Source organism: Anas platyrhynchos, chromosome 17, assembly GCF_047663525.1.
Source record: "Anas platyrhynchos isolate ZD024472 breed Pekin duck chromosome 17, IASCAAS_PekinDuck_T2T, whole genome shotgun sequence".
Lineage (NCBI taxonomy): Eukaryota > Metazoa > Chordata > Aves > Anseriformes > Anatidae > Anas > Anas platyrhynchos.
In genome coordinates this window covers 617,364-678,311 of record NC_092603.1, presented here as the reverse complement: position 1 = coordinate 678,311, position 60,948 = coordinate 617,364, and the positions used below count along the sequence as shown (strand labels likewise).

The 60,948-nt window shown below is 60.0% G+C and overlaps 1 protein-coding gene and 2 long non-coding RNA genes across 3 annotated transcripts; 1 reads left to right on the top strand and 2 right to left on the bottom strand.

Annotated features, from left to right (window-relative positions):
• Positions 1 to 632: 632 nt before the first annotated feature.
• On the bottom strand, positions 633 to 2,023 carry LOC139998943 (uncharacterized). The gene is made up of 3 exons (XR_011803895.1): positions 1,893 to 2,023; positions 1,670 to 1,764; positions 633 to 809 (listed from the first exon to the last, which is right to left on the bottom strand). It is a non-coding gene; the product is annotated as an uncharacterized lncRNA (long non-coding RNA).
• Positions 2,024 to 6,312: 4,289 nt separating this feature from the next.
• VARS2 (valyl-tRNA synthetase 2, mitochondrial) lies at positions 6,313 to 29,310 on the bottom strand. The gene is made up of 24 exons (XM_072025043.1): positions 29,180 to 29,310; positions 27,913 to 28,010; positions 27,173 to 27,254; positions 26,953 to 27,072; positions 26,758 to 26,869; positions 24,497 to 24,585; positions 23,946 to 24,036; positions 22,292 to 22,422; positions 17,584 to 17,687; positions 17,384 to 17,482; positions 17,239 to 17,316; positions 15,478 to 15,722; positions 14,359 to 14,429; positions 14,140 to 14,265; positions 13,930 to 14,034; positions 11,767 to 11,835; positions 11,605 to 11,680; positions 11,385 to 11,512; positions 11,155 to 11,307; positions 9,130 to 9,330; positions 8,931 to 9,042; positions 7,852 to 8,030; positions 6,599 to 6,730; positions 6,313 to 6,422 (listed from the first exon to the last, which is right to left on the bottom strand). The coding sequence occupies exons 1-24, from the start codon at positions 29,237 to 29,239 to the stop codon at positions 6,336 to 6,338; spliced, it is 2,748 nt and encodes a 915-aa protein (XP_071881144.1). The 5' UTR covers positions 29,240 to 29,310; the 3' UTR covers positions 6,313 to 6,335.
• Positions 29,311 to 55,562: 26,252 nt separating this feature from the next.
• On the top strand, positions 55,563 to 58,008 carry LOC139998934 (uncharacterized). The gene is made up of 2 exons (XR_011803882.1): positions 55,563 to 56,174; positions 57,757 to 58,008. It is a non-coding gene; the product is annotated as an uncharacterized lncRNA (long non-coding RNA).
• Positions 58,009 to 60,948: the final 2,940 nt, after the last annotated feature.

The following is a 60,948-nucleotide window of genomic DNA, read 5'->3' as shown; positions in this document are numbered from 1 at the left end:
AATGTCCCCAACACCCCCAATGTCCCCAACCCCCCCCAAGTGTCCCCAACCCCCCCATAATGTCCCCAACCCCCCCCACCCCCTTCCCAGTACCCCCCAGTACCTCCCAGTACCTCCCAGTACCTCCCAGTACCCCCCAGTGTCCCCAGTGTCCCCACCCCCCCCATAATGTCCCCAACACCCCCAATGTCCCCAACCCCCACATAATGTCCCCAACCCCCCCCACCCCCTTCCCAGTACCCCCCAGTACCCCCCAGTACCTCCCAGTACCCCCCAGTACCCCCCAGTGTCCCCAGTGTCCCCCCCCCCATAATGTCCCCAACCCCCCCCAAATGTCCCCAACCCCCCCAGTGTCCCCAACCCCCCCATAATGTCCCCAACCCCCCCCACCCCCTTCCCAGTACCCCCCAGTACCCCCCAGTACCCCCCAGTACCCCCCAGTTTCCCCTCCCCCCCCCCACACACCCCCCCTCCGTCCCCATGGCCACCCCGGGGACAACAATGGGGCTTTGTCCCCATGTCCCCAACCCCGGGGGGGGGGGGACACAAGCCCGGGCAGGTCGGGGGCCACCAACCGTGACCCCCCCCCAACAAAGGGACACAAAAAGGGGGGGGGGGGGGGGCACGTTTCCAAGCTCCTTTATTTAATTTTTTTGGGGTGGGGGGGGACAAGGGGGGGGTGTCCCTTGTCCCCTCGGTGTCCCCTCTGTCCCCTGTGTCCCCCCCCCTCGGTGTCACTTTGGGGGGGGGGCTCAGGGGACGGGGAAGGCGGCGGAGCTGATGACGAAGACCTTGACGTAGTGCACGGCCTGGGGGGGGGGGGCACATGGGGGGGTGGTGACCCCCCCCCCTCGGGGACCCCCCCTCTTGGGGACCCCCCCCACAAAGCGCCCAGGGCCCCCCCGTGGCCCCCACCCCAAAAAAATGTTTGGGAGCCCCGCTTGAGCCCCCCCCAAAAAGGATCAGGACCCCCCCCAAAATGGGTCAGGACCCCCCCAAAAGGGTCCAGGACCCCCCCCCCCAAAAAAAAACAACCCCAAAAAAGCCCCCCCCCCAACCCCCCCCCCAATAAAAGATTCCCCCCCAGGGACCCATCCCTAAAGCCCCCCTCCAAAAGACCCCCCCCAAAAAGCCCCCCCGCAAAGACCCCCCCCAAAAAAAGACCTCCCCAAGGACCTCCCCAAAAGGCCCCCCCCAAAGACCCCCCCCAAAAAAAGACCTCCCCCAAGACCCCCCCAAAAAGACCCCCCAAAAAGAGCCCCCCCAAAAAGCCCCCCCCAAAGACCCCTCCCCAAAAGACCCCCCCAAAAAAAGACCCCCCTAAAAAAGGACCCCCCAAAAGACCCCCCCAAAAAGCCCCCCCCAAAAAAAGACCCCCCCAAAAGATCCCCCCCAAAGGACCCCCCCCGAGGACCCTCCTCCAATAAAAGACCCCCCCAAGACCCCCCCCAAAAGACACGCCCCCCAAAGACCCCCCCCCAAAAATCCCCCCCCAGGACCCCCCCCAAAAAAAATCCCCCCATAGACCCCCCCCAAAAAAGGACCCCCCCAACCCCCCCCCAATAAAAGACCCCCCAAAGACCCCCCCAAAAAAGGACCCCCCCAAAGAACCCCCCCAAAAAAAGACCTCCCCCCCCAAAAATCCCCCCCCCGTGCCCCCCCCCCTTACCGCGAAGACCCCGGCGAGGAGGAGGAGGGCGAGGAGGAGGCAGAGGAGGGCGAGGAAGGCCAGGGGGCAGCCGGGGGGGGGCGTCTGGGGGGCACCTTTGGGGGGGGGGGGGGCGAGAGGGGCGTGGTCAACGCCAGGCCACGCCCACACCCCCCTAGGCCACGCCCCCTAAAGGCCACGCCCCCCCCAAAAGGCCCCGCCCGCCCCCCCCTTGGGGCCTTACCTGGAGCCTCGCCTGGGCGGCCCCGCCCCTCCCTGGTGACGTCATCAATGACGTCATCGCTGAGGTCATCGGTGACGTCATCGCCACGGCGGCCGGGGGCTTTGGGGGGGGCTGGGGGCGGCTCCTCCCCCGCCGTGACGTCATCGGTGACGTCATCGGTGACGTCACCCCCCGCTGTGACGTCATTTGTGACGTCATCGTCGGGCGTGACGTCATCGGTGACGTCATCGCCCGCTGTGACGTCATCGGTGACGTCATCCCGAGCGGCGGGGGCCTCGGGGAAACAGGAAGTGACGTCATTGGCCCCGGTGACGTCATCAGCGAGGTCAGCAGCCGGCGGGCAGGAAGTGACGTCATCCGTGACGTCATCCTTGGTGATGACGTCATCGGTGAGGTCATTTCCGGGTGTGACGTCAGCAGCCGGCTCCTCCCCGGGAAGGCAGGAAGTGACGTCATCGCCCCCCAAAACGTCCCCGCCGATGACGTCGTCGGTGAGGTCACTTCCGGGGATGATGTCACCCCCGAAGAGGTCCCGGGAAGTGACGTCATCGCTTCTGGGGATGACGTCATCACTTCCGGAAATGACGTCATCACTTCCGGAAATGATGTCACCACTTCCGGAAATGACGTCGTCGCTTCCTGGTATGACGTCATCACTTCCGGGGATGACGTCACCCCCACAGACGTCCCCACCGATGACGTCACTTCCCGTGATGACATCACCGGTGACGTCACCCCCGGCCACCACGGAAGTGACGTCACCTCCGGCCGCGGGGACAGCTGAGGGGCCACCCCCGCCCGTGATGACGTCATCGGTGACGTCAGCGGTGACGTCAGCGGTGACGTCATCGCCGGGGACGTCCTTGTCCTCCGCCGGGGGCGCCGTCACCGTGATGGTGATGCCACCGGCGGCACGCGGCCCCGTGGCCCCGATGTCCCCAACGTCCCCAATGTCCCCAACCCCAATGTCCCCAATCTCCCCAACCCCGGTGTCCCTGACCCCAATGTCCCCAATGTCCTTGACCCCAACGTCCCTGTCCCCAATGTCCCCAACGTCCTTGACCCCAATGTCCCCATTGTCCCCAACCCTATTGTCCCCCTCCCCATTGTCCCCAACATCCCTTGGGGTGGTGACAGCCCTGTCCCCAACGTCCCCAACGCCCTTGACCCCAATGTCCTTGTCCCCAACGTCCCTGTCCCCAACATCCCCAATGCCCCCAATGTCCCCAATGTCCCCAACACCCTTGACCCCAACGCCCTTGACCCCAACGTCCTTGACCCCAATGCCCTTGTCCCCAATGTCCCTGTCCCCAACGTCCCTTAGGGCCACCGCCTCCATGTCCCCAACATCCTTGTCCCCAGTGTCCCCTGGGATGGGGACATTCCTGTCCCTGGTGTCCCCTGGAGCGGGGACGTCCTTGTCCCCAACGTCCTTGACCTCAATGTCCTTGACCCCAATGCCCTTGTCCCCAAGGTCCCTTAGGGTAATGACGTCCCCGTCCCCAAAACCCTTGTCCCCGATGTCCCCAACGTCCCCAGTGTCCCCAGGAACGTCCCCAGTGTCCTCGCCCACTTTGGGGACACCGCTGTCCCCATCCCCAATGTCCCCAACGCCCCCGATGCCCCTTGGGGCTGGGATGTCCCCAATGTCCCCCAAATCCCTAATGTCCCCAATACCCCCGATGTCCCCAACGTCCCCAACGCCCCCAATGGCCCCAATGTCCTTGATGTCCTTGATGTCCTCAATGTCCCCAATGTCCCCAACACCCCCAATGTCCCCAACGTTCTCAACGGCCCCAATGTCCTTGATGTCCCCAACGCCCTCGATGTCCCTGATGTCTTTGATGTCCCCAATGTCCCCAACATCCCCAATGACCCCAATGTCCCCAATGTCCCCAACACCCCCAATGTCCCCAACGTCCCCAACGCCCCCAATGTCCCTGATGTCCCCAACGTTTTTGATGTCCCCAATGTCCCCAACGCCCCCGATGTCCCCAATGTCCCCCATGACCCCAATGTCCCCAATGACCCTAACGTCCCCAACACCCCGGATGTCCCCAATGTCCCCAACGTCCTTGATGTCCCCAAAGTCCCCAACGTCCCCAATGACCCCAATGTCCCCAACGCCCTCAACACCCCCAATGTCCCCAACATCCCCGATGTCTTTGATGTCCCCAATGACCCCAATGTCCCCAACACCCCCAACGTCCCCAATGTCTTTGATGTCCTTGATGTCCCCAACATCCCCAACGCCCTCAACGCCCCCAATGTCCTTGATGTCCCCAATGTCCTCAGCGCCCCCAACGTCCCCAATGTCCCCGATGTCCTCGATGTCCCCGACGTCCCCGATGTCCGGCGCGGCGGTGACAGTGATGGTGATGCCACCGGCCCAGGGGGTGACAGTGACGGTGGGGACGCCGGGGGTGGCCCCGTCCCCCTCGGGGACCCCAACGGGTTGTCCCCAAGGGGGGTGGGGACGCGCTGCGGGGCCGGCGGTGACGTCCCCGGGGTGCGAGCCCCCCTCGGCCATGGGGTGGGGACCTGGGGGGGGACAGAGGGGGAGGGGGGAGTCAGCGGGGCACGGGAGGGACCCCAAAAAGGTCAGGGGGACCCCAAAAAGGTTGGGGGAGACACAGGGATGAGGGGGGGACCCCAAAAGGGTCAGGGGACCCCAATAGGGTCAGGGGGACCCTAAAAGGGTCGGGGGGACCCCAATAGGGTCGGGGGGGACATGGGGATGGGGGGAACCCAAAAGGGTCGGGGGGACCCCAAAAGGGTTGGGGGGGACATGGGGATGAGGGGGGGACCCCAATAGGGATGGGGGGGACATGGGAGGGACAGGGGGACCCCAACAGGGTAGGGGGGACCCCAATAGGGATGGGAGGACCCCAATAGGGTCAGGGGGGACACAGGAGGGACAAGGGGACCCTAATAGGGTCGGGGGGGACACTGGATTTGGGGGGCGGACAAGGACAGGAGGGGGACATGCGGTGGGGTCCCAGGGGTACCTGAAGCCCTGAGGGCTGCTTTTGGGGTCCCAAGGCCGATTTCGGGGTCCCGAGGCTGATTTTGGGGTCCAAGAGGTGGATTTCGGGTCCCGGTGCTGTTTTTTTTTAGGATCCTGATAGGATTTTGGGGTTCTGCTGCTGCTTTTGGGGTCCTGCTGCAGGTCTACAACATCCCGGGGGTGTTTTCGGGGTCCTGCTGCGGGTTTTGGGGTCCTGGAGCTGCTTTTGGGGTCCAGGTCACAACATCAGTGCCAGAGCTGCTGCTTTTGGGGCAAAATATCCAAGTTTGGGGTCCTGGAGCTGGTTTTGGGGTGCCCTAAGCACCTTCAGAGTCCCACTGTCAGTTTTGGGGCCCTGGTCCCACTTTTGGGGTTCTTCAGTCCCTTTTTGTGTTCTTCAGTCCCTTTTGGGGTTCTTCAGATCCTTTTGGGGTCCTGGTTCCACTTTTGGGGTCCCTCAGCAACTTTTGGGGTTCTTCAGCCCCTTTTAGGGTCCCTCAGCTCCTTTTGGGGTCCTTCAGTGCCTTTTGGGGTCCTGGTCCCACTTTTGGGGTTCTTCTGACCCTTTTGGGGTCCTGGTCCCACTTTCAGGGTCCCTCAGCCCCTTTTGGGGTCCCTCAGCTCCTTTTGGGGTTCTTCAGTGTCTTTTGGTTTTTTTCAGCCCCTTTTGGGGTCCCTCAGCCCCTTTTGGGGGGGTCCTGCTCCCACTTTTGGGGTCCCGCAGCCCCTTTTGGGGTCCCCCAGCCCACTGCGGATCCGCTCCCAGTTTCGGGGTCCCTCTTTAGGGTCCCGGATCCGTTTTGGGGTCCCGAGGGGGTTCTGGGGGGGGGGGGGGCGGTGCCAGCAGCTCCCGGCAGCCCCTGCCCGGCCCCGCTGCTATTTTGGGGCCGCCGGCGCCTGGGGGACGCTGAACCAGATCCTACAGCGGGGGGGGGGGCCGGGGGGGGGTGGCACTGGGATGCCAGGCCGTCCCCAAAACCCCTGGGACCCCCCTGAAACCCCTGGGCCCCCCCCCCAAAATCCCTGGGACCCCCCCAAGAATCTGGCCCCCCTCCCAAACCACCTGGGACCCCCCAAAACCCCCTGAGCCCCCCCCAAATCCCTGGGGTCCCCCCAAACTCCATGCCCCCCCCCAAACATTTTAGGGCCCCCCAAAAATCCCCTGCCCCCCTCAAAACCCCTGCCCCCCCAAAAAAAAAACCCTGCCCCCCCAAATGTTTAGAAGCCCCCCCCAGTGTTTAGGACCCCCCCAAAACATCTGAGACCCCCCCCCATAATATCTGAGACCCCCCCAATATATCTGGGACCCCCCCCAGCTCCTCCCCTCCCCCCCAATGATTTGGGGGGGGCTGAGCTGAGCCCCCCCCTCCCAGTGCCCCCCCCCCCCATGGGAATAACGAGGCGGGGGGCTCGTTAAAGGGTTTTTTAATGAGGTTTTATTGGAGGGGGGGCGCGTCCTCGGGGGGGCCCAGGGCTTGCAGGGCCTGGGCCAGGCGGGCGAGCTCGGCCTGGATGCTGGCAACCTGGGGGGGGGCACAAAAGGGGGGGCGTTAATTAGGGCATTGCTAACGAGGGGGGCACAGGGACCCCCCCCCCCAAGGAAGGAAAGGGGCGAAGGAAGCCCCTCCCGTTAGCGAAACGCCCTGGTTTCGGTGTAAGGATGTTAATTAGCGGTAATTAGTGCTAATTGGGGCCGTACCTGGCGCTGCTGCGAGGGGGGGGCGGCGGAGGGGTCCCCCCCCCCCTCCGGGGTCAGGGCCTGGAGGCGGCGCTGGAGGCTGCGGCTGCGGGCGCTGAGCCGGGAGCGCTCGGCACTGGGCTCCACCAGGCCCTGGGGGGGCAGGGGGGGACCCCAAAATCCCATAAGGACCCTGGGGGCCTCCAGCACCCCATAATGACCCCAGGGTCCCCCAATATCCCATAATATCCCTGGGGTCCCCAATATTCCACAGTGCCCCTGGGGTCCTCCCGCATCCCATAATATCCCTGGGGTCACCCCAACATCCCATAATGACCCCAAAGTGACCCCAATATCCCATAATATCCCTGGGGTCACCCCAAAATTCACACTGCCCTTGGGGTCCTCCCGCATCCCATAATGCCCCCAGGGTCACCCCAAAATCCCATAATGCCCCTGGGGTCCTCCACCATCCCACAATTCCTTTGGGGTCCTCCCGCATCCCACAATGCCCTGGGGTCACCCCAAAATCCCACAATGCCCCTGGGGTCCTCCACCATCCCATAATGCCCCTGGGGTCCTCCAGCATCCCACAATTCCTTTGGGGTCCTCCCGCATCCCATAATGCCCCTGGGGTCCCCCAACATCCCACAATGCCTCTGGGGTCCTCCTGCATCCCACAATGCCCCGGGGTCCTCCAGCATCCCACAATTCCTTTGGGGTCCTCCAGTATCCCACAATTCCTTTGGGGTCCTCCACCATCCCATAATGCCTCTGGGGTCCCCCAACATCCCACAATTCCTTTGGGGTCCTCCAGCATCCCATAATCCCCCCAGGGTCACCCCAAAATCCCACAATGCCCCTGGGGTCCCCCAATATCCCATAATGCCCCTGGGGTCCTCCACCATCCCACAATCCCCCGGGGTCCTCCAGCATCCCACAATGCCCCGGGGTCCCACAATATCCCATAATGCCCTTGGAGTCCTCCCGCATCCCATAATGCCCCTGGGGTCCTCCACCATCCCACAATCCCCTGGGGTTCCCCAGTATCCCACAATGCCCCAGGGGTCCTCCAGTATCCCATAATGCTCCTGGGGTCCTCCAGCATCCCACAATTCCTTTGGGGTCCTCCAGTATCCCATAATGCCCTTGGGGTCCTCCAGCATCCCATAATGCCCCTGGGGTCTCCCAATATCCCACAATGCCCCTGGGGTCCTCCACCATCCCACAATCCCCCGGGGTCCTCCAGTATCCCACAATGCCCCGGGGCCCACCTGCAGGCAGAGGTAGACGTGGGTTCCAGGGCCGGCCGGGGCCCCCACCCAGCCGGGCCCCAGCTCTGGCTCCGCCCCCTGGGGGAGGAGCCTCAGAGGCCCCGCCTGCGCCAGGGCCTGGAGGGCGGGGCCAAGCTCCCGAAACGCCGCCCTCATCTCCTCCGGGCACCGCACGGCCACTGCGCAAAGCATGCTGGGATAGCCCCGCCTCCAAGATGGCCGCCCCACCAATCACCTTCCTGCCCTCAGAAATAGCCCCGCCTCCAAGATGGCCACCCAACCAATCACCTTCCTACCCCAGGATAGCCCCGCCTCCAATATGGCCGCCTCCACTGGGCGCCGCCATCTTAGGCCCTCCCCAGTGACCACCCCTTACACCCCGGTGCATGCTGGGACATGTAGTCCCACGGGCCCGGCCGCCATCTTGAGGCCTTGGCGGCCATCTTGGGCCTCCGTAACCTCCCCTCCTGGCGGCCATTTTGGGCCTCGACATCCCCCATTCCCATTGACCTCCAGCCTCCATCTTGAGGCCTCCGTCAGCCATCTTGGGCCTCCATAACCTCTACTCTTGTTGGCCATCTTGGGCCTCGATGTCCTCCCCTCTTGGCGGCCATCTTGGGCCTTGACGCGTCCTCCACTCCCATCAACCCCCAGCCTCCATCTTGAGGCCTGGCAGCCATCTTGGGCCTCAACGTCCTCCCCTCCTGGCGGCCATCTTGGGCCTTGACACCCCTGTCAACCATTTTGGGCCTCGACGTCCTCCACTCCCATCAGCCCCCAGCCTCCATCTTGAGGCCTCCATCAGCCATCTTGGGCCTCGATGTCCTCCCCTCTTGGCGGCCATCTTGGGCCTCGGCGTCCCCCATTCCCATTGACCTCCAGCCTCCATCTTGAGGCTCCCGGCAGCCATCTTGGGCCTTGTTAACCTCTACCCTTGTCAGCCATCTTGGGCCTTGCTAACCTCCACTCCCAGTGGCCATCTTGGGCCTCGAGGCCCTCCACTCCCCCCAAATCCCGTCCCCAACACCCCCCGCCCGTCCCCCTCCCCGGCAGCCATCTTGAGCCCTGGCGGCACTCACCGTGCGGCCGCGCGGCGCCGAGGCGGAAAGTCTCCCGCAGAGCCCTCACCACCCTGACCACCTCCCGCATGGCCTCCACCTCGGCCTCCACCTCGGGGCAGCACCAGTGGGCCTGGGGAGGGGGCAAAAAAAATTAATTAGGGTGGGTGAGGAAAGGAGGAGGGCGGGGAGCACCCAAAGGACCCGGCGCGGCACCCACCAGCATGGCGGCGTCGGGGAAGGGGGCGAAGCAGATGGTGGGGGAGGCCGGGGAGGCCCGGGGCAGGCGCTGCCAAAGTTCCTCGGCCAGGAAGGGGGCGAAGGGGGCGAGGAGGCGCAGCCCCAGCTCGGCGCAGCTCAGGAGGGTCTGGCGGGTCTCGGCGGCCTCCCCCGGCCCGCGCAACGCCGGCTTGGCGGCCTCCTGGGGGACGAAAGGACGGACGGAGGTCAAAGGGAGGCCGGAGGGGGAGGTGGAGGCCAAAATTTGGGAGGTACGGAGGGGTTTTGGGGAGAAATGAGAGGTTTTGGTGGACGGACAGATGGACATGGTCAAAGGGTCAACGATGAGAGGACGGACAGACGGACAGATGGACGGAGGACATCAAAGGGAGGCTGGAGGGAGGGGTGGAGGCTGAAATTGGGGAGGTACGGAGGGGTTTTGGGGAGAAATGAGAGGTTTTGGTGGACGGACAGATGGATGTGGTCAAGGGGGGATGAAGGTCGACGATGAGAGGACGGACAGACGGACAGATGGATGAAGGACATCAAAGGGAGGCCGGAGGGAGGGGTGGAGGCCAAAATTTGGGAGGTATGGAGGGGTTTTGGGGAGAAATGAGAGGTTTTGGTGGACGGACAGATGGACGTGGTCCAAGGTGGATAAAAGTCAACGATGAGTGGGCTGGACGGACAGACGGACGCGGTCATTCGGCCTCGAGGAGACTCAACAGGTTGGGCAGGACGGACGGACAGACGGACGCGCCCATCGAGGCGAGGCCGGGCTGACGTCAGGGCTCCAGGAAGCCCGGCGGACGGACAGATGGACACCGGCACCCCGTGAAAGGTGGGGTCAGGTGGGACAGACGGACGGGGGAGGTCAATGGGGGGAGGATCTGATGGGCAGGGCCGGACGGACAGACGGACAGGGCGAGGCGGGTGGAAATGGGTCGGGTTTGATGGTCAGGGAGGTGTAACGGGATGGGTGGGACGGACAGACGGACAGGGTCAATGAGGTCAAGATGGGTTGGGTCCAACATTGAAAGATCTACAAGAATTTGGGTGGGACGGACAGACGGACATGGTCAACCAGGTCAAGATGGGTTGGGTTCAACGTTCAAAGATCTACAAGAATTTGGGTAGGACGGACAGACGGACACGGTCAACAAAATGGAAACGGGTTGGGTTCAAAGATCTACAAGAATTTGGGTGGGACAGACAGACGGACATGGTCAAGGAGATCAAGATGGGTTGGGTTCAACCTTCAAAGATCTACAAGAATTTGGGTGGGACGGACAGACGGACATGGTCAACAAAATGGAAATGGGTTGGGTCCAATATTGAAAGATCTACAAGGAGTTGGGTGGGACGGACAGACGGACACGGTCAACGAGGTCAAGATGGGTTGGGTTCAACGTTCAAAGATCTACAAGAATTTGGGAAGGATGGACAGACGGACACGGTCAACAAAATGGAAATGGGTTGGGTCCAACGTTCAAAGATCTACAAGAATTTGGGAAGGATGGACAGACGGACACGGTCAACAAAATGGAAATGGGTTGGGTTCAATGTTCAAAGATCTACAAGAATTTGGGTGGGACGGACAGACGGACATGGTCAACGAGGTCAAGATGGATTAGGTTCAAAGATCTACAAGGAGTTGGGTGGGACGGACAGACGGACAGGGTCAACGAGGTCAAGATGGGTTGGGTTCAACGTTCAAAGGTCTACAAGAATTTGGGTGGGACGGACAGACGGACATGGTCAACGAGATCAAGATGGGTTGGGTTCAACCTTCAAAGATCTACAAGAATTTGGGAAGGACGGACAGACGGACACGGTCAACGAGGTCAAGATGGGTTGGGTTCAACCTTCAAAGATCTACAAAAATTTGGGCGGGACGGACAAACGGCCGCGCTCAACGCCGCGCCGGTCAACCCAACGCCTTCAAAGACACAAAAGGACAGACGGACAACCCCGGGATGGCCGGACAGACGGACGGACGGACGGACGGCCGGCCACCCCAACCCACCAGGTAGACGTCGCAGAAGGAGCGCAGCCAAAAATGGTGGGCGGCGGCCAAGGCCCCGTGCGCCTCCAACGCCTCCATGCGCCGCCCGTACTCCCCCGCCGCCCGCGCCAAGCGGCTCAGCACCCAGCGCTCCATCGGCCTCCGCGGCGCCGCCTGACGAGGAAGAGGAGGAGGAGGAAGGCCCCTGGGGGGGTTTTTAGGGCGCCCCCCCCCCAATTTTTTTTAATTACCTCCTCGGGGGTTTGGGGGACGAATTCGGGTCCCAGCGCGGCCAGGACGAATTTGACGGCGTTCCAGACCTTGTTGCAGAAGTGGCGGTAGCTCAGCACCGTGGCCACGTCCAGGCGGATGTCGTCACCTTGGGGGGGGTTATTTTTTAGGGGGGGACACGTTTTTGGGGTGTCCCCCCCCCCCCACCCCGGGGTGCCCCCCCATTCCCCGGTTCCTCACCGTGGGCGTTGTGGGAGCACAGAGCCATGCGGAGCGCGTCCGTGCCGCATTCGGGGATGCCGTGGGGAATTGGCGCCTCTGGGGGGGGGACAAAGTTTTTGGGGGGTCACCAAAAGGTTTTGGGGGGTCACCGAAAGGTTTTGGGGGGGTCACGGGTCCCACCTGGCCCTCGGAGGCCACCGCGAGCTCGTGGGGGTCGAGGTTGCTGCGCCGGAGCTTCTCCTGCAGCTCCTGCAAGAGAGGAGACCCTACAATAACAAACGAAGCTTTGCCTTGTTTGGGAGGCCCTACAATAATAAACAAAGCTTTGCCGTTTTTGGGAGACCCTACAAAAACAAACGATTCTTTTCTGCCTTTGGGAGACCCTACAATAACAAACGAAGACGGTAAAGAGCTGTTTGTTATCATAGGGTCTCCTAAAAATACAAGAAAGAACTCTTTGTTATTGTAGGGTCTCCCAAAAACAAGAAAAAGTTGTTTGTTATTGTAGGACCTCTTAAGAAGGGAAACGAATTGGGAGACCCTACAATAACAAACAACTTTTTCTTGTTTTTGGGAGACCCTATAATAACAAACGAAGACGGTAAAGAGTTTTTTGTTATTGTAGGGTCTCCCAAAAAGCCAGAACTGCTTGTTATTGTAGGACCTCTTAAGAAGGGAAAGAATTGGGAGACCCTACAATAACAAACAACTTTTCCATGTTTTTGGGAGACCCTACAATAACAAACGAAGGCGGTAAAGAGTTGTTTGTTATTGTAGGGTCTCCCAAAAAGCAAAAAACTTCTTGTTATTGTAGGACCTCTTAAGAAGGGAAAAGAACTGGCAGACCCTACAATAACAAACAAATCTTTTCTGCCTTTGGGAGACCCTACAATAACAAACGAAGACGGTAAAGAGTTGTTTGTTATTGTAGGGTCTCCCAAAAAGCCAGAACTGCTTGTTTTTGTAGGACCTCTTAAGAAGGGAAAGAATTGGGAGACCCTACAATAACAAACAACATTTTCTTGGTTTTGGGAGACCCTACAATAACAAACGAAGACGGTAAAGAGTTGTTTGTTATTGTAGGGTCTCCCAAAAAGCAAAAAACTTCTTGTTATTGTAGGGCCTCTTAAGGAGGGAAAAGAACTGGGAGACCCTACAATAACAAACAACTTTTTCTCGATTTTGGGAGACCCTACAATAACAAACAAAGACGGTAAAGAGTTGTTTGTTATTGTAGGGTCTCCCAAAACGAGACAAAAAAGAACTCTTTGTTATTGTACGGTCTCCCAAAAAAGAAACAAAAAAGGACTCTTTGTTATTGTAGGGTCTCCCAAAAAGCCAGAACTTCTTGTTTTTGTAGGATCTCTTAAGAAGGGAAAAGAACTGGGAGACCCTACAATAACAAACAACTTTTTCTCGATTTTGGGAGACCCTACAATAACAAACGAAGGCGGTAAAGAGTTGTTTGTTATTGTAGGGTCTCCCAAAAAGCAAAAAACTTCTTGTTATTGTAGGGCCTCTTAAGGAGGGAAAAGAACTGGGAGACCCTACAATAACAAACAACTTTTTCTCGATTTTGGGAGACCCTACAATAACAAACAAAGACGGTAAAGAGTTGTTTGTTATTGTAGGGTCTCCCAAAACGAGACAAAAAAGAACTCTTTGTTATTGTACGGTCTCCCAAAAAAGAAACAAAAAAGGACTCTTTGTTATTGTAGGGTCTCCCAAAAAGCCAGAACTTCTTGTTTTTGTAGGATCTCTTAAGAAGGGAAAAGAACTGGGAGACCCTACAATAACAAACAACTTTTTCTCGATTTTGGGAGACCCTACAATAACAAACGAAGGCGGTAAAGAGTTGTTTGTTATTGTAGGGTCTCCCAAAAAGCAAAAAACTTCTTGTTATTGTAGGACCTCTTAAGAAGGGAAAAGAATTGGGAGACCCTACAATAACAAACAACTTTTTCTTGTTTTTGGGAGACCCTACAATAACAAACGAAGGCGGTAAAGAGTTGTTTGTTATTGTAGGGTCTCCCAAAAAGGAAGAACTGCTTGTTTTTGTAGGACCTCTTAAGAAGGGAAAAGAACTGGGAGACCCTACAATAACAAACAAATTTTCTTGTTTTTGGGAGACCCTACAATAACAAACAACTTTTGTTTTTGGGAGACCCTACAATAACAAAGAGCGAAATCCTTTGTTATCGTCGTTTTTTCCCAAAAAAAGACCATTTTTTTTTATTGTAGGCTCTCCAAAACGAAAACTTATTGTTTTTGTAGGGTCTCCCGAGGGAGAAGATTGTTATTGTAGGGTCTCCCGGGGCAGCCCTTTGTTATTGTAGGACCTACCTGAAGGGAAGCACCGGCGATGACGTCCCGGGGGTCGATGACGTTCCCCAGCGACTTGCTCATCTTGCGCCCTTGGGCGTCGCGCACCAGCGAGTGCAGCAGCACCTTTTTTTGGGGGAAAATACCCATGGGGGGGACCCCAAAAAATTTGGGGGGACCCCAAAATTTGGGGGGACCCCAAAATTTTTTTGGGGGGCCCAAAAAATGTACCTGGGAGAATGGGAGGCGCCCCGTGAGCTCCTGGCCCAGCATGACCATGCGGGCGACCCAAAAAAAGAGGAGGTCGCTGCCCGTCTCCAGCAGGCTCGTGGGGTAAAACCGCCGAAAATCGGGGGTCTGGGGGGGGGGGGGGTCACAAATTTTGGGGGCGCGGGGGGGGTGGCGACACCCCCCTACGCCCCCCCCCCCCCCCCCAAAATCGGCGCTCACCTCCTCGGGCCAGCCCAAAGCGGCGAAGGGGAAGAGGGCGGAGGAGAACCAAGTGTCCAAAACGTCGGGGTCTGCGGGGGGGGGGGGGGGGGTGTTAAAATATTTTGGGGGGGGGTCCTCGAGGGGTGGGGGGGGTTAGGGGGGGTTGGGGAACAAGGAGGGGGGGGTTTGGGGGGGTTTTGGGGGCTGGGGGGGATTAAGGGGGGGTTTTGGGGGGAAATTGGGGGGATGGGGAGGGGATTTGGGTACTGGGGGGCATTTTTGGGGAGGTGGGGGGGAAATTGGGGGGCTGGGGGGGGAATTTGGGTACTGGGGGACACTTTGGGGGGGCTGGAGGGGGATTGGGGGTGGGTTTTGGGGTGTTGGGGGGGGAATTGGGGGGCTGGGGGGGGATTTGGGTACTGGGGGGCATTTTTGGGGTGCTGGGGGGGAATTGGGGTGCTGGGGGGCATTTTTGGGGTACTGGGGGGCACTTTTGGGGAGGTGGGGGGGAATTGGGGTGCTGGGGGGTATTTTTGGGGTGCTGGGGGTTGATTTTGGGGAGGGGGGGGTAAAATTAGGGTGCTGGGGGGCATTTTTGGGGTGCTGGGGGGGGAATTGGGGTGCTGGGGGGCATTTTTGGGGTACTGGGGGGCACTTTTGGGGAGGTGGGGGGGGAATTGGGGTGCTGGGGGGTATTTTTGGGGTGCTGGGGGTTGATTTTGGGGAGGGGGGGTAAAATTAGGGTGCTGGGGGGCACTTTTGGGGTGCTGGGGGGGGAATTGGGGTACTGGGGGGCACTTTTGGGGTGCTGGGGGGGAAATTGGGGGGCTGGGGGGGTTTTGGGGGTGTTAGGGGTGTTATTGGGGGGGCTGGGGGGGAATTGGGAGGGGGGGTTTGGGGTGTTGGGGGGGAATTTGGGTACTGGGGGGCACTTTTGGGGTACTGGGGGCACTTTTGGGGAGGTGGGGGGAAATTGGGGTGCTGGGGGGCACTTTTGGGGTGCTGGGGGGGTCATTTTGGGGAGGTGGGGAGGGAATTGGGATACTGGGGGGCACTTTTGGGGTGCTGGGGGGGGAATTGGGGTGCTGGGGTGGGTTTTGGGGTGCTGGGGGGGTGATTTTGGGGGGGGGGCTTCACCTCGGTGCAGCTGGATTTCGGCGGGGGGGCAGCGGCAGGCGCGGGCGGCGGCGGCTCGGGCTTCGTCCTCGTCGCGCCCCACGACCCAGAGCCCCTCGGGGGGGTCCCCATTTTCGGGGGGGTCCCCGTTTTCGGGGGGGTCCTCGTTTTCGGGGGGGTCCTCGTCGTTTTCGGGGGGGGGAGCCCCCACCCGGTACGCCGGTACCTGGTGGCCCCACCAGAGCTGCCGCGAGAGGCACCAGTCCCTGCCAAAATTTGGGGGGGGGGGTCAGGGAGGATTTGGGGACCCCCCCTTGGAGGGATTTGGGGGAATTTGGGGGGGGTTGGGGGCAGCCAGGGGGATTTGGGGCCATTTGGGGGGATTTGGGGACCCTCCCGGGGGGGTTTTGGGTCATTTGGGGGGGGGTTTGGGGGCACCCAGGGAGATTTGGGGACCCCTCTGGGGGGATTTTGGGGCACCCGGGGAGATTTTGGGGACCCCCCAGGGGGATTTGGGGGCATTTGGGGTGATTTAGGGACCCACCGGGGGGATTTGGGGGTACCCGGGGGAATTTTGGGGACCCCTCAGGGGGATTTGGGGGCACCCAGAAGGATTTAGGGGCACCCAGGGGGATTTGGGGACCCCCCCAAGTGGATTTGGGGGCATTTGGGGTGATTTGGGGTCACCAATGGGGATTTAGGGACCCCTCCAGGAGGATTTGGGGGCATTTGGGGTGATTTGGGGGAACCCATGGGGATTTTGGAGACCCCCCCAAGTGGATTTGGGGGCATCGAGAGGAATTTGGGGACCCCCTAGGGGCTTTAGGGCCCCCCCGGGGGGGCTTTAGGGTCACTTGGGGGGATTTGGGGTCACTTGGGGGGGATTTAGGGTCATTTGGGGGGGATTTAGGGTCACTTGGGGGATTTGGGGTCATTTTGGGAGGATTTGGGGTCACTTGGGGGGGGATTTGGGGTCATTTGAGGGGATTTGGGGTCACATGGTGGGGGATTTGGGGTCATTTGAAGGGATTTAGGGTCACTTGGGGGGATTTGGGGTCATTTGGGGGGCTTTAGGGTCACTTGGGGGGGGATTTAGGGTCACTTGGGGGGGGATTTGGGGGTCACTTGGGGGGGATTTGGGGTCACTTGGGGGGCTTTGGGGTCATTTGGGGGCTTTAGGGTCACTTGGGGGGGATTTGGGGTCACTTGGGGGGATTTGGGGTCATTTTGGGGGATTTGGGGTAACTTGGGGGGATTTGGGGTCACTTGGGGGGATTTGGGGTCATTTGAGGGGATTTGGGGTCACTTGGGGGGATTTGGGGTCATTTGGGGGGCTTTAGGGTCACTTGGGGGGATTTAGGGTCACTTGGGGGGGATTTGGGGTCACTTGGGGGGGGATTTGGGGTCATTTGGAGGGATTTAGGGTCACTTGGGAGGATTTGGGGTCACTTGGGGGGGATTTGGGGTCACTTAGGGGGATTTGGGGTCACTTGGGGGGATTTAGGGTCACTTGGGGGGGGATTTGGGGTCACTTGGGGGATTTGGGGTCACTTTGGGGGGATTTGGGGTCACTTGGGGGGATTTGGGGTCACTTGGGGGGGATTTGGGGTCCCTTGGGGGGGGATTTGGGGTCACTTGGGGGGATTTGGGGTCACTTGGGGGGGATTTGGGGTCATTTGGAGGGATTTAGGGTCACTTGGGGGGGATTTGGGGCCACTTGGGGGATTTGGGGTCACGTTGGTGGATTTGGGGTCATTTTGGGGGATTTGGGGTCCCCCTCACCCCGCGTTATCCATCCAGGTCTTCCAATTCTTCTCGTGGAATTTGGGGACGAGCTTCAGGCTCCCGGACGTCCACCGCCTGGTGGGGGGAGGTGACACCAAAACCTTTACGGGGTTGTTCCGGCCCCAATTTTGGGATTTTTCACCCCAAAATCGATGTCACCTCTCGGGCTCGCTGCGCCATCTCCCGGCACCGCAGGAACCACTGGCTCTTGAGCAGGAATTCCACCACGTCCCCCGAGCGGCTTTGGGGACATCGAGGTGACCTCGGTGTCCCCAAAAAAAGGGGTTGGGGACGTTGGGGGGGGGATTTGGGGTTTTTGGGGTTTTTTTTTTGGGGGGTTACCTGCAGAGGGGGAGGGTCATGGGGTGGTCCTGGCAGCCCCGAAACAGCCCCCGCATGGCCAGCGCCGCCACCAGGCGCTCGCGGGCGTCGAAGCGGTGGGCGCCCTGGGGACGTTGGGGGACATTGGGGACATCGGGGGGGGGGGCATGGGGGGACACGGGGGGACCCCAGGGGACATGGGGGGGACCCCAGGGGGACCCCAGGGGACACCAAGGGGACCCTAAAGGGACAGGAGGAGACCCCAGGGGACCCCTTGGGGACATTTTGGGGACAGGAGGGGACATGAGGGGACCCCAGGGGACACCAAGGGGACCCCAAAGGGACACTTAGGGGACATGGGGGGGACCCCAGGGTGACATGGGGGGGACACGAGGGGACAGGAGGGGACCCCAGGGGACACCAAGGGGACATGGGGGGGACACGAGGGGACACCAAGGGGACCCTAAAGGGACACGAGGGGACCCCAGGGGACATGGGGGGGACAGGAGGGGACATGAGGGGACCCCAGGGGACACCAAGGGGACCCCAAAGGGACAGGAGGGGACCCCAAGGGGACATGGGGGGACACCAAGGGGACCCTAAAGGGACAGGAGGGGACCCCAGGGACCCCTTGGGGACATTTTGGGGACAGGAGGGGACATGGGGGGGACCCCAGGGTGACATGGGGGGGACAGGAGGGGACAGGGGGGGACCCCAAGAGACATGGGGGGGACCCCAGGGGACCCCTTGGGGACATTTTGGGGACAGGAGGGGACATGGGGGGACCCCAAGGGGACATGGGGGGGACGCAGGGGACATGGGGGGGACACCAGGGGACCCCTTGGGGACATTTTGGGGACACTTTGGGGACAGGAGGGGACATGGGGGGGACACGAGGGACATGGGGGGACCCCAAGGGGACATGGGGGGGACACAGGGTGACAAGGGGGGGACCCCAGGGGACCCCAAGGGACATGGGGGGGACAGGAGGGGGCATGGGGGGGCATGGGGGGACCCCAGGGGACAGGAGGGGACCCCAAGGGGACACCAGGGGGACACTTAGGGGACACGGGGGGGGACCCAGGGGACATGGGGGGGACACCAAGGGGACCCCAGGGGACATGGGGGGGACACGAGGGGACCCCAGGGGCCACAAGGGGACACCAAAGGGACATGGGGGGGACCCCAGGGGACATGGGGGGGACATGAGGGGACCCCAAAGGGACCCCAGGGACACCAGGGGGACACTTAGGGGACACGGGGGGGGACCCAGGGGACATGGGGGGGACACCAAGGGGACCCTAAAGGGACAGGAGGGGACCCCAGGGGGACCCCAGGGGACATGGGGGGACACAAAGGGACAGGAGGGGACACAGAGGGGACCCCAAGGGGACAGGAGGGGACCCCAGGGGTCATGGGGGGGACCCCAAGGGACATGGGGGGGACCCCAGGGGGACACCAGGGGACACCAAGGGGACCCTAAAGGGACACAAGGGGACCCCAAAGGGACAGGAGGGGACCCCAGGGGACATGGGGGGGACCCCAGGGTGACATGGGGGGGACACGAGGGGACACCAGGGGACCCCTTGGGGACATCTTGGGGACAGGAGGGGACATGGGGGGACCCCAGGGGGGCATGGGGGGGACCCCAAGGGACAGGAGGGGACCCCAGGGGACCCTTTGGGGACCCTTTTGGGGACACTTTGGGGACAGGAGGGGACATGGGGGGGACACGAGGGGACATGGGGGACCCCAGGGGACATGGGGGGGACACGAGGGGACCCCAAAGGGACAGGAGGGGACCCAAGGGACATGGGGGGACACCAGGGGACACCAGGGGGACACTTAGGGGACACGGGGGGGGACCCAGGGGACATGGGGGGGACCCCAGGGTGACATGGGGGGGACACGAGGGGACCCCAGGGGACAGGAGGGGACATGGGGGGACCCCAGGGGACAATGGGGGGGACACAGGGGTGACAAGGGGGGGACACCAAGGGGACACCAGGGGGACACCAAGGGGGACAGGAGAGGGCAGGGGGGACCCCAAGAGACATGGGGGGGACCCCAAGGGGACCCCAAGGGGACATGGGGGGACACCAAGGGGACCCTAAAGGGACAGGAGGGGACCCCAGGGGACATGGGGGGGACCCAAGGGAACAATGGGGGGGACACCAGGGGACACCAAGGGGACATGGGGGGGACCCCAGGGGACACCAAGGGGACATGGGGGGACACGAGGGGACCCCAGGGGGCATGGGGGGGACATGAGGGGACCCCAGGGGACACGGGGGGGGGCCCAAGGGCCACGAGGGGACATGGGGGGACCCCAGGGGACACCAGGGGGACACTTAGGGGACACGGGGGGGGACCCAGGGGACATGGGGGGGACACAAGGGGACCCCAAGGGACATGGGGGGGACAGGAGGGGACAGGGGGGGACCCCAAGGGGACACGAGGGGACCCCAGGGGACATGGGGGGGACCCCAGGGTGACATGGGGGGGACACGAGGGGACAGGAGGGGACCCCAGGGGACACGGGGGGCCCAAGGGCCACGAGGGGACATGGGGGGGACCCCAGGGGACACCAAGGGGACACCAAAGGGACACGAGGGGACCCCAGGGGACCCTTTGGGGACCCTTTGGGGACAGGAGGGGACATGGGGGGACCCCAAGGGGACATGGGGGGACACAGGGTGACAAGGGGGGGACACAAGGGGACACCAGGGGGACATGGGGGGGACAGGAGAGGACATGGGGGACACCAAGGGGACACCAAGGGGACACCAAGGGGACACCAGGGGGACATGGGGGGGGACACCAAGGGGTCAGGAGGGGACCCCAAGGGACATGGGGGGGACCCCAGGGGACATGGGGGGGACCCCAAGGGACATGGGGGGACCCCAGGGGACAATGGGGGGGACCCCAGGGGACACCAAGGGGACATGGGGGGGACAGGAGAGGACATGGGGGGACCCCAGGGGACACGGGGGGGACACCAAGGGGACACCAGGGGGACACCAAGGGGGACAGGAGGGGACAGGAGGGGACCCCAGGGGACATGGGGGGACCCCAGGGGGACCCCAGGGGACACCAAGGGGACCCTAAAGGGACAGGAGGGGACCCCAAGGGGACACGGGGGGGGACCCAGGGACATGGGGGGGACCCCAGGGTGACATGGGGGGGACCCCAGGGGACACCAAGGGGACATTTTGGGACAGGAGGGGACATGGGGGGGACACGAGGGGACCCCAAGGGGACATGGGGGGGACACCAAGGGGTCAGGAGGGGACCCCAAGGGACATGGGGGGGACACCAGGGGGACACCAGGGGGACATGGAGGGGACATGGGGGGGACAGGAGGAGGACATGGGGGGACCCCAGGGGACACCAGGGGACATGGGGGGGACACGAGGGGACCCCAAGGGGACACAGGGTGACAAGGGGGGGACACCAAGGGGACACCAGGGGGACATGGGGGGGGACACCAAGGGGTCAGGAGAGGACCCCAAGGGACATGGGGGGACACCAGGGGACATGGGGGGGACAGGAGGGGACCCCAAGGGGACACCAAGGGGACATGGGGGACCCCAGGGGACAGGAGGGGACATGGGGGGGACCCCAGGGGACCCTTTGGGGACCCTTTGGGGACCCTTTGGGGACAGGAGGGGACATGAGGGGACCCCAGGGGGACACCAGGGGACACCAAGGGGACCCTAAAGGGACAGGAGGGGACCCCAGGGGACACCAAGGGGACATGGGGGGGGACAGGAGGGGACATGGGGGGACCCCAGGGGACAGGAGGGGACATGGGGGGGACCCCAGGGGACCCTTTGGGGACCCTTTGGGGACCCTTTGGGGACAGGAGGGGACATGAGGGGACCCCAGGGGGACACCAGGGGACACCAAGGGGACCCTAAAGGGACAGGAGGGGACCCCAGGGGACACCAAGGGGACATGGGGGGGGACAGGAGGGGACATGGGGGGACCCCAGGGGACAGGAGGGGACCCCAGGGGACATGGGGGGGACACCAAGGGGACCCCAGGGGACATGGGGGGACACCAAAGGGACCCTAAAGGGACAGGAGGAGACCCCAAGGGGACATGGGGGGGACAGGAGAGGACATGGGGGGGACCCCAGGGGACACCAGGGGGACAGGAGGGGACATGGGGGGGGACCCCAGGGGGACACCAAGGGGACACCAAGGGACATGGGGGGGACCCCAGGGTGACATGGGGGGGACACGAGGGGACAGGAGGGGACCCCAGGGGACCCCAAGGGGACATGGGGGGGACACGAGGGGACCCCAGGGGCCACCAAGGGGACCCCAAGGAGACCCCAGGGGACCCCTTGAGGACCCCTTGGGGACACTTTGGGGACACTTTGGGGACAGGAGGTGACATCGGGGGGGACACGAGGGGACCCCAGGGGACACTTTGGGGACAGGAGGGGACATGGGGGGGCCCCAAGGGCCACCAAGGGGACCCCAAGGACCCCGAGGAGACCCCAGGGGACCCCTTGAGGACCCCTTGGGGACACTTTGGGGACAGGAGGGGACATGGGGGGGCCCCAAGGGCCACCAAGGGGACCCCAGGGGACATGGGGGGCCCCAGGGGACACGGGGGGGACACAAGGAGACCCCAGGGGACCCCTTGGGGACCCCCTGGGGACATTTTGGGACACTTTGGGGACAGGAGGTGACATCGGGGGGGGGGACACGTCCCCTACCTGCAGCCACCCCCCCCCCGGGGGTCTCATGGTGCCATCGTCCCCGATGACCCCGCGGGGGGGGGGCAGGCGGTGGGCGCGCGCCAGCGCCAGGTCGGGGTGGCCGTGGCCCGGGGTCACCTTCACCGCCCCTGGGGACACCGGGGGGGGGTCACCGCCCCTCCCAGTATCACCAGTAACCTCCCAGTATCACCAGTAACCTCCCAGTATCACCAGTACCCCCCCCAAATTGGGCGGGGTCGGTATTGGGGGGGCTGGGAGGTGTTGGTTCGATTGGGAGTGGTTTGAAGGGGGACTGGGGGAACTGGAGTGGACTGGGAGGGGACTGGGGGGGTGGGGGGGGACATACTGGGACCAGTTGTGGTTCTAAACTGGTCCCAGTCACATTCACATAGTGGTGTCATACTGGTCCCAGTCCCGTTCGCCCCCCCCCAGGATCCCATACTGGTCCCAGTTCTCCATTCATACTGGTCCCAGTCCCAGTCCCATCCACACTCTGTCCCTGTACTGGTGCCAGTCCTCCAGCCAAACTGGTCCCAGTCCTATCCACATCCCAGTCCCATACTGGTCCCAGTCCACCCCCATACTGGTCCCAGTGCCCCCCCCCGACCCCATACTGGTCCCAGCCCCCCCCATACTGGTCCCAGCGCCCCCATACTGGTCCCAGCGCCCCCCACCCCATACTGGTCCCAGCTCCTCCATACTGGTCCCAGCCCCTCCCAACCCCATACTGGTCCCAGTCCCCCGCCCCACCCCATACTGGTCCCAGCGCCCCCCATACTGGTCCCAGCGCCCCCCATACTGGTCCCAGTGCCCCCCCCGACCCCATACTGGTCCCAGCCCCCCCATACTGGTCCCAGCGCCCCCCATACTGGTCCAGTCCCATTCCCTCCCCTGCCCCCATACTGGTCCCAGTGCCCCCCATACTGGTCCCAGTGCCCCCCCACCCCATACTGGTCCCAGCCCCTCCCAACCCCATACTGGTCCCAGTCCCCCGCCCCACCCCATACTGGTCCCAGTGCCCCCATACTGGTCCCAGTGCCCCCCGTACTGGTCCCAGCCCCCCCCGACCCCATACTGGTCCCAGCCCCCCCCCATACTGGTCCCAGCGCCCCCCCTCGACCCCATACTGGTCCCAGTGCCCTCCCTGAACCCATACTGGTCCCAGTGCCCCCCCCGACCCCATACTGGTCCCAGCGCCCCCCATACTGGTCCCAGTCCCCCCCATACTGGTCCCAGCATCCCCCCGAGCCCATACTGGTCCCAGTCCCTCCCCTGCCCCCAAACTGGTCCCAGTTCCATCTAAACTGGTCCCAGCACCCTCCATACTGGTCCCAGCCCCCCCATACTGGTCCCAGTGCCCCCCCTGAACCCATACTGGTCCCACTGCCCCCCCCGACCCCATACTGGTCCCAGACCCCCCTTGACCCCATACTGGTCCCAGTACCCCCCTGGCCCCATACTGGTCCCAGTCCCTCCCTTGCCCCTATAATGGTCCCAGCCCCCCCCATACTGGTCCCAGTGCCCCCCACGACCATACTGGTCCCAGCTCCCCCATACTGGTCCCAGTGCCCCCCCCCGACCCCATACTGGTCCCTGCGCCCCCCATACTGGTCCCAGTGCCCCCCATACTGGTCCCAGTCCATCCCAGTACCGGTGCCGAGTTCGGGGTCCACGCTGGGGTCGGCGATGACGGGCAGCAGGCGCCCGGTGAAGGGGTGCCGCACGTGGCGCCCATGGAGGTGCTGGGAGTGGGCGTGGCCACCTCAAGCCCCGCCCCCTTAAACAAGCCCCGCCCCCTTAAACAAGCCCCGCCCCCCAGAGACCCCCCCCCATTACATTAAACGCCTCCGGGCCCCACCCAACGCATTGCCCCTTTAAGACCACGCAGGCCCCGCCCACGCAAGCCACGCCCCCTGCCGTCAAACCACACCCACGACCTCGAAGCCACGCCCCTTTGCCTCTAAGCCCCGCCCCCTGGGGCAGCCCCAGCCAATCCCAGCCCTCCATAAGGTCCCATCCACTTAAGCCACGCCCCCTTATTTAAGCCCCGCCCACAACCCCTAAGCCCCGCCCCCTGGGGCAGCCCCAGCCAATCCCAGCCCCCGCCCACTCAAGCCACACCCCATTTGGCCCCGCCCACTTGAACCATGCCCCCCTAAGCCCCGCCCACCCTGACCACGCCCATTTTTAGGCCCCGCCCACCTGGTAGCGGGGGTCCCCGGGTGCACGGCCACGGCCGCGTCCCCCAGCATGGTCTCGGGGGCGGGTGGTGGCCACCGGCAGCTCCAGATCTGGGGGGGGGGGGCGTTTTGGGGACTTTTGGGGACATTTTGGGACAGGGGACAAATTTGGGGATATTTTGGGGACGTTTTGGGGGCATTTGGGGCGTTTTGGGGGCATTTTGGGGATGTTTTGGGGACATTTTGGGGACATTTGGGGGCATTTGGGGGCGTTTTGGGGGCATTTTGGGGATGTTTTGGGGACATTTGGGGACATGGGACACATTTGGGGACATGGGGACACAATTGGGGACATTTGGGGACATTTTGGGACACATGTGGGACATGGGGGCATTTGGGGGCATTTGGGGACATTTTGGGGACAGGGAACACTTTTGGGGATATTTTGGGGACATTTTGGGGGCATTTTGGGGACATTTTGGGACACATTTGGGGGCATTTAGGGACATTTGGGGACATTGAACACATTTGGGGACATGGGGACATGTTGGGGATATTTGGGGACGTTTTGGGGACACGTTTGGGACATGGGGACACATTTGGGGGCATTTGGGGACATTCGAGGACATTTTGGGGACATTTGGGGACATGGGGACACATTTGGGGATATTTTGGGGACGTTTTGGGGACATTTGGGGACATTTTGGGACACATATGGGGACATGGGGGCATTTTGGGGCATTTGGGGACATTTTGGGGACAGGGAACACTTTTGGGGATATTTTGGGGGCATTTTGGGGACATTTTGGGACACATTTGGGGGCATTTAGGGACATTTGGGGACATTGAACACATTTGGGGACATGGGGACATGTTGGGGATATTTTGGGGATGTTTGGGGGACATTTGGGGACATGGGGACACATTTGGGGACACAGGGACACATTTGGGGACACGTTTGGGGACATCTAGGGCAGGGAACACTTTTGGGGACATGGGGACACGTTTGGGGGCATTTGGGGACATTTGGGGACATTTTGGGGTCAGGGGACACATTTGAGGACATGGGGACATTTTGGGGACATTGAACACATTTGGGGACATGGGGACGCATTTGGAGGCATTTAGGGACATTTGGGGACATGGGGACATTTTGGGGGCATTTGGGGACATTTTGGGAACGTTTTGGGGATGGGGAACACTTTTGGGGACGTTTTGGGGACATTTTGGGGACAGGGAACACAATGGGGACATGGGGACACATTTGGGAACATTTTGGGGACAGGGGACACATTTGGGGGCGTTTGGGGACATTTTGGAACACATTTGGGGACATTTTGGGACTTTTGGGGGACAAGGGATGTGTTTGGGGACATTTTGGGGACGGGGGATGGGTTTGGGGACACTTTGGGGACAAGGGGCACATTTGGAGACCCCAAAGGGAACCCGAAGGGACCCCAAAGGGGACAAGGGACCCCCAGGTGACCCCAAGGGGACCCTGAGGACCCCAAAGTGACCCCCAGGTGACATTGGGGACCCCAAGGAGACCCCCAGGGACCCCCCCAGGGACCCTAAAGGGACACATGCATGGAGCTGGAACCCCAAAGGGACCCCAAAAGTGACCCTAAAGGGACCCCAAAAGGGACAAGGGACCCCCAGGTGACATTAGGGACCCCCAGGTGACATTGGGGACCCCAAGGAGACCCCCCAGGGACCCTAAAGGGCCACACGCATGGAGCTGGAACCCCAAAGAGACCCCAAAGTCAACCCTAAAGGGACCCCAAAAGACCCCAAAGGGACCCCAAAAGGGACAAGGGACCCCCAGGTGACCCCCAGGTGACATTGGGGACCCTGAGGTGACACCCAAGGGACATTGGGGACCCCAAAGTGACCCCCAGGGACCCCCCCAGGGACCCTAAAGGGACACATGCATGGAGCTGGAACCCCAAAGGGACCCAAAGTCAACCCTAAAGGGACCCCAAAAGACCCCAAAGGGACCCCAAAGGAGACAAGGGACCCCCAGGTGACCCCAAGGTGACATTGGGGACCCCGAGGTGACCCCCAAGGGACATTGGGGACCCCAAGGAGACCCCCAGGGACCCTAAAGGGCCACACGCATGGAGCTGGGACCCCAAAAGGACCCCAAAACCCCCCAAAGGGAACCCGAATGGACCCCAAAGGGGACAAGGGACCCCCAGGTGACCCCCAGGTGACCCCAGGTGACATCGGGGACCCCCAGGTGACATCGGGGACCCCCAGGTGACACCGGGGACCCCCCCTCACCATCGTCCCCCTCCACGGGGTACGCGAAGCGCACCAGGACCCCGAAGGTGACAGCTCGGGGCCAGCCGGGCCCGCTCAGCACCGTGGGACCCCCGAGCACCCGAGGCTCCACCTGAGGACCCCAAAACCCCGTCAGGACCCTTGGGGGTGACATTCGGGGACAATTTGGGGACAATTTGGGGACAAAAAGGTCACCTCCACGTCGGCCAGGGCGGAGCGCAGGGCGCACGACCAGTTGACCAAGCGGCGCGAGCGCCGAACCAAGCCGGCCCCGTGGAGCCGCACGAAAGCCTCGGTCACCGCCCGGGAAAAGCCCTGGGGACAAAAAGGGACAATTTGGGGACAATTTGGGGACAATTCGGGGACGGTTTGGGGACAGTTTGGGGATGATTTGGGGGGTTTGGGGGGTGCTTACGGGGTCCATGGTGAAGGCGCAGCGGCTCCAGTCCAGCGAGGCTCCCAGCGCGCGCAGCTGCTCCAGGATGGCGCCGCCGTGGCTGGGGGGTTGGGGACACAAGTGTCACCTCCCCCCCCCCCAAAATGTCGCGGGGGGGTCCCCAAATTGTCACCTCCCCCCCCGGGGTCACCTTCCCCGTGGGGGTCTCCAGGGGGTCAAATGGTTCCTAAAGGGGTCGATTCCCCAATTAAAGGGGTCCCAAGGTGGCGCCTCCCCGCGTGGCACGGTGCCAAAGTGTCCCAAAATGTCCCCAAAATGTCCCCAAAGTGTCCCCAAAGTGTCCCCAAAGTGTCACTCCCCCCCCCGGGGTCACTTTCCCATGGGGGGGTCCCCAAGGTGCCACCTCCCTGATGGGGGGGTCCCAAATCCTTTCTCGGGTCCCCTCCTCGCGTCCCCAAAGTGTCCCCAAGCCCCCCCGATGTCCCCAAATGTCCCCAAGGCCCCCCAAAATGTCCCCAAGTGTCCCCAAGCCCCCCCAATGTCCCCAAGGCCCCCCAAATGTCCCCAACCCCCCCCCAAATATCCCAATGCCCCCCAAATATCCCCAAGACCCCCCCAATGCCCCCCAATGTCCCCCAAATGTCCCCCCCAGCCCCCTCCCAGTGTCCCCAGCCCCCCCCCGATGTCCCCAAATGTCCCCAAGGCCCCCCCAAAATGTCCCCAACCCCCCCCGCGCCCCCCCCCCCCCCCCCCCTCACCGCTCCTTCCAGTCCCAGAGCTCGGTCAGGAACTGGGCCCTGCTCAGCTCCTGGCGCCGCAGCCCCCGCTGCTGCCACAGCCAGCGCTCCACCGCCGCCTGGGGACATTTGGGGACATTTGGGGACATTTGGGGACATCGGGGGGGGATTGGGGACATCGGGGGGGGCTGGGGAGGGGCGTTGGGGACATTTGGGGGGGCCTTGGGGACGTTGAGGGGGCATTGGGGACATTTGGGGGGCATTGGGAGGGGCCTTGGGGACATTTGGGGGACATTGGGGACATTTGGGGGGTATTGGGGACATTTGGGGGGTATTGGGGACATTTGGGGGGGCTTGGGGACATTTGGGGACATCGGGGGGGGTGTTGGGGACACTTGGGGACATTTGGGGGGGGATTGGGGACACCGGGGGGGCTTGGGGACATTTGGGGACATTGGGGGGGCGCTTGGGGACATCGGGGGGAGCTTGGGGACATTTGGGGGGGCACTGGGGACACTTGGGGACATTGGGGGGGGGGCCGGGGAGGGACACTGGGACATTTGGGGGGGCCTTGGGGACGTTTGGGGGGCATTGGGGACATTGGGGGGGGCTGGGGAGGGACATTGGGGACATTTGGGGGGGCCTTGGGGACATTTTGGGGAGGCTTGGGGACATTTGGGGACATTGGGGAGGGGCATTGGGGACATTTGGGGGGGCTTGGGGAGGGGCCTTGGGGACATTTTGGGGGGGGCTGGGGGACACTGGGGAGGGACATTGGGGACATTTGGGGGGGTATTGGGGACATTTGGGGGGCATTGGGAGGGGCTTTGGGGACATTTGGGGACATCGGGGGGGGCTGGGGAGGGACACTGGGGACATTTGGGGGGGCCTTGGGGACACTGGAGGGGGCATTGGGGACATTTTGGGGGGCCTTGGGGACGTTTGGGGGGCATTGGGGGGGGTCTTGGGGACATTTGGGGGGACATTGGGGACATTTGGGGACAATTTGGGGACACTTGGGGAGCCTTGGGGACACTTGGGGACATTGGGGGGGGGCTGGGGGACACTGGGGAGGGACATTGGGGACATTTGGGGGGGCTTGGGGACATTTGGGGACAATTTGGGGACACTTGGGGACAATTTGGGGCCATTTTGGGGACATTTTGGGGCCATTTTGGGGCCATTTGGGGACAATTTGGGGACACTGGGGGACATTGGGGGTTGTTAGGGACATTTTGGGGACATTTGGGGACATTTGGGGACAATTTGGGGACATTTTGGGACTGACCTGGGTGGCGATGCCGGCGTGGTCGGTGCCGGGCAGCCAGAGCACGGCCCAGCCCTGCATGCGGCGCCTGCACGGGGGGTTAACCAAAAACCCCAAAAATACCCCAAAAAACACCCCCCCCCAAACCCAAACCCCCCCCCAAAAAAATCCCAAAAAACACCCCAAAAACCCCAACCCCCCCAAAACCCCTAAACCCTCCAAAAACCCCAAATCCTCCCAAAAATCCTAACCCCCCCTAAAAACCCCAAATCCCCCCAAAAACCCAACCCCCCCAAAACCCCTAAACCCCCCCAAAAACCCCAAATCCCCCCAAAAACCCCAAATCCCCCCAAAAACCCCAAACCCCACAAAAACCCTAAATCCTCCCAAAAACCCCAACCCCCTCCCCAAAACCCCAACCCCCCCAAACCCCAAATCCCTCCAAAAACCCCAAATCCTCCCAAAAACCCCAACCCCCTCCCCAAAACCCCAAATCCCTTCAAAAACCCCAAATCCTCCCAAAAATCCCCAACCCCCCCCCAAAAAAACAAACTCCCTCCAAAACCCCCCAAAAAACAAATCCCCCCCCAAAAAATCCCAAACCCCCTCCCCAAAAACATAACCCCCCCCAAAAATCCCCCAAAAACCCCAAACCCCCCTTTTTTCCCCAAAAACCCCTTTTTTTCACCCCAAAACCCCAAACCCCCCCAAAACCAAAATTCCTCCCCTTCCCCCCAAACCCCCTTTTTTCACCCCAAAACCCCCAAAACCCCCCACTTCACCCCCTTTTCCCCCCATCCACCCCAAACCCCAAAACCCCAAAATCCCCTTTTTTAGCCCCAAAACCCCCAAAATCCCCCAGACCCCCCAAAACCAGTCCTACCCTTCCACCCTAAACCCCACCCCAAACCCCCCTTTTCACCCCAAAACCACTCCAAACCCTTTTTTACCCCCTTCCCCCCAAACCCCAAACCCCAAATCCCCTTTTCACCCCAAAAAAACCCAAATCCCCCAGAACCCCAACCCCCCAACCCTCCCAGAACCCCAAATTCCCTCCCTTCCACCCCAAACCCCCATTTTCACCCCAAAGCAGCCCCAAACCCCCCCTTCGCCCCAAACCCCAAAAACCCCAAATCCCCCTTTTCACCCCAAAACCCCAAATCCCCCCAGAACCCCAAACCCCTGCCAACCTCCCCAAACCCCCAATTCCTTCCTCTTCCCCCAAACCCCTTCACCCCAAAACCCCCCATTCCCTCCTTTCCCCCCATCCACCCCAAACCCCTAAAACCCCAGAATCCCCCTTTTCACCCAGAAACCAAGACCCCCAGAACCCCAAATCCCCCCAGAACCCCAAATTCCCCTCCCCTTCCCCCAAAACTCCCAGCTCCCCAAACCCTTCCGCCCCAAAACCACCCCAACCCCCCCTTTTCAGCCCCCCAAACTCCCCCAAACCCCAAAACCCCCCAAATCCCCTTTTCACCCCAAAAACCCCAAATCCCCCCAACCCTCCCCAGGACCCCAAATTCCCTCCCCTTTCCCCCCAAACCCCCTTTTCACCCCAAAACCCCCCAAAACCCCCCAAACCCCCCATCCCCCCCCATCCACCCCAAACCCCAAACCCCTTTTCACCCCAAAAACCCCCAAACCCCCTTTCCCCCAAAACCCCAGATCCCCCCAACCCTCCCAGAACCCAATTCCCTCCCCTTCCCCCAAACCCCCCTTTTCACCCCAAAACCCCCCAAATCCCCCCATCCCCCCCATTCACCCCCCTTCCCCCCTCCACCCCAACCCCAGAACCCCCAAATCCCCCTTTTTCACCCCAAAACCAGACCCCAGAACCCCCAAAACAGAATTCCCTCCCCTTCCACCTGGGAACCACCCCAAACCCCCCCTTTTCACCCCAAAACCACCTCCAAACCCCTTTTTTACCCTCCCCAAGGGAACCCCCAAACCCCAAAATCCCCTTTTTCCACCCAAAAACCCAAATCCCCCCAGAACCCCCAAACCCCCAACCCTCCCAGAACCCCAATTCCCTCCCTTTTCACCCCAAACCCCCCAAAACCCCCATTATCCCCCATTTCCCCCCCTTCACCCCCAAACCCCAAAACCCCAAAATCCCTCTTTTCACCCCCAAAAACCCCAAATCCCCAGAACCCCAAACCCCCCAACCCTCCCAGAACCCAAATTCCCCTCCCTTCACCCCCAAACCCCCCAAAACCCCATTACCCCCCATTTCCCCCCTTCACCCCCAAACCCCAAAACCCCAAAGTCCCCTTTTTCACCCCAAAAACTAACCACCTCTCACCAGGGCGTCCTGCAGCGCCACCCCCGGGCGTGACCCCACGTGGAGCCGCCCGGTAACATTCAGGGGCAGCACCAGGCTCAGCACCCGCCCCCTTTTGGGGTCCCTTTTGGGGTCTCCTTTTTGGGGTTTCCCCCTTTGGGGTCTCATTTTCGGGGTTTCCCCCCAATTTTGGGGTGGCGGGGGGGGGTGGGAGGCGGCTCCGTTCCCACCAGGCCCCCCAGGCGGCCTTCCACGTGGCGGGGGCTGGGGAGGGGCAGGGCCCGTGGCTGGCCAAAAAATTTTGGGGTCACCACAGGGTCCCCACAACCCTTTTTTGGGGTCGATACCGCCAATTTTGGGGGCGTTCCCCCCGGTTTTGGGGTTCGTTTTCTTTGCTCACCCTTTGCCGTCGGTTACAGGGGGTTGCTCATCTTCCACCACCGGTTTGGGGCGCCAGGCTTTGGGGGACGGGGAGTGGCTGAAAACCAGTCAAGACCAGTAAGACCAGTATAAACCAGTAAAAATCAGTAGAAACCAGTACAACCAGTATAGACCAGTAAAAAACAGTATAAACCAGTAAAAACTGTTAAAAAATGGTCAAGATCACTATGAACTAGTATCAACCAGAACCAGTAAAAACCAGGTATCAACCTAGGTATAAAATTTCAATAGACCAGTAGAAATCAACAAAGAACCAGTAAACCAGTGTAGACCGTATAAACCAGTGGAAGAAACCAGTATCACCAGTAAAAGAAAACGTAGAACCAGATTGACCCCATTAAAAAAACAGTAAAGGTCAGTATGAACTCATATGAGCCAAACCAATAGAAACCAGGATATGGACCAGTGCAGAACCAAGCATAAGGCCATACAGACCAGTATAGACCAGTAGACCAGTACTGTGAGCCAGTAGACCAGTATAAACCAGTATAGACCAGTAAAAACAGTAACCAGTACAAGACTGTTTAAAACAGTAAGCACAGTACAAATACTATGAACCAAGCCAGTAAAACCAGTATGGCCCAGTATGGCCAGGTGAGGACCAGTATAAACCAGTATGATACTATGAGCCACTAAAAACCAGTATGAGCCAGTTTAAAACCAGTATCACCAGTAGAAACCATTTAAAACAGATAAACCACTACAAACTAGGATGAGCAAGCCAGTATGGAGGCCATCAACCAGTAGAACCATCAACAGTAAGGGACCAGCAATCCTGCTCCCAACTCCAACTGGGCCCCCCAATGTTTCCCCAAATTGCGTCCCAGACGCTCACCAGGTTGTCCCAGTTGCTCCCAGTGTCCTCCAGTTCCTCCCAGTACCCTCCCATTGCTCCCAGTGTCCCCCCAGTTCCTCCCAGTCACTCCCAGTACCCCCCAGTCGCTCCCAGTGCCCCTCCCAGCTTCTCCTAGTGTCCCCAGTTCCCCCAGTTACTCCCAGTGCCCCCCAGTCCCTTCCAGTTCTCCCAGACCCCTCCCAGTCCCCGCCCAGTCCCTCCCAGTCCCCCCAGTCCCCTCCAATCCCCCCAATCCCGTCCCAGTGCCCCCAATCCCCCCAATCCCTCCCAGTCCCTCCCAGTGCCCCCAATCCCCTCCCAGTGCCCCCCAGTGCCCCCCAATCCCCTCCCAGTCCTCCCCTAATCCCCTCCCAGTCCCCTCCACTGCCCCCAGTCCCTCCCAGTGCCCCCCAATCCCCACCCAGTGCCCCCCAATCCCCTCCAGTGCCCCCCAGTCCCTCCCAGTGCCCCCCAGTCCCCTCCAGTCCCCCGATCCCCTCCCAGTGCCCCCAATCCCCTCCAGTCCCTCCCGATCCCCTCCAGACCCCCCCAATCCCTCCCAGTCCCCCCCAGTGCCCCTTCAATCCCTCCCAGTCCCTCCAATCCCCTCCCAGTCCCTCCCAATCCCTCCCAGTCTCCCCAGTCCCTCCCAGTCCCTCCCAGTGCCCCCCCAACCCCTCTACTCCCCCCGATCCCTCCCCAATCCCCTCCCCCATCCCCTCCCAGTCCCTCCCCAGCCCCCCCAATCCCCTCCCCAGTCCCCCCCAGTCCCTCCCCAGTCCCTCCCCGATCCCTCCCAGTCCCTCCCAGATCCCTCCCAGTCCCTCCCAGTCCCTCCCAATCCCCTCCCAGTACCCTCCAAGTGCCCCCAAGTCCCTCCAGTCCCTCCCAGTGCCCCCAATACCCCTCCCAGTCCCTCCCAATGGCTCAGAGCCCCTCCCAATCCCCTCCCAGTCCCCCCAATCCCTCCCAGTGCCCCCAATCCCTCCCAATCCCTCCCAATCCCCTCCAGTCCCTCCCAGTCCCCTCCAAGTCCCTCCAGTCCCTCCCAGTGCCCCCTAATCCCTCCAGTCCCACCCCAATCCCCTCCCAGACCCCCCCAATCCCTCCCAGTCCCTCCCAGTCCCTCCCAGTGCCCCCAATCCCCTCCCAGTGCCCCCCAATCCCCTCCCAGTGCCCCCCAATCCCTCCCAGTGCCTCCCCAGTCCCTCCCAGTGCCCCCAATCCCCTCCCAGTGCCCCCAGTCCCTCCCAGTCCCCTCCCAGTCCCTCCCCAGTCCCTCCCAGTGCCCCCCCAGCGCCCCCCACCTGCTCCCCACGGCCCCCTCTCCTCCCGCTCCCTCCTGGCCTCCCGCCGCCTCCTCCCGGTGCTGCCGCCCGCGGAGCCGGGCCTGCTCGGACGACGAACAGGATCATCGCCACCCGGAACCGGAACAGCACCGACGCCGAAAGCGGAAGACCGGCGCCGAGCAGCAGCAGCCGCCGAGCCAGACCCCGGCCACCCGCGGGGCCAGGGGCGCCATGGGCGCCGCCATGATCGGGGCCACCGAGAAGTCGCGTGACCGGAAGCTGAGGGCGCGTGACACAGCCACACCCCTCTCTCCCAGCCAATGGGGCGCGGCTTGGGGCTCGGCGTGGCTTGGGGATAGGCGTGGCCACGAAGGGGCGGGGCCTGGCGGCCGGCCGGGGCGCGCGCGCCGAGGTGAGGGGAGGGGGGGGTGAGAGAGGAGGGGGGGGAGGGGGAAGGGGGGGCTGGGGCGTCGGGGGGTGGGGGGTTGAGGGGGGCTGGGGGATTGGGGGGGGGCCTGGGGGATTGGGGGTTGGGGGGGGTTTGGGGGGTATGGGGGCAATAAGGGGGTAAAGAGGGGGGTCTGGGGTGATGGGGGGCCCTGGGGGGGTGGGGGCTGGGGGTGGTGGGGGGCTGGGGTGGGGTTATGGGGGCATCGGGGGGCTGGGGGGGCGGGGGGCTCTGGGGTAATGGGGGCCTAGAGGATTTGGGGGCTTGAGGGGGTCTGGAGGATTGGGGGGTTTGGGGGGTTCTGGGGGCAAAGAGGAGGCTGGGGGCCTGGGGGCTCTGGTGGGGAGGCTGCTGGATGGGGAGGGGCCTGAGAGGAGTTTGGGGGTGGGGTGGTGGGGGTTATGGGGGCGGTGGGGGGGTCTTGGGGGTAAAGGGGGGTCTGGGGGTGGTGAGGGGGGGGCTGGGGGTAGTTGGGGGCCTGGGGGGGCATCTGGAGCCTTTGGGGGTGGTGGGGGTTTTGGGGGTTGGGGGGGGTCTGGGGGTGATGGGGGGGTTGGGGGTGGAGGGAGGTGGCAGGGGCAAATGGGGGGCTCAGGGCATTAAAGGGGGGCTGGGGGTGTAGGGGGGATTTGGGGTAATGGGGGGGTATTAAAGGGGCATCTGAGGCCTTGGGGGGGATTTGGGGGGGGTATGGGGGTGTTGAAGGGGGTGCTGGGGGCGATAAGGGGGGGCTGGGGTGATGGGGGGTTGGACCCCCCTGACACTATCTTTTCTCCCCTAGGTCACCCCCAATTTTTTTTTTTTTTTTTTTTTTTTTTGGGGGCCGCGAGGATGAAGCGGCCCGGCTGCAGGAGCAGCTGCAGTGCAGACCTCCACGAGTTCCTGCGGGGGCTCAGCCCCCCGTCCTGGACCGCCTGTACGGACACCCGCCACCTGCCTGGCCGTCTTGAATAATATTCCCCCCATCAAAAATAAATAAATAAAAAAACCCCTAAAAAAAATAAAAAAACAGAAAAAATAAAAAAAATAAAAAATAAAACTTTTAAAAATAGAAAAATAAAAATAATGAAAGTAATTGAAATGATGATGAAAAAGATTGAAATCGCAAATGGAATGGCCAGAATGGAATGGAATGCAGTGGAAACGGAATAGAATGGAATGGAAAGAATTGGAATGGAATGCAAAGAAATGGAATGGTGTGGAATGGAAAGAAACACGAGTGGAATCGAATGGAATGGGAAAAAATGGAATGGAATGGAATGGAATGGAATGGAATGGAATGGAGAGAAAAGAAAAGAAATAGAAGAAATCCGGAGTGGAAGTGGAATGGAGGGAATGGAATAGAACGAAACGAAATGGAATGGAATGGAATGGAATGGAAAAAATGGAATGGAATGGAATGGAATGGAATGGAATGGAATGGAATGTAATGAAATGGAAAAATGGAATGGAATGGAATGGAATGGAATGGAGACACAAAATGGAACGGAACAGAATGGAACGGAATGGAATGGAATAGAATGGAAAAAATGCAAGAAATAGAAAGGAATGGAACGGAATGGAATCAACCCGAATGGAATGGAATGGAATGGAATCAAAAAAAATGGAAAAAATGGAATAGAATAAAAAAATAAAACCTGGTTTTTTTCCCCAAAACCTAAAACTTTGCATTAAGGGTTTCAGGGGCGGGTTTTTCTTAAGGGGGGCTGCCGGTGTTGTGCCCCCCCCTGACGCTTGCGGGGGTCCGCAGGGAGCTGCCGGGGCTGGCGCAGGCGGGGGTGATGCGGATGCTCTTCCTGGAGCAGCCCTGCCCAAGCGGCCGTGGGGCTCTGGGGTGGAGGAGGGCACCAGCAAGTGAGGGGCTGGGGGGGGGCCTGGGGAGAATTGGGGGATTTGGGGGGGGTTGGGGGTGCTGGGGGGAATTGGGGGAATTGGGGGGGTTTGGGGGGTGCCTGGGGGAGTTTGAGGGGTTTGAGGGATTGGGGGAGTTTAGGGGGGTTTGGGGGGGGTCAGGGGGTATTGGGGGATCGGGGGGGGGCTGGGGGATTTGGGGGGGATTGGGGGGGGCCTGGGGGGTTTGAGGGGGGTCAGGGGGATTTGGGGGGGGTTTAGGGGGGATTTGGGGGGACTTGGGGGGTAGGTTGGGGGAGTTTAAGAGATTTAGAGGGATTAGGGGGATTTAGAGGATTTGGGGGGATAGAGGGGTGGTGGGGGGGTTTGGGGGGGGTGGGGGGGTGGGGGGGTGGGGGGGGTGGGGGGGTGTGGGGGGTGGGGGGGTGGGGGGTGGGGGGAATAGAGGAATTGGGGGGTGGAGGAATAGAGGGGTGGGGGGGTGTGGGGGGGTGTGGGGGGGTGGGGGGGGTGGGGGGGGGGTTGGGGGGGGGTGGGGGGGATTTGGGGGGTTGGGGGGGGGGTCCAGGCGGCCGTGGGGCTCTGGGTGAAGAAGGAGCACAGCGGTGCGTGGGGGAGCTCAGGGGGGTCCTGGGGGGATTTGGGGGGGCTGGGGGGATTTGGGGGATTTGGGGGGTTCGGGGGGTCCTGGGGGGGTTTGGGGGGTTTGGGGGGCTGGGGGGGATTTGAGGGGGACTGGGGGGAATGGGGGAATTTAGGGGGGCTTGAGGGGCTGGGGGGGAATGGGGGGAATTCGGGGGGCTGGGGGGGACTTGGGGGACTGGGGGGGGATGGGGGGGTAGAGGGGGGTATTGGGGGGGATTTGGGGGGCTGGGGGGGATTTGGGGGGATTGGGGGGGTTGGGGGGGGGTCTGAGGGGGTTGGGGGGGTGCAGGCGGCCGTAGGGGGCCCTGGGTGAAGAAGGAGCACAGCAAGTGCGTGGGGGGGGCCTGGGGGGGGGGCGGGGGGGATTTGGGGGGTCCTGGGGGGGATTGAGGGGGGTTGAGGGGGTCTGGGGGGGGATTTGGGGGGGTTGGGGGGCCCTGGGGGGATTTGGGGGGTTTGGGGGGGTTGGGGGGAATTGGGGGGCTGGGGGGGGATTTGGGGGTTTGGGGGGGCTGGGGGGGTGGAGGGGGATTTGGGGGGGCTGGAGGGGGTTGGGGGGGATTTGGGGGGGCTGGGGGGGGGTTGGGGGGGGGTTTGGGGGGGGTTTGAGGGGGTTGGGGGGGGGTTGGGGGGGGTTTGAGGGGTCCTGGGATTTTGGGGTCTTGGGGGGATTTGGGGTATTTGGGGACGTCCCCAATATTGGGGGCTCCCTGTGGAATTCAGGGGTCCCTATGGGATTTGGGGGGTCCCATATTTTGGGGGTACCCTCAATTTGGGGGCATCCCAATATTGGGGGCTCCCTGTGGGATTTTTTGGGGGGTCCCATATATTTAGGGTGGCCCCATATATTCGGGGGTCCCAATATTTGGGGGTGTCCCATTTGGGGGGTCTCCCCCTGGGGTGGGGGGGTCCCATATATATATTTGGGGGGTCCCAAAATTAGGGGGGGTCCCAATATTTGGGGGGGGGGGCCCCATCTGTTTGGGGGGGGGTCTAAGGATTTTGGGGGGGTCTTGGATTTGGGGGCAAACCCCAACACAAATTTGGGTTCGGGGATACTACAAAATATCCTTATGAATTAGGGGGGGTTATAAATACTCAAGAGTTGTTCAGTGCCCCAAGCTGGCAGGACAGGCGGCCACAGGGAGCTGCTGTGGCGCTGCGCCTCTGGCACCCCCACCCTGCCGGGGGGCTGCCGGGGTCGCCCTGCACCGCTTCCCAACACGGAACCTGCGGGTGGCGCTGCTGGGGGTGAGTTTTTGGGGGTGGTTGGGGGGGTGGGGGGGGTGGTCAGGAGTTGGGGGCATGAGGGGGGTGAGGGGGGTTTTGGGGGGATGAGGGGGGTAAGGGGGATAAAGGGGGATTGGGGGGGGGATATTGGGGGGGTTGGGGGGGGTGGTTAGGGGGTTGGGGGGGTGGATTTTGGGGGGGTGATTTGGGGGGTGGGGGGGCATAAGGGGGGGTTTGGGGGGATTTGGGGGGGGGTAAGGGGGGATAAAGGGGGATTTGGGGTGTGGGGGGGTTTGGGGGGGTGGGGGGGATTTGGGGGGGGTTGGGGGGTGGTTGGGGGGGGTGGGGGGTGGGGGGGGGGGGGGTAGTTTGGGGGGTCAGGGGCGTGGGGGGGGTTGGGGGGGGATTTGGGGGGTGAGGGGGGGGTTTTGGGGGTAGAGGGGGGGGTTTGGGGGGAGAGGGGGGGATTTGGGGGGATGAGGGGAGGTGGTTGGGGGATGGGGGGTGGATTTTGGAGGGGGGTGATTTGGGGGGGGTGGGGGGGCATGAGGGGGGATTTGGGGGGGTGGGGGGGTGAGGGAGGGATTTGGGGGGGATGAGGGGGGATTTGGGGGGTTGGGGGGTGATTAGGGGGGTGTGGGGCGGATTTGGGGGTCATTTGGGGGGATGTGAGGGGGATGTGGGGGGGTTTGGGGGGTTGGGGGAAGGGGGGGATTTGGGGGGGTTGGGGGGTTGGGGGGGTGGGGGGGATTTGGGGGATGTGGGGGGTTTGGGGTGGTTGGGGGGGTTGGGGGGGTGGGGGGGGTGGGGGGCGATTAGGGGGTGGGGGGCGATTAGGGGGTGGGGGGGCATAAAGGGGGGTGAGGGGGGATTGGGGGGGGTGGGGGGATGGAGAATGGAGGGGGGTTGGGGGGGGTGGGGGGGTTGGGGAGTTGGGGAGTGGTTGGGGGGGTGGGGGCGATTGAGGGGTGGGGGGGGCGGGTGGGGGGGTGGGGGCGGGTGATCAAAGGGGGTAGAGGGGGGTTGGGGGGGACTGGGGGCATGGAGGGAGGTTTGGGGGGGTTGGGGGTGGGGGCTGAGGGGGCAATTGAGGGGATGGGGGCAATTGAAGGATTTGGGGGGCAATTGGGGAGGATTGGGGGATAAGGGGAGATTTGGGGGGACTCGGGGGCAATTGGGGGGATGGGGGGATGGGGGGTAATTGGGGGTAATTGGGGGTCAGGGGGGCAATTTGGGGGTTAGGGGGGCAATTGGGGGTAGCGGGCGATTTTGGAGAGGGGGCGCCCCATTTGGACACTGATTTTGGGGGGGGGGGCAAAAGAACCCCCTTAAGAGAGGCTGGAACCGGGGCGGGGGGGGCGGGGAATGCGGGGGCTGGGGGGGGGATTCTCCCCCTTGCCCCCCCCCCCCTAAAAAAAATTTTGGGGGGTCGGCGGGGGGGCGGCGTGGTGGGAAGGGGGGAGCCGGCTGGGGCCGAACAAGGCACGCGCGCGCAGTGCCCGCCTGGATGGTGCCGAGGAGCGGTGGGAGGTAGAGGGGGGCAATTGGGGGGTAATTGAGGGGGTGGGGGGCAATTGGGGGGGTGGAGGGGTAATTAAGGGGGGTGGGGGGGCAATAAGGGGGGATTTGGGGGGGTGGGGGTGGTGGGGGGATTGGAGAGATTTGGGGGATAAGGGGGGATTGGGGGCAATGTGGGGGGATGGGGGGTGATGGAGAGGATCAGGGCGATTAGAGGATGAGGGGGTGATTGGGGGGCCGTAGTGGGGGGATTTAGGAGGGTGAGGGGGTTGGGGGGATTGGGGGGTGTGGGGGGGTTGGGGGATGTGGGGGGGATTTGGGGGGGTAAGGGGGGGTTTGGGGGGGCTAGGGGGGTAAATGTGGGGGGATGAGGGGGTTGATGGGGGGGGTCAGGGGCGATCAGGGGGAGGTTGAGGGGGTAGAGGGGGGGGTGATTGGGGGGTGTGGGGGGGTGGGGGGGTAGAGGGCAGTGAGGGGGGATGTGGGGGGGGCAATTGGGGGGGTGGGGGGGGGTGATTGAGAGGGTGGGGGGGCAGTGAGGGGGTGTGGGGGGCAGTGGGGGGATTCGGGGGGTGGGGGGTGGTTGGGGGGTTGGGGGGGGTTGGGGGATGAGGGGGGAATGGGGGGGATATTGGGGGGATAGAGGATAATTGAAAAGGATGGGGGTAATTGAAGGGATAGAGGATAATTGAGGAGATAGAGGGCAATGAGGGAGAATTGGGGGGTTGGGGGTGGTTGGGGGGCTTTGGGGGTGTTTTTGGGGGTGTTTTTGGAGGTGTTTTTGGGGGGTTGGGGGGTGTTTTGGGGGTATTTGGGGGTGTTTTTGGGGGACTTTGGGGGTGTTTTTGGGGTGTTTTTTTGGGGGTTTTGGGGTGTTTTTTGGGGGGGGGGGTTGGGTGTTTTTGGGGTGTTTTTGGGGGTGTTTTGGGGTTTTTGGCCCCCCCAGGTGATCCTGCACTTCATGGAGCCGCAGGAGCCCGCCGTCAAGCCAGGACCTGGCGCAGCTCCTGGTGCAGGCGGGGCTGGTGGAGAGAGAGGTGGGGGGACATTTTGGGGGGGGGATTTTTGGGGTTTTGGGGGCATTTTGGGGATTTGAGGGGTTTAGGGGTTTTGGGGGGGTTTAGGGGTTTTGGGGGATTTTGGAGAGGTTTGGGGGGCATTTGGGGGTTTGGGAGACCCAAGGGGGGATGTTTTTATATGGGGGGGGGAATTTAGGGTGGGGGGGATTTGGGGGTCTGGGGGGCATTTTGGGGGGATTTGGGGGGGGTTGGGGGTTCTGGGAGGGGTTACAGGGGTTCTGGGGGGATTTGGGGGAGGGTTTGGGGGGGATTGGGGGACTGGGGAGACCCCAAGGGGATTTTTTATATGGGGGGGAATTTAGGATGAGGGGGGCGATTTTGGGGATTTTGGAGCATTTTGGGCATTTTGAGGGGCTCAGGGATTTTGGGAGGGTTTACAGGGGTTTTGGGGGATTTTGGGGGGTATAGAAATGGGAAGCCCAGGGGGGGGGATTTTTTATATGGGGGGATTTTGGGGGTTGGGGAGCATTTTGGGATTTGGGGGGCATTTTGGGATTTAGGGGGGGGGCTTAGGGGTTTTTGTTGGGCGGGTTACAGGGTTTTTGGAGGGATTTTGGGGGTTATTGGGGGAACTCAGAAGCCCCCAGAAGAGAAATTTTTATATGGGGGGGATTTTTGGGGGTTGGGGGGGCGATTTTGGGGGTTTGGGGGGCATTTTGGGTTGGGGGGGGGGCTGAGGGGGGTTTGGGGGGGGATTTGGGGGTTTTGGGGGGATTTTGGGGGGGCAATTGGACGCTTGGGGGAGAGCGAAGGAGATTTTTATATGGGGGAATTTTGGGGTGGGGGGGGAATTTTGGGGGTTGGGGGGGTATTGGGGGGGGTCTAATGGGATTTTGGGGGGTTCGGGGGGCTACAGGGGGTTTTGGGGGACTATGGAGGGTTTGGGGGGATTTGGGGGAGTTTAAGAGTTATTGGGGGAGCCCTTGGGGGCTGTTTGGGGTGGGGGGGGGCGGTTTTGGGGTTGGGGGGCGTTTTTGGGGTTGGGAGGGGTTGGGGGGGGGGTGATGGGGGGTTTTGGGGGGGACATTGGGGGGGTTGGGGTGGGGCTATGGGGGGGTTGGGGGGAGTATTGGGGAGTTGGGGGCATTGGGCTAGCCCTGGGGGGCATTTTGGGGATGGGGGGGGCATTTTTGGGTTGGGGGTGGGACTTGGGGGGGGTATTGGGGGGGGTTGGGGGGGTCCTGGGGGTTATTGGGGTTTTAGTGGGATTTTTGGGGTAAGTGAGGAACTTGGATGATATTGGGGTTTGGGGGAATTGGGGGGGTCCCGGGGGCATTTGGGATTTTTGGGGGATTTTGGTGGAATTTTGATAGGGTTTTAATGGGATTTTCAGTGGATTTTGGTGGGATTTTAGCCTCCTGCTGGGTTTTGGCACCTCCCCCACCCCCGAACCCCCGGGGCCGTTCAGGGGGGACCTCCCCTATTTAAGGGATCCCCTGATTTTGGGACCCCCCCGCAGCGAGGGGGGAGGCTGGGATGGGGTCTCACCTATGCGGGTTTCCCAATTCCTGCTCCTGACACCCCGCCCCAGCTCTGTCATTTAGACCTGCAATTGCTGCGGGGCTCCCAAAGGTGAGGGGGGGTCCCCGACCCTAAAACCGCCCCCCCCCTGTTATTTTCGGCCCCTAGATTTTTGGGGGATCCTAATTTTTTTGGGGACCCCCCCCCCTAAAGGCTCGCGGGATGGACCTGGTGGGGATCCTGGCGTTCCTCTTGGGGCTCAGCTGCTCCACGCTGGGGAAGGTTTGGGGGGGATTTGGGGTTTTTTTTGGGGGGGATTTGGGGTTTGGGGGGGATTTGGGGTTTGGGGAGGAGGTTGGGGGGAGATGGGGGGATTTGGGGGGGTTTGGGGGAGATGAGGGATTTAGGGGGGGAATGAGGGGAGGGGGGGGAGTAGGGTGCTGGGGGGGATTTGGGGGTTTGGGGGGTTGGGGTTGGGGGGATTAGGGGTGTTTGGGGGGTTGGGGGGATGGGGGGAGTTGGGGGGAGTAGGGGGGAGTTGGGGGGAATTTGGGGGGAATTAGGGTATTAGGGGGGGATTTGGGGTTTGGGGGGGATTTAGGATTTGGGGGGGGGTTTGGGGGGGGTTTGGGGTTTGGGAGGAGGGTTTGGGGGGATTTGGGGGGGTTGGGGGGAGTAGGGGGCTATGGGGGAATGGGGGAGATGGGGGGTTGGGGGGGGTTGGGGGGATTCAGAGAATTAGTGGGGGCTACTCAGGGAGAATTGGAGAATTAGGAGAATTGGAGAATTTAATGGAAGAATTGGGAAGTCAGGGGAATGGAGAATAGGGAGAGTGGAGAGGTAGAATACTGGAGAATGGAAACTAGTGGGGAAGTCAAGGAAAGGAGGTGGAGAATTGGAGAGTGGAAGGACTAGGGTGAAGTTTGGGAGAGTCTGAGCGGGGGGATGTGGGGGAATGGGGGAAACTGGAGAGCTGGGGGGGGGCTGGGGCTTACTGGGTGGGTCTGGGGGGGTCGGGGGGGTGTGGGGCTGGTGGGTGGAACTGGGAGGAACTAGGAGTGGAGGAACTGGTGCCGCCAGGACTTCTCGGTGGAGGGGTGGGCGAGTCGCTGCTCAGCCTTCCTGCGGCACCTGCGCGGGTTCGGGCTCGTGTTCCAGGAGGAAGGTGGGGAGGGGCCCGGGACCCTGACCCCGATCCCGACCCGATCCCGACCCCGATCCCGACCCCAATCCCCGACCCGATCCCGACCCTAATCCGATCCCGATCCCGACCCTGATCCCGATCCCAATCCCGACCCCAAATCCCAGCCCCGACCCCAATCCTGACCCCAATCCTGACCCGATCCCAATCCCGACCCCAATCCTGACCCCAATCCCAATCCTGACCCGACCCCAATCCCGACCCAACCCAATCCCGACCCCGATCCCAATCCCGACCCCGACCCCAATCCCGACCCCAATCCCGACCCCGACCCAAACCCGATCCCAACCCTATCCCGATCCCGGCCCCAATTCCGATCCCGACCCCAATCCCGGCCCCATTTCCTTGTCCCCATCCCAATTGTCCCCATTTCCTTGTCCCCATTTCCTCGTCCCCATTTCCCCATTTCCTCGTCCCCATCCCATTCTATTTCCTCATCCCCATTTCCTCGTCCCATTTCCTTGTCCCTATTTCCTCGTCCCATTTCTTATCCCTATTTCCTCGTCCCTATTTCCTTGTCCCTGTTCCTCCCCATCCCATTCCCCGTCCCATTTTCCCGTCCCCATTTCCCCGTCCCATTTTATCCCCTTTTCCTCGTCCCCATTTCCTCGTCCCCATTTTATCCCATTTCCCCCGTCCCCATTTCCCCGTCCCATTTCCTCGTCCCCAATTCCCCTTTCCTTGTCCCCATCCCAAATCTTTGTCCCCATCCCAAATCTGGTCCCATTTCCTCGTCCCCATTTCCTTGTCCCCATCCCAAATCTCTGTCCCATTTCCTCGTCCCCATTTCCTTGTCCCCATTTCCCCGTGCCCATTTCCCCGTCCCATTTCTGTCCCCATTTCCTCGTCCCCATTTCCTCGTCCCCATTTCCTCGTCCCATTTCTGTTCCCATTCCCCGTCCCCATTTCTGTCCCATTTTCCTCGTCCCATTTCCCCGTCCCCATTTCCTCGTCCCATTTCTGTCCCATTTCCTCGTCCCATTTCCTCGTCCCCATTCCCATCCCATTTCTGTCCCATTTCCCGTCCCATTCCCATCCCATTTCCTCGTCCCATTTCTGTCCCATTCCCCGTCCCCATTTCCCCCGTCCCCATTTCCTTGTCCCCAATCCCTTTCCTTGTCCCCATCCAAATCTTGTCCCCATCCCAAATCTAGTCCCCATTCCCTTCGTCCCATTCCTCATCCCCATCCTTTCCTTGTCCCATTTCCTTGTCCCCATCCCAAATCTTGTCCCCATTTCCTCATCCCCATTTCCTCGTCCCCATTTCCTCGTCCCCATTTCCCCACTTTTCCTCGTCCCCATTTCTGTCCCTATTTCCTTGTCCCTATTTCCTCCCATCCCATTTCCTTGTCCCTATTTCCTCGTCCCCATTTCTGTCCCTGTTCCTTGTCCCTATTTCCTCCCATCCCATTTCCTCGTCCCCGTTTCCTTGGTCCCGTTTCCTCGTACCCATTTCCGTCCCATTTCCTCGTCCCCATTTCCTCGTCCCCATTTCCTCGTCCCCATTTCTGTCCCATTTCCCTGTCCCCATTTCCTTGTCCCATCCCTTTTCTTGTCCCTATTTCCCATCCCATTTCCTTGTCCCCATTTCCTTGTCCCATTATTTTCCTCGTCCCCATTTCCTCGTCCCTGTTTCCTCGTCCCATTATTTCCTTGTCCCCATTTCCTTGTCCCCATCCCCAACTCTTGTCCCGTTTATCCCCGGCCTCACCCCAATACTCATCCCATTTCCCCATCCCCATTTCCCCATCCCCATTTCCTCGTCCCAGTTTCCTCGTCCTGTCCCATTTCCTCGCCCCACCCCATTAACGCCCCCGTTTCCCCCCAAAAAAGCGCAGATGCCGCGCTCTCCCCACCCGCCTGGCCATCGCCCTGGCCTCGGGGGGGTCCCTGAGAACCCCCCGGACCCCGAACCCGCGGCTTCGTTTTGGTGGAGACCGGCTCCCGCATCTACGCCTACACCGGTACCCCCGAAACCCCGAACCCCTGGAGAGCGTGGTTTTAGGTTTTCTCACCCGTTTTTTGGTGCCCCCCACCCTATAAATACGGAGCTGCAGATCGCCCTCATCGCCCTATTTTCGGAGCTCCTCTCGCTTCCCGGAGTTGGTGGTGGCGCAGGTGGACGAGGACAGCGTCCAGGCGGCCATCGCAGACGGGGAGTTAGCGGCCGACAGGTGGGGTCAGGGAGCTGGGGGCGATTTGGGGGTATTTTGGGGGTACTGGGGGGGATTTTGGGGGCTTTGGGGGTATATGGGGGATTTTGGGGGGACTTGGGGGGTTTTGGGGGGTTTGGGGTGCAGGCGGACCATGAGCAATGGGATCACGGCTGACCAGGTGGGGTGGGGGGAGTTTTGGGGGATTTTGGGTGTCCTCTGGGGGTCTATGGGGATTTGGGAGGTATATGGGGACTTGGGGGGACTTGGGGGATTTGGGGGGGTTTTGGGGGTGCAAATGGTCTTTGGGAATGGGATTAGCGGCCGACCAGGTGGGGTGGGGGGTGCCTGTGGGGAGATTTGGGGGAATTTGGGGGGGGTCTGGGGGGGATTTGGGATCCCCGTGGGGGTATCTGGGAATTTGGGCGGGTATGGAGGGATTTGGTGGGGTATGGGGGGATTTCGGGGGGGTTTTGGGTAGGTGGCCATCAGCAGTCAATCACGCCAACCAGGTGGGGTTGGGGGGATTTTGGGGGTTTTGGGGGATTTTGGGGATCCTGGGGGGGATTTGGGGACTTGGGGGTATATGGGGGATTTTGGGGGTTTTGGGGGATTCGGGGGGTTTTGGGGATCCCAGGTGGCCATGGCAATAGGATCACGGCCGACAGGTGGATGGGGGATTTTGGGGGATTTTGGGGTGTCCTATAGGGGTATATGGGGGATTTGGGGGGTATTTGGGGGTTTTGGGGGGTTTTGGGGGTTGGGGGGGTTTTGGGGTGCAGTTAGCCATCAGCAATGGGATCACGGCCAACCAGGTGGGGTGGGGGAATTTTGGGGGATTTTGGGGATTTTTTGAGTGTGCCCTATAGGGGTATATGGGGATTTGGGGGGATTTGAGGGGATTTGGGGGGTTGTGGGGGGATTTAGGAGGACTTGGGGTAGATTGGGGCCATCAGCAATGGATTCAGCGGCGGCCAGGTGGTGGGGGAATTTTGGGGGATTTTGGGGGGTTTTTTGGGGTGCCTGGGGGGGATTTTGGGGGGTTTGGGGGGTATATGGGGGAAACTTGGGGGGACTGGGATTTCAGAGACTGGGTGCAGTGGCCATCAGCAATGAGGTAGCGGCCGACCAGGTGGGGTTGGGGGAATTTTGGGGGGTTTTTGGGGGGATTTTGGGGTGCTGTAGGGGTATATGGGGGATTTTGGGGGGGTATATGGGGGATTTGGGGGAGCATTGGGGGGTATTGGGGGATTTGGGGGGTTTTGGGGGTTGAGGTGGCCATAAGCAGATGGGATAGCGGCCAACCAGGTGGGGTGGGGGGATTTGGGGGTTTGGGGGATCTGGGTAGGTATGGGGGTATATGGGGGTTGGGGGGGTATCGGGGGTATATGGGGGTACTGGGGGGTTTTAGGGGGGTATTTGGGGGGTTTTGGGGTGCAAATGGTCTTGGAGAAATGGATCCATGGCCGGGGGTGGGATGGGGGGTCCTGGAGAGATTTTGGAGAATTCTAGGACAGTTCGGGGGTTTAGGGGTCCTATTGGGGATATATGGGTGGGACTGTGGGGGTTTAGAGAGTTTGGGGGATCTATTAGAGACTTGGGGGTGCAGAGATGGCTTGGCGATGGGATGGCGGCCGACCAGGTAGGTGGGGGGTCCTGGGGGGCATTTTGGGGGGTTTGGGGGGTCCTGGGGGGATTTTGGGTGTCCTCGAGGATATATGGGGAATTTGGGGGATATTTGGGGACTCTAGGAGATTTGGGGGGTCTCAGGGAGAGTTTTCAAGGGATTTTGGGGGGTTTTTGGGGTATTAGGATCCCTTAAGAGGATCCTGAAGTTTTGGGGGTCCCCATAGGATGTATGGGGGGACTCAGAACCCCCATCATCCAGATCATCCACTTCCTCCGCACCCAGGGCGCACCCCATCATGGCCAGAGCCAGTCCTGGCTGGCCCAAATAGCGCCAAAAAGGGGGCCCCGTTTTGGGGACCCCACCAGCATTTGTGCCCCAAGACCCCAATTATTACCACCATCACCGAACCAGATTAGCCTCTGGGAGCTGGAGCGGACCGGACTGCGCTTCTCCGAGGGTGGGGGGGGCCCCAAAATTTTGGGGGTCCCCAAAATCCCCAGGAACTCCCAGAATCCTGGGGGTCCCCAAAATCCTGGGGGGTCCCAAAATCCTGGGGGTCCCCAACCCCCAAGGGGTCTCCAACCCCCCAGAGGTGTCCCCAATGCCTTCGGGGGGTCCCAAAATTCTGGGGGTCCCCAAAATCCCCAGGGGATTTACAAGTTCCCAGGGGTCCTCAAAATCCTGGGGGGTCCCCAAAATCCTAGGGGTCCCCAAACCCCCCAAGGGGTCTCCAACATCCCTGGGATTGTCCCCAATGCCCTCGGGGGGTCCCCAAAATTCTGGGGGGTCCCCAAAATCCTGGGGGTCCCCAAAATCCTAGGGGGTCCCCAACTCCCCCAAAGGGTCTCCAACCCCCAAGGGTGTCCCCAATGCCTTCGGGGGTCCCCAAAATCTCCAGGGCGTCCTCAAAATCCTGGGGGGTCCCAAAATCCTCGGGGGTCCCAAACCCCCCAATTTTTTGTTTTTTTTTCCCCCATTTTTTTTTTATTGTTTTGCCCCCCAATTTTTTTTGTTTTCCCCCCAGTCCCCCAGTTTTTTTGTTCCCCCCATTTTTATTTTTTTGCCCCCAATTTTGCCCCCCAATTTTTTTTACCCCCATTCCCCCCAATTTTTTTATTTCCCCCCACCCCAATTTTTATCCCCCCATTTTCTCCCCCCTTTTTTTTATTTTTTGCCCCCCAACTTTTTTTCCTTTTCCCCCCAATTTTTCTCCCCCCTTTTCTTTTTTCCCCCCAATTTTCTCCCCCCTTTTTTTATTTTTTGCCCCCAATTGTTTTATTTTTGCCCCCAATTTTTTTTATTTTTTTGCCCCCCATTTATTTTTTTTGCCCCCCTTTTTTTTTTGCCCCCCATTTTATTTTTTTTGCCCCCAATTTTTTTATTTTTTGCCCCCAATTTTTTTATTTTTGCCCCCCAATTTTTTATTTTTTTTGCCCCCCTATTTTTTATTTTTGCCCCCTTTTTTTATTTTTTGCCCCCCAATTTTTTTTATTTTTCCCCCCTTTTTTTTATTTTTTTCCCCCCAATTTTTTTATTTTCCCCCCCTTTTTTTATTTTTTTGCCCCCCAATTTTTTTGTCCCCCTTTTTTCATTTTTTTGCCCCCCATTTTTTTTATTTTTTTATTCCCCCCATTTTATTGTTTTTTTGCCCCCCTTTTTTTATTTTTTTGCCCCCCAATTTATTTATTTTTTCGCCCCCCAATTTATTTTTTTGTTTTTTCCCCCCCTCCCAATTTTTTATTTATTTTTTTGCCCCCCAATTTTTTGTTTTTCCAATTTTTTATTTTTCCCCCAATTTTTTTTATTTTTGCCCCCCAATTATTTTGATTTTTGCCAGGTGCTGCAACAGTTCCTGTCGCAGATGAGTAGAAGTGCTGCGGGGACCAGGCGCGGGCCCTGGGGGTGCTGATTTCGAGGAGCCCCCGCTGATGGTGGTGACCCCCGGAGCAGCCCCCGACGTCAGACCCCCAAAAAAAAAAACCAAAAAAATATTCGCCCCCCCAAAAAAATATCCATCCCCAAAAAAATATCCCCCCTCAAGAAAAAAATATCGCCCCCCCCAAAAAAAATCTCCCCCCCCCAAAAAATCTCCCCCCCCAAAAATATTTCCCCCCTCGAAAAAAATTATCTCCCCCCAAAAAAATATCCCCCCCAAAAAATACACCCCCCCAAAAAAAAATCACACCCAAAAAAAATATTCCCCCCCCAAAAAAATACCCCCCCAAAAAAAAAACACAAAAAAAATCCCCCCCCCAAAAAAATATCCTTCCCCAAAAAATGTCCCCCCCCAAAAATATCCCCCCCCCAAAAAAATGTCCCCCCAAAAAATCCCTCCCCCAAAAAAATATTCTCCCCCCAAAAAAAAAATATCCCCCCCCCCAAAAAAAATCCCCTCCCAAAAAAATATCCCCCCCCAAAAAAAAAACAAAAAAAATATCCACCCCCCAAAAAAATATCCACCCCCCAAAAAAATTCCCCCCCCAAAAAAATATTCTCCCCCCCAAAAAAATATCCCCCCCCCAGTCCCCAAAATTTCAGCCCCAAAACTCCCCGTCCCTTTTGTTTTTTTTTATTTTTTAAGGTGGGTTTTTTAAGTGTAAATAAAGGAATTTTGAGCAATTTGTGGCATTTATCTGGGGGGGGTGAAATGGGATGGGGGGGGGCAATGAGGTTACAGCAGCAAATCCCAGTTCTCCCAGTAGCCCCCTCTGGATCCAGTTCTCCCATCAAAAGCTTTGAAATGTTTTGAAAGGCAATAAAAAAAATAAAAACGGTAAAATAAAATCACAAAATAAACGAATAAAATAGCAAATAAAATAAAATAAAAAATAATGAAAATAAAATGAAAATATAAAAAATGTTTAAAAATATAAAAAATGTTAAAAAATATAAAAAATGTTTAAAAATATAAAAGATATTTAAAATATTAGAAGATATTAAAAATATTAAAGGATATTAAAAATACTAAAAGATGTTAAAAACATTTAAAAATATAAAGAACATTTAAAAATATAAAAAATATTTTAAAAATATAAAGAATATTTAAATACATAAAATTTTTTTTGAAAATATAAATATTTAAAAATATAAAAAATATTTAAAATATAAAAAATACTTAAAAATATAAAAATTTAAAAATATAAAAAACATTTTGAAAATATAAAAAAATTAAATATTTTAAAAAATATTTAAAAATATAAAAAAATATTTTAAAATATAAAGAATAATTAAAAATATAAAGAATAATTAAAAATATAAAGAATATTTAAAAATATAAAGAATACTTAAAAATATAAAAAACATTTTGAAAATATTAAAAAAATAAGTATTTAAAAAATATTTAGAGATATAAAAAATATTTTTAAAAATATTTAAAAGTTTAATAAATAAATAATAAATAAATAAATAAATAATAAATAAATGAAATCCCCCCTTTCTTTACCCTCGAGGGCTCAGGCAGCGGAGCAGGCGAGGCCGGAAGGCCCCCCTAGACCCAAAATACTGAATTTTAACTTAAAAACGAAGGTCAACGCCCACGCGCTTGTCGTTAGGGATGGAATTTGGGGGAAGAAAAAGCCAATTTCGGACAATAAAAAAAAAAAACCCTCCCCATGGACGGAGCCGCCCCGGGACCCCCGCACCCGACCGCGGCCGCTCCGGGTCTGGGGGCGCCGCCGCCACCGCCCCCTTTATATAGGGCAGGGCCGGACGCGGCCGAATCAACCGCGCCGCAGGCTTCAATCAGGTCCGACCGCGCCCTTTGAATGCACGGGGCCGCGCGGCCGCGGTTCTCAACCAGGTCCGCCCCGAACCGCCTGGTCCGGACCAGAGGGAGCCCCGCAGGGTCTCAGCGCCCCCCAGCCCTCCCCTAGACCCCAATCTCCCCAGTGACCCCCCCGACCTCACCTGGAACTCCTTCTTAATCCCATTTTTTAGTAAAAAAAGAGGAAAAAAGGGGCAAAGGAGGAGCGCCACCGCCGCCCCCTTTATATAGGGCAGGGCCGGCTGGATCCCAGTTCCCCCAGTAACCGGTTCTGGATCCCAGTTCCCCCAGTAACCGGCTCTGGATCCCAGTTCCCCTATAACCAGTTCTGAATTTCGGTCTGCTCAGTGAGTGGCCTCCACCTCCCAGTCTCCCCAGTATCCCCCCGCACCCCAGGCTCACCTCTGAACCCCCACCACCAGTTGCTGCCCATGTCCCAGTCCCCCCAGTATCCCAGCGCCCCCAGTCCTCCGCCTCTACCTCCCAACCTCACCTGGAACTTCCCCTCGATCCCATTTTCCCCTAAAGAGGGAAAAAGAGGCAAAAAAAAACATTTTTAGGATCCGTACTTCGGAGTTGGACTCGATGATCTCGAGGTCTCTCCCAACCTAGAAATTCTGTGATTCGAGAAACTTCTAGGCAACGCCTAAAAATACTTAAAAACTTGCTGAGCCCCGGAGCACTCTGAATAATTAAACCTGGGTGCTAATTACCACGGATTACCTTAGATTGGAACGGGACAGACCTTAAAATCACTTAATTCCAACATAACGACCACGGGATCCCTTCCACATTGCTATTCCCTCCTTTGGGCTGGGTGTAAACGGACACGTGCTTTACTTTTAAAGTTATTTTGGGGACAAAAAAAGGGATTTTAGTGACTAAAAGCCGCAATCACAGCAGCTCCATTGAAAAACGCGACCACCCCCCAACGCCGCCGCTCTCAGACTGAAGGCGCCGCCGCCGCCCCCCCCCTTTATATAGGCCAGGGCCGGACGCAGCCGAATCAACCGCGCCGCAGGCTTCAATCAGGTCCGACCGCGCCCTTTGAACGCACGGGGCCGCGCGGCCGCGGTTCTCAACCAGGTCCGCCTAGTCAGGAGCAGGGGGGCGGAGCTTCCGGGGCTTCCCCCTTGATCCCATTTCCCTGTAAATAGGGACAAAAAAAAAGAGGTAAAAAAAGTAATTTTAGGGTCTGTGACAGCTGCCCGTGATGATTTAGGAGACGTTTAATTAATGCCCTCGGCGTCCTTTAAAATCTCCTCGGGCAATTAATTGGACCGGGTGACTAATTATGGTGGAATAATTGAAAATGGGAGGGATCCCAAAATCTCACTTTTTTCCAAGAAATCACCCCAGGGGACAAATATACAAAAGTTTTAACTAAATACCTATTTTTGGGGCAGAAAAAGGGGTTTTCAGCCAAAAAAACCCTGCCGCGGTAGCCATCCCAGTCCCTCCAGGAGCATTTTTCCATCTCCCAGTCCCTCCCAGTTCCTCCCAGTGGATCCCAGTTCCTCCCAGTGGGTCCCAGTGGGTCCCAGTTCCCCCGAGGCTTCTCCCCACCACCTCGCAGCGAGCTCAGGACCCTTCCAGAACCTTCCTCTGGCCCTCGGGGGACACTGGGGAGGCATCTGGACAATGCCTCGTTAAGTTAATTGCGCTAATTGGGTTTTTGCGGAGCTCTGAACCTCATCAGGTGGAGGGGGGGGGGGGAGGGAACAGAGCCCAGATCCCAGTTCCCGGATCCCAGTCCTCCCAGTATCCCCACCACCCGTTGCTACCCATTTCCCAGTCCCTCCAGTATGAGCCCTCCGCCTCCCAGTGCTCCCAGTTCTCCCCTAGACCCCTTCCTTTTCTCCCCAAAAATCCCACCTTAAAACCCCCCTCGACCCCATTTTCCCGTAAAAATGGGGAAAAAAGGGCAAAAAAATCCCGAAAACTCCAGGTCTCGCCCCAAAATCACCAATTCCCAGACCTTGATTACCAAAAAGTGATAAAATTAGCAAAAAGTGATAAAATCGCCATCCCTGCGGTTTTTTTTTCCCACCCAGAAGCTGGATTTGGGCCAAACCCCCCCAAAAAAAATCCCCGTTAAATTTTGGGAGGCTCCAAAATTCGGAGAACCCAGCACCCCAAAATCTCCCCGCAGCCTCAATTTCGTGACAATTAAAGAAGAATCGGGCAAAAAAAAAATACATATTTATTAAAATTTCATTTTGAAGGGCAAAAATTGAGTTTTTAACCCATTTGAGGGGGGAAAAAAATAATAAATTTTAATTTTACCCCCCTGTGCCCCCTCCGCACCCTTTTTGGCCCGGTTTTAACCCATTTTCTGCCCTCCCCCCCCCCTTTTTTCTGCAGCTCCAGAGCTCCCAATTATCCCATCCCCCCCCCCAATTCTGGGGATCTGGATGGGCGGCACCCTGGGGGGGGGTCAGGGGGGGGTCTGGGGGGGGGGGGGGCCAGGGCGGTGCCAGGGCTCAGAGCAGGCGGCGGCAGCACCCGGCTGGGCAGGTGGGGACCCCCCCCCGGTACTGGGAGGGAACTGGGAGCAGTATGGGGGGGAACTGGGAGCAGTCTGGGGGGGAACTGGGACCAGTATGGGAGGGACTGGGGGGGCTGGGACCAGTTTGTGGGGTGCTGGGACCAGTCTGGGGGGGAACTGGGACCAGAATGGGAGGGACTGGGGGGTCTGGGAGCAGTTTGGGGGGGAACTGGGACCAGTTTGGGGGGTGCTGGGACCAGTATGGGGGTTGCTGGGACCAGTTTGGAGGGACTGGGGGGGCTGGGAGTAGTTTGGGGGGGAACTGGGAATAGTATGGGAGGGAACTGGGACCAGTTTGGGGGATGCTGGGACCAGTATGGGAGTGACTGGGGGGGCTGGGAGCAGTCTGGGGGGGAACTGGGACCAGTATGGGAGGGAACTGGGAGCAGTCTGGGGGGGAACTGGGAGCAGTATGGGGGGGGCTAAGGGGAATGGGAGTGGGGTAGGGGGGGCTGGGACCAGTTTGGGGGGTGCTGGGACCAGTATGAGAGGGACTGGGGGGACTGGGAGCAGTCTGGGGGGGAACTGGGACCAGTATGGGAGGGTCTGGGGGAGCTGGGAGTAGGGTGGGGGGGAACTGGGACCAGTATGGGAGGGACTGGGGGGGCTGGGAGTAGTTTGGGGGGGAACTGGGAGCAGTATGGGGGGGAACTGGGAGCAGTTTAGATGGAACTGGGACCAGTTTGGGGGGGAACTGGGACCAGTATAGGAGGGCCTGGGGGGGCTGGCAGTAGGGGGGGGGGGGAACTGGGACCAGTTTGGGGGGTGCTGGGACCAGTTTAGATGGAACTGGGACCAGTTTGGGGGGGAACTGGGACCAGTATGGGAGGGACTGGGGGGCTGGGAGTAGGGTGGGGGGGAACTGGGACCAGTATGGGAGGGAACTGGGACCAGTATGGGAGGGACTGGGGGGTCTGGGAGCAGTTTGGGGGGGAACTGGGACCAGTATGGGAGGGAACTGGGACCAGTATGGGGGGTGCTGGGACCAGTTTGGGGGCGGTTGGGAGCAGTTCAGGCTGGGCGGGGTGCCGGGACCAGTTTGGGGTTAATACTGGGACCAGTTTGGGGTTCATACTGGTCCCAGTTTGGGGGCTGGGGGTCTCGTTGCAGGATCTCGGCGCTGCGGGGCCATGGGGCAGAGGCAGGCGGCCCCCACTGGTGGGTTGGGCACTGGGAGGCACTGGGAGGGACTGGGAGGGACTGGGAGGGGACTGGGAGGCACTGGGAGGGACTGGGAGGGGACTGGGAGGCACTGGGAGGGACTGGGAGGGGACTGGGAGGGACTGGGAGGGATTGGGAGGGGACTGGGAGGGACTGGGAGGGGACTGGGAGGCACTGGGAGGGACTGGGAGGGGACTGGGAGGGACTGGGAGGGGACTGGGAGGGGACTGGGAGGGACTGGGAGGGACTGGGAGGGGACTGGGAGGGACTGGGAGGGGACTGGGAGGGGACTGGGAGGGACTGGGAGGGGACTGGGAGGGGACTGGGAGGGACTGGGAGGGACTGGGAGGGGACTGGGAGGGGACTGGGAGGGACTGGGAGGGAACTGGGGGAACTGGCAATACTGGGGCTACTGGGGCTACTGGGAGCACTGGGGATACTGGGGGAACTGGGGATACTGGGGCTACTGGGAGTTACTGGGGATACTGGGAGCACTGGGAATACTGGGAGCACTGCGGGTACTGGCCATACTGGGGCTACTGGGAGTTACTGGGGATACTGGGAGCACTGGGAATACTGGGAGCACTGCGGGTACTGGCCATACTGGGGCTACTGGGAGTTACTGGGCGTACTGGGAACACTGGGAATACTGGGAGCACTGGGAATACTGGGGATACTGGGGGAACTGGGGGTACTGGCCATACTGGGGCTACTGGTAGTTACTGGAGATACTGGGAACACTGGGAATACTGGCCATACTGGGGGAACTGGGGGTAGTGGGGGTACTGGGGGTACTGGGGACACTGGGAGCACTGGGAATACTGGCCATACTGGGGGTACTGGCTGTACTGGGGCTACTGGGAGTTACTGGGCATACTGGGAATACTGGGAATACTGGGAGCACTGGGGGAACTGGCCATACTGGGGATACTGGGAGTTACTGGGGATACTGGGAACACTGGGAATACTGGGAGCACTGCGGGTACTGGCCATACTGGGGCTACTGGGAGTTACTGGGCGTACTGGGAACACTGGGAATACTGGGAGCACTGGGAATACTGGGGATACTGGGGGAACTGGGGGTACTGGCCATACTGGGGCTACTGGGAGTTACTGGGCGTACTGGGAACACTGGGAATACTGGGGATACTGGGGATACTGGGGGAACTGGCCATACTGGGGCTACTGGGAGTTACTGGGCATACTGGGAACACTGGGAATACTGGGAGTACTGGGGATTCTGGGGATACTGGGGCTACTGGGAGTTACTGGGCGTACTGGGACCCCCCTGTCCCAGTGCCCCCAGTGCCCCCAGTGCCCCCAGTGCCGGAGGAGGCGTCCCCACTGGAGCGGGGGCTGCACGCCGTGGTGGGCACCTTCTACCAGTACGCGGGGGCGCCGGGGGGGGGCGGCGAGCCCAGCCTGGACCCCCGCGCCTTCCAGGGGCTGCTGCGCCGCGAGCTGGGCCACCAGCTGAGAGTGAGTGGCCCCAAAAATACCCCAAAAAGGGCCGAAAAAGACCCGAAAATGCCCCAAAAAGGCCCCAAAAAGGAACCCGAAAAGGAACCCAAAAGGCCCTGAAAATGCCCTGAAAAGGCCCCAAAAAGGCCCCAAAAGGCCCCAAAAAGGAACCCGAAAAGGAACCCAAAAAGGAACCCAAAAAGACCCCGAAAATACCCCAAAATGCCCCCAAAATACCCTGAAAATGCCCTGAAAAGGCCCCAAAAAGGCCCCCAAAAGGCCCCAAAAAGGCCCCAAAAAGGCCCCCAAAAGGCCCTGAAAAGGCCGCAAAAGGCCTCAAAAAGGCCACCAGCTGAGTGTGAGTGGCCCCCAAAAATACCCCGAAAAGGGCCAAAAAGGCCCCAAAAAGGCCCCCAAAAAGGGCCAAAAAGGAACCCCAAAAGGAACCCGAAAAGACCCCGAAAATACCCCAAAATGCCCCCAAAATACCCTGAAAATGCCCTGAAAAGGCCCCAAAAAGGCCCCCAAAAGGCCCCAAAAGGCCCCAAAAAGGCCACCAGCTGAGCGTGAGTGGTCCCCAAAATACCCCGAAAAGGTCCCAAAAAGGAACCCGAAAAGGAACCTGAAAAGGAACCCGAAAAGGTCCCAAAAATGCCCTGAAAAGGCCCCTAAAAGGCCCAAAAAGGCCCCTAAAAGCCCCCAAAAGGCCCCAAAAAGGAACCCGAAAAGGAACCCAAAAAGTGCCCGAAAAGGCCCCAAAAAGGCCCCAAAAAGGCCCCAAAAAGGCCCCAAAAGGCCCCAAAAAGGCCACCAGCTGAGCGTGAGTGGCCCCCAAAAATACCCCAAAAAGGCCCCAAAAATGCCCCGAAAATACACCAAAAATGCCCTGAAAAGGCCCAAAAAAGGCCCCAGAAAGGCCCAAAAAGGACCCAAATAGGCCCCAAAAAGGAACCCAAAAAGGCCCTGAAAAGGCCCCAAAAGACCCCAAAAAGGCCCGAAAAGACCCCTAAAAGGCCCCAAAAGGCCCCAAAAGGCCCCAAAAAGGCCCCGAAAAGTCCCCGAAAAGGAACCCCCAGCCCCAGGCATGGGGACACAGGGACACGGGGGCCCCCCCAAAGTGTCCCCATGGCCCCAACCCCATGACCCCATGACCCCATGACCCCACAAGTGACCCCCTGACCCCAGAGACCCCCCCACATGTCCCCAACGTCCCCCCCAAGTGTCCCCACGTGCCCAACCCCATGTCCCCATGTCCCACTCCCACGTATCCCCATGTCCCCACGTCCCCCCCAAGTGTCCCCAAGTGTCCCCAACCCCATGTCCTCATGGCCCCACAAGTGACCCCATGACCCCAGGGACCCCCCCACATGTCCCAATGTCCCCCCACGTCCCCCCAAGTGTCCCCACATGTCCCCATGTCCCCCCAAAGTGTCCCCACGTGCCCAACCCCATGTCCCCATGTCCCACTCCCACGTGTCCCCATGACCCCAGCGACCCCCCAAGTGTCCCCATGTCCCCAACCCCATGTCCTCATGGCCCCACAAGTGACCCCATGACCCCAGGGACCCCCCCACATGTCCCCAACGCCCCCCCCCCGCAGGACACGGGGCACCCCGAGGCGGTGGCCGCCGTCTTCGCGCTGCTGGACGCCAACGGGGACCGGCGCATCTCCTTCGCCGAGTACTGGCAGCTGGTGGCCTGGCTGTGCCACGTCCTGCGGCACCGCCACTACGGCGCCGACGCCCCCCCGGGGCCCCCCCTGCCCCCCGACGGCCCCCCCCCCCGCCGCTGGGGGGCTGGGGGGCGAGCAATAAAGAGAGACCCCCCCGGGAGGGGGGGGAGTGCAGAGAGAGCGGAGCCTGGGGGGGGCCTGGAGAAGTTGGGGGGTCGTTGGGGGTGGCCAAGGTTGGGTTGGGTGGGGTTTGGGGTCTTGGAGAAGACAAAATTTGGGATGTTCCACCATTGGAGATGCTCAAAGTTGGGTTGGGTGGGATTTGGGGTGTGGGGGGTGATGGAATTTGGGAGGTTCCATCATTGGAGATCACCAAAGTTGGGTTGGGTGGGATTTGGGGTCTTGGAGAAGACAAAATTGGGGATTTTCCATCATTGGAGTTGGCCAAGGTTGGGTTGGATGAAGTTTTGGGTGCTGGAGAAGATGAAATTTTGGACGTCCCGTAATTGGAGATCACCAAAATTGGGTTGGACAGGGTTTTGGGTCTTGGAGAAGACAAAATTGGGGATATTCCATCATTGGAGATGGTCAAAGTTGGGTTGGGTGGGGTTTTGGGTGTGGGGGAAGACAAAATTGGGGATGTCCCGTCATTGGAGATGGTCAAAGTTGGGTTGGGTGGGCGCCACTACGGCGCCGACGCCCCCCCGGGGCCCCCTCTGCCCCCCGACGGCCCCCCCCCCGCCACTGGGGGGCTGGGGGGCGAGCAATAAAGAGAGACCCCCGGGAGGGGGGGGAGTGCAGAGAGAGCGGAGCCTGGGGGGGGCCTGGAGAAGTTGGGGGGTCATTGGGGGTGGCCAAGGTTGGGTTGGGTGGGGTTTGGGGTCTTGGAGAAGACAAAATTTGGGATGTTCCACCATTGGAGATGCTCAAAGTTGGGTTGGGTGGGATTTGGGGTGTGGGGGGTGATGGAATTTGGGAGGTTCCATTATTGGAGATCACCAAAGATGGGTTGGGTGGGGTTTGGGGTCTTGGAGAAGACAAAATTGGGGATGTCCCGTCATTGGAGGTGGCCAAGGTTGGGTTGGACGGGGTTTTGGGTGGGGGGGGGTGATGAAATTTGGGAGGTTTCGTCATTGGAGATGGTCAAAGTTGGGTTGGGTGGGGTTTTGGGGTGTGGGGGAAGACAAATTGGGGATGTTCCATCATTGGAGATGCTCAAAGTTGGGTTGGGTGGGGTTTTGGGTGGGGGGGAAGACAAAATTGGGGACGTCCCGTCATTGGAGATCACGAAAGTTGGGTTGGACGGGGTTTTGGGGTCTTGGAGAAGACAAAATTGGGGATATTCCATCATTGGAGTTGGCCAAGGTTGGGTTGGGTGGGGTTTTGGGTATGGGAGGTGATGAAATTTGGGAGGTTCCGTCATTGAAGATGGTCAAAGTTGGGTTGGGTGGGGTTTGGGGTGTGGGGGAAGACAAAATTGGGGATGTTCCATCATTGGGGTTGACCAAAATTGGGTTGGAAGAAGTTTTGGGTATGGGAGGTGATGAAATTTGGGATGTTCCATCATTGGAGATGGTCAAAGTTGGGTTGGGTGGGCGCCACTACGGCGCCGACGCCCCCCCGGGGCCCCCCCTGCCCCCCGACGGCCCCCCCGCCGCTGGGGGGCTGGGGGGCGAGCAATAAAGAGAGACCCCCGGGAGGGGGGAGTGCAGAGAGAGCGGAGCCTGGGGGGAGACTGGGGGGCACGTGGGGGGATGCCCCATAGGGTTCTGCCCCATAGGGTCCTGCCCCATAGGGTCCTGCCCCATAGGGTCCTGTCCCATAGGGTCCTGCCCCATAGGGTCCTGCCCCATAGGGTTCTGTCCCATAGGGTTCTGCCCCATAGGGTCCTGCCCCATAGGGTTCTGCCCCATAGGGTTTTGCCCCATAGGGTTCTGTCCCATAGGGTTCTGCCCCATAGGGTTCTGTCCCATAGGGTCCTGCCCCATAGGGTTCTGCCCCATAGGTTTCTGCCCCATAGGGTTCTGCCCCATAGGGTTTTGCCCCATAGGGTCCTGCCCCATAGGGTTCTGCCCCATAGGGTTTTGCCCCATAGGGTTTTGCCCCATAGGGTTCTGCCCCATAGGGTCCTGCCCCATAGGGTTCTGTCCCATAGGGTTCTGCCCCATAGGTTTCTGCCCCATAGGGTTCTGTCCCATAGGGTTTTGCCCCATAGGGTCCTGCCCCATAGGGTTCTGCCCCATAGGGTTTTGCCCCATAGGGTCCTGCCCCATAGGGTTCTGCCCCATAGGGTTTTGCCCCATAGGGTCCAGCCCCACAGGGTTCAGAACTGGGAGAATTAAGCCAAAACAGGGAATGGGGAGAAAATGGGGAGAATGAAGAAAAAACAGGGGAATGGGGGAAAAAACGGGGGAATGGAGAAAATGGGGGAAAAACGGGGGAAATTGGGAAAATGAAGCCAAAACGGGGAACGGGGAGGAAATGGGGACACGTCCCCCCCCCTCCAAAATGGGGAGGGGGCACAATGGGGACCCCTCACCCATGGGGGCCACTCGGAGTCGCTGGGATCCGACCCCCCCCCCAGGTCCCCCCCAGCTCCAGGCGCGACACCAGCGATGGGACAGCCCCAACTGCGTCTCCTCCAGCACCCCAAAACCAGAAGAACCCAAATTTGGTCATCTCCAATGACGGGACGGCCCCAATTTTGTCTTCTCCAAGACCCCAAACCCCACCCAACCCAACTTTGAGCATCTCCAATGATGGGACATCCCAAATTTCATCACCCCCCACACCCTAAACTTCATCCAACCCAACCTTGGCCAACTCCAATGATGGAACATCCCAAATTTTGTCTTCTCCAAGACCCCAAAACCCCGTCCAACCCAACTTTAGTGATCTCCAATGACAGGACGGCCCCAATTTCATCTTCTCCCACACCCAAAACCCCGTCCAACCCAACCTTGGCCACCTCCAATGACGGGACGTCCCCAATTTTGTCTTCTCCAAGACCCCAAACCCCACCCAACCCAACTTTGATCATCTCAATGATGGAACCTCCCAAATTTCATCACCCCCCCCACCCAAAACCCCACCCAACCCAATTTTGGTCAACCCCAATGA

What these genes read in the sequence shown, in the direction of transcription:
- VARS2 (XM_072025043.1), bottom strand. Translation starts at nt 29,239, where the DNA reads ATGCAGGGCTGGGCCGTGCTCTGGCTGCCCGGCACCGACCACGCCGGC. An exon ending in GGACCCCGAACTCGGCACCG is followed by an intron (nt 22,423 to 23,945) that starts GTACTGGGATGG and finishes CGGTGTCCCCAG; the next exon opens with GGGCGGTGAAGGTGACCCCG. An exon ending in TCCCCCAAACCCCCGAGGAG is followed by an intron (nt 11,308 to 11,384) that starts GTAATTAAAAAA and finishes CTTCCTCGTCAG; the next exon opens with GCGGCGCCGCGGAGGCCGAT.